This window comes from Lonchura striata, chromosome 1, assembly GCF_050655825.1.
Source record: "Lonchura striata isolate lonStrDom1 chromosome 1, ASM5065582v1, whole genome shotgun sequence".
Lineage (NCBI taxonomy): Eukaryota > Metazoa > Chordata > Aves > Passeriformes > Estrildidae > Lonchura > Lonchura striata.
Window position 1 is genome coordinate 105,910,847 of NC_140703.1, and position 60,948 is coordinate 105,971,794.

General features: G+C 41.3%; 1 long non-coding RNA gene across 3 annotated transcripts; it reads left to right on the forward strand.

Moving 5' to 3' along the window:
- Positions 1-26,153: 26,153 nt before the first annotated feature.
- On the forward strand, positions 26,154-50,300 carry LOC146768805 (uncharacterized). Of its 3 annotated transcripts, none has more exons than XR_014956796.1 (4): positions 26,154-29,325; positions 30,347-32,640; positions 44,213-44,339; positions 47,636-50,300. It is a non-coding gene; the product is annotated as an uncharacterized LOC146768805 (long non-coding RNA). The 3 variants fall into 3 exon arrangements; XR_014956795.1 differs by having other exon boundaries at positions 26,159-31,740; positions 32,312-32,640; XR_014956794.1 differs by having other exon boundaries at positions 26,154-32,640.
- Positions 50,301-60,948: the final 10,648 nt, after the last annotated feature.

Below are 60,948 nucleotides of genomic sequence, written 5' to 3' on the forward strand. Positions count from 1 at the left end.
GGCACCCACAGCACCCACGGGCACCCACGGCACCCACGGGCACCCACGGGCACCCACCCCACGGGCACCCGGACCGCTGAAACGCGGTCGCTCAACTCGCCGCAGAGGGGTTGTGAGCGCAGCTGAATAGCAAAGCCATTAAAAATTCAAATGAGCGTTCGATGAGCAAAGGACAATGTTGCACCCTCTCTGACGATCTCCGGTGTGACCTTCATGTGGTGCCGTGTTCTATTTCAGTAAACGCAGCCGCGCAGGGGCAGAGCTGGAATCAGCATGATCCGGGGAAGGGCATGAGTTGGTGCTGGTCTGGCGTTTCATTGCTCAGGAGATGTTATCCATAAGAGCAGAGTCTTTTAATCCAGAAGCATGGCTGACATGAAATAGAATAATAGAGGGAAGGGAGAGCAAGCTGTCTGTGAAGCTTGGTTGGACCATTCCACTCAGAAAATCTAACCTTAAAACAGTATTTATTATTATAGTTTTTCTCCATCTGTGGGCACCATTGCATCTGGCTGTCATTTAGGGGCACCACTATCTCGTAGAGATTTTTAAAAAGTGTTTCTGGTAAAGAAAAAACTGCATTTCACAGAAAGGAATGGGCATTTTTCCTGGGAACAGGCTGATGCTCATGGATCCATGGAGAAAATTCTTCAATGGCTGGCTGTCAGTGCTTCTCATAGCTTTTTTTGGCATTGGCCCCTTTATATGGAGCATCCCTGCTATCAACCAAGGCTGAATGCTGCTCAGATAGCTGAAGGATCTATTCTGATATAGCATCCGTGTTTATCTGTTTAACATTCTGCAGCTCCTTTATGCAAGATTCAGAGTATTCTGTCATGCTCTGTAGGAAGGGGATATGTGATGGATATAAATTGTATTGTGTAAGTGCTGAGATATGAATGAACATGCTGTCTCCCAGGTTTACACCACTGAGAGCAGCACAGACCAGAGATCTCCCAGACTGTACTGAGGACAATCCATTCACTGTAGAAGTGAATGGATGGAAGAATTTCTACCAAGACAACCAAATCAGGCACAGATTAGATTTGCCAAGCAGATTTAAGTGGGAAGACAAAAATGAGGAAAAGTTGCTGTTCTGAAAAATAATTAAGAATGGAGATTCTTACAAGTGTCTGTGCTAACACTAGTTATGCTCCCAAAGAACATGGATAGCTGGGGCCTTGGGTGTGCATGACATTGTAGAAAAGCATTACCTGTCTGGTACGGAGCAGACTTCTTCCTTCCAAATTCAAAAGGGCTTGATCTTAATGGAAAAATAAAAAATCAATTTGCCTGTAAATTGGCTCAGCAATTCCAACGCCTGCAACTTGTTGGACTGCTGATTCAATGTTTCAATTCAAAAATAAAATAAAATAAAGGAGTATAAGTTTTAAGGTTTCCCCTTCATATGCAGTCCTTAGAAACTTCTATAGACGTATTTCCATTCATATGCACAGATTACAAAATCTTGAATTCACTGGGTGCAAGTTATTGTTTGGCATCAATGTACTTTCTTGGTTTTTTTAGCTTTTTATCAAACCTTGGAAAAAGCTTGTCACTTACAGAACTCACCTATTATTTCCATTCTTGAGATTTAAAAATAATATTATGGATCCACAGAAAACTAATTTTAAACAAAAGACGTTGGATTTAACAAAATTATTGTTCCTGTTTTGTAACCTTAACACAGAACCTTTCATTCCTCCATTAAACAGGGTTTTCTCATGAGTGAAAGCACATTTTTATGATGGCCTTTGTGTTAAAAACCCAGGGAACTGAAAAAGACTTTGGCTGGGCTCTAAGTGAGTCTGGGGCTACTTGAGATGCCTGGTTGCTTCCTTCAGCAGAGGATGTGCTATCATCTGTTTTGTATAGCAGTGCTGGAGAAAATCTCAGCACTTTCTTCTCTTTGAACAAGAACTAGAAGGGATGGTGTGGCTTTATTTTGTTTCAGGTTTTGTTTTGTTTGTTTTCTAATATTATCAAAATGTCTGAAGGGCTCTGGATGTTCATGAGGTTTCTAAAACTGAACATGACTTCTGATTTTTAAAACTTTCTGTACCAGAGGTTTCCTGTGGACCCATCACTCAGAAGAGGAGCAGCATAGGTTTTCCTTCTCTGAATGGAAGCTGAGAATAAATGGGCCATTATTTACACTCACTTTAATTCCTTATCCCATAAGAGGGCTCAATTTTCAATTTTTTTTTTTTTTGTGGGGGGAAAACAAAAAATTCAATCAATAAAGGAATCTTCAAGACCTTCAAAACAGGTGGATTTTGACCTGCAGGATGGCAGACAGAAACCTTTGTTGTTTTTTTGTATTTTTTTTCCTGCAGTATGTATCAGGAAGACAAACTGGTGATCAGGCAGGGAGCAGAACCAGACAGAAGGCATTTTGTATGCTTTCCCCCATTTTTGCAAAAGAAAACAAAAGGAACATGTGCCCAGGGAGAACCATGAAGTGCTATGAAGAAGAAGAAAATGAATAAAACTGTAGGGACTTAGGAACCTTCTCATTTACTGTCTGACAAGTGCAGTCTGGGTCCAAAGGTAATCTAATGCAGTTGTGTGTAAGGATTGTCACTTAGAGAAGTGAGACCAGACCAAACCTTGTATGATTCAATGGAAACAAAACTATGATTTGGTAGGAAAAAGCAAATCAGGTTTGTATTCATCTTCTGGTTGAAAAAAAATCCATTTTTCTGGCACTGTGAGCTCTTTGACTAACATAAAAGCTTTGCAGAAATTAATATGCTTCATAACCTGGGATTTCTTTAGGAATGCCCAAGTGATGTAGGATGCCATGAAAACTCTTGTTTTCATCAGTGCTTGTAGGAAACTAAATCCATGTGGATATCAGTAGAATTTGGTGGCTGTCACTTTGGATACAGGATGGACTTTGCTGTATCTTCTGAGCATGTTTACTCTGTATATTTGAAAATAAATTGAGGTTCATCCAGAAGGTCCAGGAACATGGCTCCAGAGACTTGTCCTTGGTCATCCATTCTTTCTTGGGGTCTCCTTGGAAGAAAAGAATACTGGATACCTTTCAAAATAAGAGTATCTTTATAGGGGAGCTCAAATACTGAAATGTCATCATAAATTTCAACTATATTTATGGCAAAAAGCTGATCTCTTTATGATCTCATGTATTTCATATACCCTGAAATGTGTTTTTTCCCCGCCTGCTGTTTCTGGACCAACAAATTCACAGTTAGAGTCACTCAGCTGCACCAAAAGTGCTTTATTCTTTCATATCTTCCCAGTGAAATCCTTGGGCTCCTGATGGGGGAAGGACCCTGGGCTCTGACCCTGTGGCACCAACAAGCACTGAGTTGGAAGTCAGTGGCTTTGAGCTGCACAGGTGAAAAAGCAGTTCTCAGCCCTTTTCAGAATGGTTGGATGGAAATTATTCTGAAAAAAGCTATGTTGCCCATACATGGTAAGCTTGCCTGATGCTCACTGCATATCCAAGGATGAATATCCAGCCTTTCATCTGGATGGCTTCTGGCTCAAGTTAAAAACTGCTTTGTGGGGCTCATATGTGTTAAGCAAATCAGTTGCATGTAGACATGGAGACCTTGGTCAAAGACTGTGCAAGAAGGAATTTATCCCAGAGAAGTCAAGGTTGGCAACAGCTGTAGCAACTCTTCCTGAAGAGCCAGCTGGTCCATGCAGTATCAAAACATGCTGACAACAAATCTCCAAAAGCAGCATTTCTGTTTGAAGGCAGCACATTGCACCAGAGGGGCACAAAATGCAGCAGGATGACATCTTCTTCTCACATCACCATCCCCACTGCACATCAGCACAGCCCCGTGTCACAGCATGGAGGGAGCTCCAGGGTGGCATTCGATTTAAGCTTCCCATCTATTGGCTTTCTTCTCAGCCCCTTGTGAGCATCATTTGCTTCAGATACCAGATCTACTAATGATTTTTTTTCCCTCCCCCTTGCTCACACTTTAATTGCAGGGTATATGTAATACCCTTAGGAATAGCTATTGCCACCTGTATTATTATTTATGCTGTGAAAAACGAAGCTTGTGACAATATATTTATTAACACGGTGCCCTGGAATCACACGAGTTAACAGCTTAATCCTGTGATTGTAAACACTTTTCTCTACATGTTCAAGCACCATCCAGGTTTTTTAACTTAGCATTGGGAAACTGTTGTGAGCATGAGCAGGTCATAATTTTTTGAGGAAATCTACTCTTTACCAAAAGGGGAAAAAAAATCTCATAATAAAAACGTGATTTATCCATCTAATAGTGCCTGCCATAGTAAGCAATAATGCCTTTTGCAAAAGAAAGAGTTAAACAAAACATTTGTGCAGTATAAACTTTGCTCCTTAGCATTAAAATGCACTTTATTCATACTGTAGATTTCTCTTCCAGCCACGGCTATTGTTTGTCACTAACAGCTAGCTTTTGTGAAGTTAATAAATGTGCATAATAAGGACATAAAGGTATGGAGAAGTAATACTGTAATCCTTTTGTTTGGATAATCAGTCTAATGTATGCAAATTAAACCTTATTAGTACTAGGGTTTTGTGTCTGCTTATCAAAATGTGCCATTTTCATGAAAATTGGAAGTCCATTATATAAAGTTATTATTAACAATCATTTAGGAATTATATACGGTATGCAAATTAAAGTTGATTACAACTAATTAAGGGCTTTCTTTGTTATTTGACCTTGTCTGCTTTTTATGTAAATATGTTTCTTTTGGTCTGGCATATTTTTAGACTCAGAAAAGTATATTAAGACAAGTTACATTATGTATTTTTAATATATTTTCGTATTGCACAGAAACCCCCTTGCTATTGTTTAAGAGCATGGTTTTACTCTGGGCTGTTCTGAGTGATGATTATGTAGACATGTGTGCCTTGCAGTTTTAGGATGGCTCTGTGAGATGGACCAGGAGTGGAATTGTAGGAACATACTTCCAAGACCCTCCAATGGTTTAAGAAAAAATAACAGAAAAAAAAATTCCCTGTGAAATATAAACAGCCTTCATGGCAGAGTAGCCTTTGTTCCACCAGTTATCAAACAGGATAAGCCTTAGTTTAGTGGCTCCAGAGACAGCTAAGCAATAAATGACTGGTCCCTACTTGCAAGTATATTGCAGAACTTAATCGCTTGCTCGCTTCCCATGACCACTGATCTCAGGATAAAAGACTTTTAACACAGCCAACACAGTGAGATGAGCAACAGCAGCCTCTGGGAACTTTTGTGTACCTGTCAAATTCCAAGAAGATTCAACATTAAGTGAAATGAAAAGAATCTCCTGAAGTAAACTTGTGTGAGTTGAATAATATTTCTATTAAAAACAACAGCAGCAACATGCAATTTTGATGTGTTTTCTATCTAGACAAGAAACCTGCCATGTAAGCCAGTCACAGGTGTAGAGACAGGAGATGGCATATTTTGTGGTGTGTCAGAAAGAGATATGTAATCAATATCTTCACACCTTCCAGTGTCAGTAAAACATGCAAGAGCAAGAAAGCCTGGGAAAAAAAAAGAGATATAAGGGGTATAAGGTAGGAATATCTTAGAAGTATGTATAAAACTTGTCATCACATTCTTTGAGTCTAAAATATTGGGATCTGAGAAAAGATATAGCATAAATCTTCTCCTTGGTACAAAAGGGTGGGCACAAGGGGACATTGATGCTGGGAAAAAAACACTCTGCATAGGCAAGATATGTATTAAGCATAAAAGTGGGGATATGCTTCTAAACTCAGATTTTATTCTTTCCTTTCCACATCCTTGGTATCTTTCATTTTATGTCAGACAGTCATGAAGACTCCTATTCTGTACATTTGGGACTCACAGGATCTGTCCCCTCTTGCCTGTGGGAAGGTGTCCCACCACCACACCTCCATAGACAGCACTGGTGCCTGGCTAAGCACAAACTGGCCTCCTGAGAGCTCGAAGGCAGGGAGTGTGGGTGTTCAGATCCAGCTGGGAAAGGCAGGCATGCTGGGCTCAGCCTGGGAGATGGAGTACACATTGCATCATGGAAATAGAAGGTGAGGGTCTATCTGCTCTCCCTTCTCCTTTCTCTTTGGATATGCTTGTGGCACAGAAAATGCTACCTTTTCACAGCTGAAGGCCAATACAGAAAGCTCTTACTTTGTCCCTTGAAAAAGCAGAGCCTCCTGGCTAGGTATGCAAATCCCTGGGAACTCAGTCAGCTTCAAAGGGCAGGTCTTGAATCTGTGCTGCAAATGGCTGGATGGGAAGTTACAAACTGCCGATTACTGGCATGACTTATTCAGCAACTCCTGGAGAAGATATTTGAACAATTGGAGAAGTTGGTGATTTGTTCGCTCACAGTGGGACCATGGGGTGCAATTCAGCCAGTGACTTATTACAATGAATTGTCTAGGGCTGGAGTGGGGACATTTTGCTCAATGCTTCACTGCTGGCAGGAGCTAAAAAAGGGAAAATCAGAACAAGCAAAACCCATCTCTCCTGCACAGGGCAGTGTCCAACCTCAGTCACCCTCCCTTGCACTCAGCAAAATCATGCTGGGGTCAGGAATGGAGTAGCTGTAGAAGCAACAATGTGTGACCAGACCATTCCCCTGGGAGGGAACTGACCATGGTTTCAGAAAAACTCCTGCTTAATGGGTGGCACCAGGTAGATGTGGCAAAAAGAAAGTTTTTATTTCCAATATTTTCCAGTGAATAAAAAAAATCAAACATAATTTCTCCTCTTCCACATAATAAATGGTGAGCGTTTCCACCTGAGTGTTGGGAACTCAAGGCTCTCAAAATAGGTGGAAAGCAAAGCTAAGAAGGGGTCTCAAATTATTTTCTCTAACAGAATAAGGATGAAACCCTGATGCCATCAGAGGTAATAATTCAGGATTTCCCTCAGGGAGGTGAAAGTCATTGTCATGTTTTTAAAATAGTTGCAATTTTCTGTCTCTAAATAGCACAGACTACAAAATGTATTGCAAGGGGAATATAAAAATAGTCAAAGTCTTCAAATCTTTTAATTCAATGAGAATGTAATATGCAATTAAAATTAATTATCTCATAATCGAACTGTAGACACTGATTATTGCATCATTTTTGTAAGAGACATGCATCTTAACTTGCATAATTTCTGCTATCTTTGTGGAGTTGGCTCAGGAAAGAATCTGGGCCCAGATGTTTTCATGCCTTAGTGCTCAGAGTGGGTTGGTTGTGCCTGGATGTGCCTTTTTCTCCACGGAGTACTTTGAGCACCTGTGCTTGGCAGAGCCCCGAGCCTTGCCCTTGGTGTGCAATTGATTAACTCCACCCCAGCACCTCCCAGTCAGTTCTGCTGCCCCAGTTTTTGACTCCCATTTGCCATCACAGAATCATAGAGTCATTTAGGTTGGAAAAGATGCTTAAGATCATGGAGTCCAACCATTAAGCTAACACTGCCAGGTCCACCACTAACCCATGTCCTCATCACCTACAGGTCTTGTAAACACCTCCAGGGATGTTTACTTACTTGGGCAGCTTATTTCAGTGCTTCACAACCCTTTCCATGAAGTTGTTTTTCCCAGTATTCAATCTAAACCTCCCCTGGTGCAACATTTGGTAATTTCCTCTTGTCTCTTGCTACTTGGGAGAAGACACCGACCCTCACCTCACCACAGCCTCCTTTCAGGGGGTTGGAGACAGCAGTAAGGTCACCCCTGAGCCTCCTTTTCTCCAGGCTAAACACTCCCAGTTCCTTCAGCTGCTCCTCAGACTTGTGCTCCAGCCCCTTCACCAGCTCCGTGCCCTTCTCTGGACCCATTCCAGCACAGCAATATTCTTCTTGCAGGGAGCTGCCCAAAAGTGAGCACAGGATCTGAGGTGCAGCTTCACCTGTGCTGACAGGGGACAATCACTGCTGAATTCTCTCCAGCTCCCACTGCTCCCCATAAGTGTCCCCAGGTCCCAGCCTGGTGAGATCTGCAGAATGACATTAACTTTTCTCAGCTCATTTTAGTTGTGTCTTCTATACATCATCTCTTGTTCTTCTGACATAAGGTCCTAACACAAGAGACATTCCTGTTTTCTGCCTTTATGTTAAATACAACATAAGGTGGTACCTACATGTATTTATTTGGTGTCAAAATTTAATGGTGCTAAATGTTGTGGAGAGCTTGGCTCTAATGCTGGTTATCAGTATGGACTTGTGAGACCCTGAGATGTTCAGGGCATTGAGGTGGATCTGAATTCTCTAAAGAGGAGAAAAAGAATTTAAAAATCCAGATTCCATTATAATATTCAAGTATAGTAAGTAAAATAAAGAAATAGAGAAACATATGGAAATGGGAAAAACAGAATAGAGATAAAATAGATTTGTAAACCAATCTCCAATTTTTCACAATATCCTGGTAGGTGAGACCGTGCCTTCAGGCCTGGTTTCAGCCACTTCTGTGGTTTCATGGGTTGCAGCAACCTTTTCAGAACTCCCTTAGGGCTCTTATTCTCATTTTTCTTTCCCCTGCTGGGTCCTGACAGCTATACATATATTTTTTGGTAAGATCTTTGAAAGCACCATTATATGGCCTTTAAACAGACTCCCATCAGCCCCTGGGGAACTGATAAGAGTTTGGGAATGCTTTTTCTTGGTTATGCCAAAGCCCTGTCTTCAATTTTTAACTGTGTGTGCTTTTCATCTGTTCATGTGCCTTGCAAATTCCCTAAATTTTTTTTTTTTGGTTGGTTGGTTTGGTTTGGTTTTTGTTGTTGTTGTTGTTGTTGTTTTTGGTTTTTGTTGTTGTTGGTTTTTTTTTTGTAGGGTGGAGAAGCATGGTTCCCATTTCCTTCTGGACATTCCTGTCCCTTTTGCTGGAATTTCCTCCAGTGTGCTTGGGCAGAAACTCTTAAGTAGATTCATCCATTTACTCAGCTATTTAAATTTTCATTTCCTTTTAAAATAATTAATCTGTGATTTAGAAGAAAAAATCATGTTTGGATTCTCAGAATGGCTTTTGAGTAAGCCAAGCCTGTTTGGTCCTAAGTGAGTAGTTTCTAGTTGCTTTCAGCAAAGGCTGATTTCTATAAACACTGTGTGTATGAGCTGCAGGTAAGACACTCTTAGCTCTTTGCATGTACAGTACAAAAGGTTTCCTTTCTGCCTGTAATGCATGATGTGATTTTGATGACATAATTTTAATACCTCGATTTCATTTCCATAAATGTACCCAGAAACATCTGAATTTTGCTCTTAACACACAGGTGGAGAATTTGTGGCTTCTCCAGTTTCTCCAGCTCTGTTAATGACTGCGTCCTGCACTGGCTGGAGGCTCAGTATGGCTGTCAGCCTGGAAGGCTGCTTATTCACCATTTCCAAACATCCTTCTTTTCACTTCCCTCACTCTCAGAATACGTCTACTGAAAATGTCCTTTTATTTTCTTGGTGTCTATATCTTGTTCTGTGCATTTAAAAAAAAAAGAATCACGTTCACTTGCTGGGATTTCTTTGGCCTCTGTTTACCACTGGGAGTTGTGTGGACGAGTGCTCTGCCTTATTCTCCTCTTAGGGGCTGGCAGGAGCCTTCTCCTTCCCCTTTCCTGTCTGTGGGCTCTACATTTGCCATTCACTGCAGCACTGGATCAACATCTGGGGAAGCCTTGCTAGGTGCAGCAGGAATCTTTTAACAATGACATATCAAGAAAAAAAAAGCTGGAGAAGTGGATTTGCACATTTTTCATCCTGATAAATATAACTATGAAATTGCTCTATAACTTTGGACACAGTTGGAGCTTTATAATAGGTTGTCAGTGAAGGAGTACCTGTGATCCTAATGCTTGCATCTATTTTCCTGATTTTAGCTATAAATTCCATTTTACAATGCTAGTGGGGATAGCTCTAGGTCTGCAGTAGGGGGTGAGGGTTTAATTTCTTCTGCCTTTTCCCATTCCACCACATCCTTACATTTCTCCAGACCATCTCAGCTGTACAAAACATCCTAATTTTTGCTTTCATATGGATGAGGGTGTCTTGGTTGGAAAGACAGGTGTCTGCTAAGGAGGGTAGGAACCTCGCTTGGAATGGAAGATGTAAACCCCTTCCCTCTGAATTATTATAATTTTGAAATTAAGGGGCTCTCAGGCAAAGGTATGGGAATAAGAATACCTGTTCTTGACTGTGTGTGATAAATGAAGGCAGCAGCTCTGACTGTCCTCATCCGAAGCCGAGCCAGAGCCAGAGCCAGCAGCTGTCCCAGCCTTGTCTTTTATCAGCCCAGTTCTTGTGGTATCTCTTTCCCTCGAGAGAAACTCCCAGATAAGAGAAGGGCAACCAGATGCCCTCCTCACCTGGGCTTGGCCACTTCTCTTGTTTTTTGTAAGGACCCAGGGGTTAGTGTTTCCTAGCAACTTAAAGGAAAAAATTCTATAAGTAAAAAGGAATAAAAGGGAAGAAACCTGACCCCCAACAGAGGGTTTCAGACTTGTCCACATTTTCGTAACTGTACTTACACTAGCATGCTTGTGTTCCTGTTAGACACAGAAATAATTTTGTAGTTCAGCTTTCTCAACGAATGAAACTGTGAAATTATTCTTCAGAGGGAGGGCGGAAGGAAGGAAGGAAGGAAGGAAGGAAGGAAGGAAGGAAGGAAGGAAGGAAGGAAGGATGAAGTAGGTGGAGTGTAAGTAACAATTACTGTAGGCTGATAATAGTTAAAGATTCATGGAGGGATGTGTTTCATGGGCCATGCATATATGTAACCAGTTCTCCTACTCTGTAATCCTTCTCATTACTGACAACACAACAATCATATCTTTCCAGAATGGTAAACTGCAGAATGTTTTTCTTCTGCAAATGCTGCCATCTCGGCTCAAATAACTAATGTGAAGTGTTAGTACTGGGAAAAGCTGGCAAGCCTACTGAGCAGGTTACTGATTCAGGCATAAAACCTTCACTGAAGGAGCCTTCAGCACGGGCTTTCTTTTTGAATCTTAGATCTTGATTTTCAGGTTGAAGGAGGGTGTAGTCCTAGGGGGCTGCAACTCAGTGCTCAGAATGTGTAGAAATTAGACATTTACTTATATACTGAAATATGGCTGAGGGAAATGTAATTTGGGAACCTCTTCTGCAGCTCTTGAGCTCATCTGACAAGATACAAAAAGCAAGTTAAGTCATGCATGCAGGGTGCGTGGCTGTCATTATATAAATGAACACTACTGATATATAGTTAAAAGTAAGGATCACCCTACAGCAAAATTCACTTCTGTTTCTACAAACGAAAAGATAAATACCCATAAATTGCCTATACATTTAAATTAAAACTATTTCTTGTGAAGGGAAGAAAGGAGGACAATCTAGCCATGAGAAAGAAGAATACATTTTCCCTTTCCTTCATTTGAAGAAGCTTTTTTAATGCAGGAGTATAGGGATGGGCTATCAATAGAAAGCAGTTGTGAAATGCACCAATTTTCCCAGCTTATTCTGGTGGCACAGTGCAGTCCAACTTCTGAGGATGTGTCTGCTCTTTTGATCCTGGACTTTGGTTACTTACTCAGCAAAATCAACGTCAAATAATGAAATAAATACTTAGGCCAAAGTTAGAAGAAAAGTGAGTGTCGTTTTCCTTCCCTGGGGCCTGAGGCAGATCCCAGTCCTATTACCTGTGAAAAATTCTCACCTAGCTCAGGATTAAAGCTTGTGGCTTTGGAGCAACTCAGATGTTGTGCCATACTCTCCTCCCTCTGTGCTTTTGAGATAGCATCTCTGCTATTCTCTGTCCTTACCTACACCTGTATCCTGGCATCCAATCTCTTGGCTGAGAGGATGCAGAAGGGGGACAGGGGGCTGATGTGGCTGGTTTGCACCAGCATCCTGTCCTTGGGATGCAAACCACACAGGACACACTGGAGAGCTCCAGTGCCTCTCAGCTGGGCACCCTGCACGCTGGTGAGGGATGCACGGACCCTGAGGTAGCTGTAATTTAAATTGGAGCTGCTCAGGACAGATTGTGAGAGCTCTGTGAGTGGTGTCCTGCTGGAATCCTTTCAGCCTCTTGTACTGAGCATATCCATGCAAGGAAGTGGCCCAGTAGCTTTTCATCTTTTAGAAGAAAAAAAAAAACAGGGAGAAAAATACTTAATTTTCTTTTTTTTTTTTTCCTTTTTTGTTCTTGCTTTTTCCCCACTTTTTTTCTCTTTCCTGCATATACTGGGTTTTGTATTTTCCTTTTCCCCTTTATTTCAGAGACTGTTAATAAATAAATAATGTGAACACAAAATTGCCATTCAAATTTGATTGTCTCAAATTATGTCTAGAATGAAACAAAAATCTACTGATCTGTGATTTTGTGTGGCAAAGGCAGCTCAATGCTATTCAATCCAGTAGGGGAGATTTAAAGAAAGAGTATAAAAAACCCCAACCAACTAGCAAAGAAAAGAAGAGGCAGGGAAAGTGTGATAAAGAACAGCATAATACTTTATTGGTGTGAAGAGATTTTTCAACAAAACCATTACTAATACTGGGTATTCTTCTAAGTCAGTTCTTACCATCACAAAACCATTAACTCTTTGGTAGTCACAACCCCCCCTATATCTATATCATGTGTTTTTATTGCTTTTTATTTATCTTCTTCTGCTTGACTGGTAACATGCAGCACCCTTGTGCTGTGTACTTATTTCAGGGCTGACTGCAACACTTACAAATATCTCCTCAGCACTGAGGGAGGCAAAGAAAAAACGATGAGCTTCAGTCGCCAGAGTTCTGAATTGCTGCAGACAAGAGAGTCTGTCAATGAAGACTGGTGAAATAAAATTTTTGCTGGCTGTTTTTCATAGCTTTAAAGAAGAAACCAGTGGTTATTTCCACAATATCAGAGATAAAATTATGATTAGAATTGCTTTTTCTGGGACATTTGCACATGATACTTGAAAAGACAGAATGTTTCCCTATGGCAACAGGGCTCTGCTCATTATCTCCTGAATATTTAGTCTCCCGGCATGACTTTGGGTGAATATTCAGCAATAAACTTTTACTTTGGGTAGGGATTAGGGCATTTTGTGTTGTGCCTCCTCTTTGAGAAGGCAGAAGAGATACTGGTTTTGCTGTATTGCAATGTACACTAGTGTGTAAAGAATCAGCATTACCTAAATCAGACACTTTTTCCTGCATAAACACCCTGGAATGGTGCATACATACCCAAGGCAAAACAATTGTTACTGAGGTATATTTTCAGGTTTACCCACTAAGAGTTGTTAATTGCCAATAAAATGGAAGTAAATAAAAGGGAACTGCTTAAAATCTGACCTAAAGTTTATTGCTTATATTTGACTTGAATCAGACACTTTTTCTGTCAGGTGCTGTAGAAGCCCTGCACATCTCATCCTTTGTCTCCAACAGCAGCAACACATTTGTTTTTTTCTCTGTGCTTTCAAGAAATAAACACTGTGTGAATTTGGTCTCCATGCACAATAAACACAATTTAAGTAAAAAGCTTAAGAAAACCTTTTTTCTCCTTTTAAACCTTGCTTTTTGCCAGTTATTCAGAGTGTTTGGTATGTGTTTTAAGATAATAAAATAAAATTAAAGCTTCCCACTATTATGTGGAAGTTTGAGAACTTATTCCTTCAGCTCTGGTGTTTTTTGAGATCTGTGCACTGGCTCATCCAGGGACATTACCTGCCCCATGATCCTCAGCAGAGAAAGAGAAATTCAGAAGACACAGTTGAGTTCTACATGTTTACTATGTCTTTTGCAGTAGCATCTCCAGGAGTCCACTGAGGATTTATATTTCAGAGGAGAGTGGCCAACTGCCTAGGAGTTTGTCCAAGTATGAGAACAGGATTGTCTGAAACAGACACATGATCACAGAAAAAAAGAGTCGCATGGCACTCATCACTGATAGATTGTGGTGTGCTGAGTCCTTGTCCTAGGTCTGTGCTTCGTGGGCCCTTCTGGCAAAGCTTTTGTGGGGAATATAGAGACAAATAAAAGTGACTCTGCAGGAGCCAGTGAAAAAGCTCTTTACAGCTCTTGGGCTGGCTTTGGAGGTGAGAAAATGGTCAGGTAGCACCGCTGGCAGACCGAAGGAAGGATTTTAATCATGAATAAGAGACCCTGTGTGGCACAGGAGGATGAACAACGTGCTGAAGAACCATAAAGGCAAGCACTAACAACTTATGGTTGATGAGTGAAGACAGAGGACAACGGATGCCACAAATTCACCATTGTAATGAGAAACCAAGGAGGGTTATGTTGCCACCTGTGTCTCAAATGGTGCTCAGGCTCTGCACAGATGTTCTGTGAAAGAAGGTTTTGCTTGTGTGATGGCCGAGCTCCAGGACAGGGCAGAGCAACAAGTGAAATTTGGGCCCTACACGATGTTGCCCTGGGCTGGCTTTAGAAGCTGCAGGTGTTCTCATCTGCACAGCAAGGAGGGTAAAGGCTGGAGGAAGCTGAAGAGAGTAATGGTCTGCCCCACATGGGAAGGGGACATTGAAATTCCCCATTGCCTGTGATGTCTGATTGTGTTAAGTAGAATCCTTCTGACTCTGTCAATAGAAGGAGGACTTGGATATTGATCATTTACATGGTGCATGATGGATAATCCCATTTTTGTAAGTACTCCTTATCCAAGCTGCTTTGCTCAATTAAACTCTGCTCAGCAGAGACTGTTCAAATCTGCTGTAAAGTTCACACCATGACCACATTTCCTATCAATTTCTCCACCGGAATATATATTAATGGAAACATGGGGATATATTAATTGTACAATTTTGAATAAATGCAACCTTAGCAGAGTACATTTTTATTATTATTTAATAATTATGAGTTCAGGCTTTTCTTAATTTCCTGCTGTGAGCTTTTAAAAGTCACGGCAATGCTGAAACATAAATAGAGTATGTGATGCAACACTTTGCTTAGGCAAATATCAGACATTTTTACCTCAGGAAAAATAGAATGAAATTTTAAAAATCCATTTGGCTCATTTGAAATTTTGCACTGTTGAAACCAAATAAGGGAAAACTCAAATCAAGATGGAGCAATATTTACTTAATAAAATTAAACTAATATTTCTAATACTTGAGCAGGAAAAAAATGATAAAAATCCATAGGCAGCATGAAAATGGGAAAAATTTCTTGAAAAAAATCTAAAACTTGGATTAGAAAATATCCAACTGGCAACTTGGTCAAGTTTTCCTCAGCCATTACATTCCATAGTGATAAAACCTGGGTGGAATGATTAGATTCTCCCAGACAGTGGAAAAGCAGCAATGGAGTCCAACGTGAGACACTAGGACAAGGTGACCTGGAGTCACCCAGAACAGAGGGATCATCTTCGCTTACTCTCTCGTCACCTGGCCATCAAACTCACACATTCTCTCCCTTTCCCCTCTCCTCTTTGGTTCCTCAGTTTGTCTTTATATTTTTTCCTTTTTGTCTTTGTCTTCCTTTCTTAGCCACTTGCCTTGTTCTGACAATATGATTACTTAATACTTACCTGCCAAATTAACTGACTTATTTTACCAACGAGTGGATATACCATTCCCTGACACTCAGTATTTGACAGTCCCACAGTATTTTCTGCGTCCATGAGGTACACACTGTTAACAGGAAAATTCCACTAAGTATGGTGGGCTTTCTCTACAACACACTACAGTTACATAGCAGCATGAACCGGGACATGTGTTGGTTTGCCCTCTCTTTGGCTTTTAAAGGCAACAAAATGTGAACAATTAAAAAAAATCTTTTACAACCCACTCATCCTCTCTCCTTTATTCCAAAAATCACACCCAACTGACCTCTTACTGAGAATGCTGTTCCTTTCGGTAAGACTCTGTCTTTTCACAATGAAAAGAAAAAAACCTATTCAGCTAATTGAGCAATTTGCTTAACTGGATACACTGCAAAAATGTATAGTGGAAATGCTAATGTATTAAGTATGAGTGTGTATTTGTAAGCGTGGGGAAAAAGAAATGCTATATAGATGCTGCAGTTGGAATGCTGCATAAATACCCAAGGCAAAACAATTGTTACTGGAGGTATATTTTTAGGTTTACCCACTAAGAGTTGTTCATTGTCAGTAAAATGGAAGCAAATAAAAGGAAACTGCCTAAATTTGACCTAGAGTTTATTGCTTATATTTGACCTGAATTTTTGTTGTTGTTGTTGAATGTCGCACACAGAGCTCAGGAAATCATCTTCTTTTGCGTTTTATTAGCACAGTTTACTTGGAACCTAGCCATGGATCTGAATACTTTTGTACATAACCCACTGAGAAACAAGGCAGGGGGCCTGCTGTGCATAATCTGCTGTGTATAAAATGTTTTGCAAGACAACACCCAGAGCAGAGAACACCTGTAGCACTCTCTTGTGCTGCAAGTTCCTGCACTGACATCATCAATCACCCCAAATCTTGCAATGTTTTGCAGGAGAGTGGAAAAAAAGGATTTGAAACAGAATGGTGAGATCACTTTGTGGATGATTGTCAGGGGCACTTCCAAATGTGAACGATGGTATTAAAATCATGGAACACCAGCAGGTAGATGGCAGAGCTTGGAGCTACTGGCCCCTAAGTCACAACCCCTCTGCCCTTTCCTGCCTTCCAGAAACAGTCCTGAAGATGTGCCTTTCGCACTGGGTGCTGGGCAGGCTCCTGAGCCTGGAAATTCTCAGAGATACAGGAAAAAACTGGGGCAAGAAACACTTATGACATTTTTGGTTTCCCATTTCCTCTACATGGAAAGGGGCTGGGACTTGTACAGGAACTTTCTCTGTTGCACATGGATGTGAAGAGCACAGCTGTGGTGGCTGAAAAGTTGTTTTTTAAAAATAAGCTACTTCCTCTTTTCTTGGCTTGCTTTTATTTCCCAAATATTGGAGCAATACAGGACCTACGTAATGTGTGTACACTGAAGAATACCCCACCAGGGGATGAGGTATTTGAGACTCTCTTTGTGGAACCTGTAGGCCACCCACATAAAATTGTGGTTGTTTTCTAGGTAGCAGAGACAGTAACATCAGGACAACCCTACAGCAGAGTGCATTGAGCGGGTGAGCAGTGGAGTGCAACACCAAAGTGGAATTAGGAAGCAGCTGAGAGCCTGGGATGACATAATCACCATTTCTTTTTCACTGCTTTTTCTTATGTCTGTGACTATTTTATTCCACATTATAAAAATGAGGCGATGGAAGCAGCTAGCAGTGCCTGACATTTAAGTTCTCCTAAAATACAAGGGTTTACTGACCTGCCAGTGGCACACACGGTGTCTATAAGACTTGCAAGACATTTTAAGCCTATACCTTTCTATTGTTTTTCCTGACAGTCCAAGACTTCGAAATGGGGTCCGTCATCCTGCAGCAACTCTCCCACTGATTCTCATGAGAGATCTCACCAGATAGCTTTTGATGTCTAGCCTGAGGTGGGTTCTATGAAATTTAAGCCAGTCTTAGAAAGAGAAAATTCACCCACTGAGAAGCTAACAACAATTGCTTCCTCCAAGGAAGGACTGATTCTAAGAGTGAGGGAGTTTCCCTGTCCAGAATCCATTTAATTCCTAGCCAGTTCACACATTCTTTTATGTGAAGTGGACAGTTTTTGCGTGTTGTGTGGGAAGTAAGAAAATAGGTTTATTTTTCCTCTTTTGTCTTCTTTCTACATATACTGGCAACTTTATGGGCAGGTATTTGAGGATAAATGGATTGTCTCTCACACAAAGGTTTTAAATAAAACCTCTCCTTTCTGACTGAAAAATAGGTTAGTCAATTTTTAATGGCTTTCTCCTTCAACTGAAGATCATCAGCTTGTATTTGATGTAAAAGTGACACTATCATCATAAAAGCTCCTTCTGTTGGGATTCACTGCACCATTTAGACCAGATAGCAGTGTAAAGTCCTAATGGAGAAATAAACATTTGAGCATCTTTCCTGATATTGTAATTGCCACACTTAGGTGCTGCTGTATGTGAAAACAGAAGTACATAGAAAATTTCCTTGTTCATTCCATATGCTAGGAATTTTGCTGTCCTGCCTGCTTATGTTGTTTGTTATATATATGAGTGTGTGATGTATACCAAAGCAGAAGCTTCCTTTCCCTTTCTATGGTGATGGAGATGCTTTGTGACACAAAGTGTAACTCCATTCCTGATGCCTCTTGGAGAGAAAAACTCACATAACTCCTCTCCCACCCAAAACTCTGATGAGAGAAAAACCAAGGAAAAATTGCAGCAAAAAACTCTGAAGCTAGAAGCGTAGTAGAATGATGGAAGCAGAGTTGAATTCTCAAAGCTGGTAAGATATGACAAAATTGGTGTGCTGTACTCAGAACTCCTGGCATCACTTGGTAGGAGTCACAGCTGTAACATGCTCCAGAGATTTTTCTTCTGGCCAGCCCTGTTGAGCCTCTGCAGTCCCTTCTTGGGAAAACTCCCTGCATCAGCTGGGATGTGCTGACACTCTGGGAAGCTCTGGCACTGACTCAGGTCACTCAGGGATGGGCCATCTCATTTTGCTGGGTTAAAACCCTCAGCACCCTGGCTCAGAGAGGTACTTGGAGCAGCAGCTGTGATGTTTTAGCACCTCTCTGGCTGAATGCTTGGCTGTGACAGAGTGGAAGTTTGGCTTTTGGAAGGTGGGGGTTCAAATGCTTTCTCTGTGGCAGGCACATATTTATGCTAAGAACTTGATACATCAAGGTAGAGAAAAGGGTGCTTGCTGGGAAGAAAACCCCACTGAATTACCCTAAGGACACTCTAACATGAGGAGGTCTGAATTTGGGAATGGACAGAATGGGGAACATATTTTGTTGACATCTCTTCCCAGAGTAATTGAAAATTATTCAGCTCTGCTGAGTGTAACTGCCAGTAGCTTCTGCTTGATATAATTGAGTTCTCTACCCTCAATTTGTTTGCTTGTGTTTCAAGCTTTGAAAAAAGAGCACTTAACCTTTTATTGTTTATTCAGATTTATTTAGAGAAAACAAAATCTCTGTGGCTGGCTCTGTCAACTACCTACATTTTTGCTGATCTCTGGAATGAGGTATGTGTCAATAAAAAGCAGCTCAAAAACTCTTTCTTCCAGGATTATTACTGACAGTATAAACAGTTTCCAATGATACTGGATGTCACTGATTATGTTAGCATATGGAATGGATACAGCCCTGTTCTTCTTAAAGGACTCAACATGTTTTTGTGTGTGCAATTATTGTGTCACCTATGTTTGGGATTTCACCCAAAACACGAGAAATTAAAAGCATTTAAAAGTGGATATTTTTTTAGTGTCTTGATCTCAGAGAAAATCTCACTGCAATTGGAATCCACTGCTCAGATGCAGAGTTCAGTGCTACTGATGACATGGGTGGGATTTTATTAGATCACAGATATCTAGCATGAGTTTTGCCTTCTTTTCCACTACATTTAAGAGGAGGCTTTGTACCTCTCTGCAGCTTCTTTAGAGCTCAGAGTGCTTCCTATGCAACCTGATTTCTACCCACAGAATCACAGGATCCCAGAATGGGTCAGGTTGGAAGGGAGCATGGTGAACCATCTGGTCCAACTCCTTGCTTAAGCAGGGTCATCCCAGAGCACATGGCACAGGATTGTGACCAGTCACTTCTGGAATATCTCCAGTGAGGGAGACTCCACAGCCTCTTTGGGCAATCTGTTCCAGTGTATGGTCACCCACACAGTATGAAGAACCTCTGACTGGCGCATCATGTGTGAGAGAGGCATTTTTAATGCTGTTCCATGGTGACATTGTATTTCTTATTTTTGAGTCTTGCTCCTTCAAGTGGGCATGGGGCAGTGTGCTCCTTGCTTCAGGCTGTCAGAGAAGGCAGGGGGTAAGCCTGCAGTGCCTGACAGGACATTAAAGAAGGTTTACATAATGCTGTGGGCAGGGAGCTGGGGAGGATCAGGGTAGATGTAGATGTCAGGAGAAGCATACGTGGTGTCACCTGGAGAGTGAGCTGGGGTAAGAAAACAAGAGCTTTTGTTTTGACTGAAATGGCTCTAGTTCCCCAGGGTGAGAAACCTTCCCAGGGAGGCCCTGCTCTCAGGTCTCTGACACCTTGAAGTGCAGCTGGTGATTTGGGTCCACATCCCTCTGGCTGGTAATTCCCAGAAGGGGAAAACAAGGTCTTTATCACTGGATGTGGAGGTGCTGTGGAGCTATCACCATTGCTGGGGAAAATTTGATAACCAAACAGTGTGTGAACCCTCCCTCCTCAGGCTTGTGCCCTGTCTACAAATCTTTACAGAGGGTTCTGCAGCCCAGAAGCACAGTCACTGCCCAGGACATAGACAGGGGTGGCTGCTTTGCCCCTCTGTGGCTACAGTGCAGTATCAAGTGCTTTTGCTGGCTTTTAAGTCCAGTGAGTCCAGGATTCATTTTTTAATCTGCGGCAAAGAAAACATGGCAAAGGAAACAATCCATGGGAGTATGTGGAGCGGGGCATACAGAAGGGAAAGCTTGTGCTTTCACCTTCAGCTTCTGATTTCTCTGCCTTTAGCTTTTCTGGTGGGTTGATACATTCTGTGGCAACTTTCATGGTCAGGCACAGCAGCTTTTGGGGCTCTGAAAAGAAAATTATGACTATCCTCAACCTCTACTTTTTCAGAATAAATCTTGTCCAGAATAGCTCTATTGTTCCTAACACAGTAGAAAACTGTTGGCTTTCCATGGCTTTGGCAGGGTTGTAATAACTGAGGGTGTGATTTTGCCTGAGACTGTGTCTGTGAATAACCTTTCACAGGCAGTGATCCTGCAAACATTCTGGCATGCCAGTGTTCTTATGGGTTCTTCCATGCATGAATGTACAGGACTGTTGGAACTGAGGGCTTAGGCATGGAGATGTTAATGTTTGCAAAGGTAGTCATTTCCCAAGTGTAATGTCAGAAACTTGTGTTCAGTCTGGATTGTTTTCTACTGTTCTAGAAGTTTATCAAACATTATAACTTCCTAAACAGGACTGTGCATAGTTGTTTCAGAGAGACTCACCTGTCTGAACAAAGGAAAGTTTACTATGTTTTAAAATTAAAAGGAAATTGGACTTGTTTTTGCTAAAATGCTGAGAAGTCTCTTAGGTTTGGTTGTGTTTTTTTTTTTTCTTTCTTTTTTTTTTTTTTTCCAAAAAGGATACATGCAATGTTCATATACAGACAAAATGTATTTACTGTTAGGAAAAAATAATCCAAACCCATAGTTGTTCAGTTCTTGACTACCACTTTATAGAGAACAGAGCCTTACATAAACACATATGTACTAATAAACATAATATATGGACATGCTGGTTTCTTGTTGCTCTGACTCTGGAGTATTCATCATTGACTGCCATGAGTCTTTAATTTCTTTGACCTGTCCTGGTTCTGCCAGGACAGGGTTAATTTTTACAGCACCCAGCAATCAGAGGTGAATCCTTGCACAATCGAATGTGGATGGTTCACCTATCTTGAACACTCTTGTTAGTATTGTTGTTGTTGCTGTTTTCTTATTTCATTGTTGTTTCCAGTAAATTGTTCTCACTTCAACCTGTGATCTTCACCTTTTTGTGCCTCCAATTCTCCTCCCCATCCCTCTGAAGGGGTGTGGGGGATGAGGGAAAAGCGAGTGAGCGGTGCACAGTGGGAACACTAAACTGGGGAATACTATTCCTAAATTATGACATGCCCATAATTTCCTACAGTCACAGGAAACACCCACAGGAAATAGACTGGCCATAGAATGCACAAAGATCAGTCACCTCAGTCGTTCATTACTGACTGTCACATTAGAAAAACTGAGGTTGTGACAGTGTTTCCTCCTTAATCAGCTTGAAGTGAGAGGTCCTCCCAGGGAGGTGAAACACTGCTTACTGTCCTCTTACAAAATGGAATGGTTCTGAGCAGCGCCAAACCATTGAAGATTTTGCAGTGTTGCAGAAAGGTTGTAAGAGGTCACCTGACACAAGGTGGGTGAAGTTAAAGGGCAAATCCTCAGTGGGTGCAAAGCAGCACCCTTCGATTGACATCAGGGAGGATGTCATGGTAGAGCTGCTGCTAAGACTCCAAGGGGCCTTAGAGAATTAGGCTCAGCCAGAGGGCCTGCAGGGCTGCAATTACTATTCTGCTTTCTCAAATATCGTTCCAGTAACTCTATTTGACGAATTTTTTTTTCTTGTTCTCTCAGTGTATGTAATCCATCAGAACCTATTTTTTCCACTGCAGTACATCATATTGTCAAACCCATGTCTTTTTGTCCAGCCTGTTTGCTAAGCTAGGTACAGTGAAGCCATGGTCTGAATGCATCTAAGTTCACATGCATTTAAGACATGTCTGAAAATCTACAAAATCTACAATGATTTGCTTTTTGATAAAAGCTTTTCATGGCCTGTTTTGATACCTGGAAGTAATATTAAGCTGCTGATCATGATACAGTTTGGGTTGAGCCTAGTTGGTAGGGGCAGGCTGAAAGAAGTAATCTAAATAAAAGTGCATGGCCTCTTGGACCTAAAATTGGTTGCCTTGTCAGTCCCAATTCATTTATCTCACAAAAAAATCTAAACAGAAATAAATCCTCAGCAAATTCCTATCAGTTTCACAGCAATCATTTGCTTTTCTGGCTTCCACTAAGGATATCATTATGCTCTTTAGTCCTAACCCAGTCCTAACCTGCTCAGCTTTCTAAACAGTTAGTTTAATTAATCCCCTGCCTTTCTGATTGTGAGTGCTATGTATTGCAAGTGAGATTTTGATGCAAAGCATCACTAAATTAATTAGTTTTGGCCCTGATCCACCAGATTTAATGGGGGTATTTGCACGTTCAAAGGTAGACCAATGTTGAAGTGCCTCATTGAATGGAGCACTTCTCCTTAATGAGAGGGGGCCAGGCAGCTTGGCCTCTGGCTGCTGGATGAAGTTATCAGGGGTACTTGCTGCCTCAGCAGACAACCCCTGCTCCTGGCATGATGATATTTTAGTTAAGTCTTGTACAGAAGTGGAACATCTTGAATAATAATCTTATTTCATGCTTTCTTCTGTATGCCATTGCTACCTCATATTGATGGTGTTCTCACTGAATTTGTGGTATTCTCTATGCAAATCTCAGAAAGCACTTTGGTTTAAGGCCATGAGAGAGATCTACTTTGAAAGGTTTGGTTAACAACACCTTAGATATCAGATTTTTAACAGAATTTTTTCTGTGTGTTCGTGGACTGGTATTATTAGTTTGATTCTTGGCCAGCAGTTTATTGTTATGGTGTAGATTGAGATTAAAATTGATGCTTTGTGTTGTTGCAGGATGATTGTGTGTTCCACATCAACAGACGCCACTTGTTAACTTTTCATCAGGGTGCACATAAGAAAGAAGGAGGGCAAACTTTGCCAGCCTGGCTTTGGTTCCTGTGGCTTTTTAGATCAACTCAATGAGTGGCTGGAGATCATGTCTTCCTTCAGCAAAACTCTGTTTCTACTGAAATTCTGGGTGTTTCCCATCTGTCTCGCTAAAGAAAGAATTTTATTCTGTGAATTTTCATGGGCTTTTCTCAGTATAGGATAAATGTTCCCAACAGCACATGCCAAGATTCAACAAATTGTTGCAGAGTTTTTTAAACAACTACTCTTGCAATAGTGCCCCAATAGTTTAGCCTGGCTGGATAAGATGCTCCTGGATTTTCATAACCATATGGAATAGGTATTTTAAGATGGTGAACTCAATAGACAAATCACAGACCTTGAATGATGAGAAGCAATGACTCAGGCAGAAACACAACCTGGTTTGTGAATCTAGTATCTGATAATGTTATCTGGTGTTGGGAAACTATTGTTTTACTGTCTTTTATTTGCCAGTTCCCTGGGTTCCTGGGCAGCTGAGGTGGATTACATCAAAACTTCAGGATGACCTTTCTGTTCAAGGCAACAGTGATGTTCATCTTGTGAAGTTAGCTCTGAAGGACTAGGTTATTGAGGTCCTGATGACTCATATGGCTAGTCAGATTTCCATCAGCACCTTTGGGAGTGGACAAGTTCATTTTAGCCTACTAAACAATCCTGCTGGGAGAATTCTGCCTCCTCTCCTAAGACAAGGAATAGTCTGGTGGTGCTACTGTGGGTAAGGGCGTCTGGTTTGGGGTAGGCAAATAAACCCCTGGTTGTCATGGAATCATTCTCCAGCAGCAGTGATGTAAGCTGTGGTCTTCCCTAAAATTTCTTCCTTAGTTCCAGGAACCCTTTTTGACTGACCTCAAATAAACCAAAAATCTGTGTACCCTGAATGACCCTTTGGTCAAATGCATGCATAATATAAACCCAACTACTTTTTGCTTTAGCTTGTGGTCAAGTAGTGAAGAAGCAAACAGTGGAATCAAGGTACAAAATAGCGTGGAAGGAGGAATTTCAAGGAATCACAGCCAAATATTACAATCATTTGTCCCTGTTTTAGTGGAAGGGAGATGACTAGTGGTATAATATCTGTGCAAAAAAGTCAACCTCCATCCTGAATGATCATTCACAAAAATAAAATTTTGCAGACCCTGTGCTACATCTATCCCTTTCCTAGGATAAGGACGATGCCACTGTTTTGTCTGTGTTTTGCACAAGGCAGGCTGGCTCCCCGGGGAGCCGGGAGCCCGGCCCATGCCCAGGCGGTCATTTCCCAGGGCAGGGCCAGCCCAGGTGCCCCGCGCTCCGAGGGAGAAGGGCGGTAATGAACCGGCGGCAGCCTGCGGTGGGAGCCCTGCCACTGTTAAATTTGTAGCCAATTAGCCGTGTTGCACAATTCCAGCAGAGTAACACCAGTCTCTATAGACTTGGTATAGAGAGAGAAATTAGTTTAGACAAATACCTCTTAATCCCTTGTTCTTGGCTGGGCTGGAGCGCCTACTGCTAAGTGCTAATGGCACGGGGAAATCCCAATTTCCAGTGTCAAGGGCTTCGAGGAATCAGGCTATTCAAGAGAGACATTTATTTTGCATTAGCTTTGATCAGCAGCTCCTGGGTGAAATCTCCTTAAATAAATACCCCGTGCGGCCCCTCGCCTGGGGAACGCGGCTTCGGGCGGGCCGGCGGCTGCGGGAGAGGGGCCGGGGCCGCCTTGGGCTGGGCTTTGCCCCGCGGGGGCAGAACCACGGAATCAGAGCAGAACCAGGGAATCAATTCGGCTGGGAAAGACCGCCAGGATCATCGAATCCAGCCCCTTACCGAACACCAAACTGGCCCACGGCACTGAGCGCCACGTCCGGTCTTTCCTTAAACACCTCCAGGGACGGTCACTCCACCACTTCCCCGGGCAGCCTATTCCAATGTCTACTCAACCTTTTCTAGAAAGAAATTTCTTCTCATGTCCAACCTAACCCTCCCCAGGCGCCGCTTAAGGCTCTTCGACTCATTCTGTCGCAGGCTGCCTGGCAGGAGAGGCAGCCGCCTGCCCGGAGCGGGCACCCGCGGGGATGGGCGCGGGCAGGAACCGGGGCGGTGCGGAGCCGGGCGGTGCGGGAGGAGCGGAGCGGTGCGGGCAGGAGCGGAGCGGTGCGGGCAGGAGCCGGGCCCTGCGGTGCAGGGCAGTGCGGACAGGAGCGGAGCGGAGCGGGCCCAGCCGAGGCGGCGGCGGGGACGGTGGCGGCGCTTGGGCGATCCCGCGCTGCCCCCCGGCGGCCGTTCCCGGCCGTGCTGCCGCGGCTCCGGCCCCCGGCGCCGCCCGGCCCGGCGCTCCCCGGCCCTCCGCGGCGCTGCCCGGCGCTGCCCGGCGCTGCCCGGCGCTCCCCGGCGCTCCCCGGCGCTCCCCGGCGCCGCCCGGCCCGGCGCTCCCCGGCGCCGCCCGGCCCGGCGCTCCCCGGCGCTCCCCGGCGCTCCCCGGCGCTCCCCGGCGCTGCCCGGCGCTGCCCGGCGCTCCCCGCGCTCCCCGGCGCTCCCCGGCGCTCCCCGGCGCTCCCCGGCGCTCCCCGCGCTGCCCGGCGCTCCCCGGCGCTCCCCGGCGCTCCCCCGCGCTCCCCGGCGCTCCCCGCGCTGCCCGGCGCTCCCCGGCGCTCCCCGGCGCTCCCCGGCGCTCCCCGGCGCTCCCCGGCGCTCCCCGGCGCTGCCCGGCGCTCCCCGGCGCTCCCCGGCGCTGCCCGCGCTCCCCGGCCCTCCGCGGCGCTGCCCGGCGCTCCCCGGCGCTGCCCGCGCTCCCCGGCGCTGCCCGGCGCCGCCCGCCGCTCCCCGGCGCCGCCCGGCGCTCCCCGGCGCTCCCCGGCGCTGGGGCCCCCGCCCCGTCCCCCCTGTGCACCCCCGGCCGGGCGGCCCTCGGGCAGGGGAAGCCGTGCCTCGCAGGGCGAGTGACGCCGGGAGCCGGCGGTGCCGCTCCCGGAGCCTCAGCCCGACCCCCGGGGAGGCGAGCGAGGCAGAACCGCACGGCCTCGCCTTCCCCGCGGCGAGAACGGGTCGACACCCGTTTTAAGCATTTAAATGTCGCCGTTTGCAACGCCTCGGCGTTGAAAAGAAAGCATAAGGAGGGAAATTAGTCGGCGTCGCTGCACCCTGTCCTCGTGTCGGGTAGCTGGAACCTTTCCATGGCATTAAAGGATAATACCTTGCACCTGGGGCTGCCATGAGGCACAAGAGCGTATTTTTACACTTCAGCCTCACCATGTATTCCAGATGCAATTTGCCAAATGATACTGACGTCCAAATAAGCAAAACATATAATAAAAGATGAAAATGGTATGGGAATCTCCCTGGATGCAATTATTAGGCCCTCATGACATTATTTAGGTGCCCCAGAAGCTTCTGGGACTGAGGGGAAATGGCATTGACACATGCAAAATAGCTTAGGAACCGACCAGCATTTTCACATCACAGAGTGGCACGCTGGGGGAAAAAAAAAAAATAATGTATTGCTCCTAAATACTAATTGCATGCAGTGGGTTTTGGTCCATAATTGGAATGTGAACAATGTGTACATATAAAATGTAGCAATTTCTGTACTTATGTAAGTAGCTGTTATCTAAAAATTACACAGCTTACTACTGTGTTAAGTTTATGACTGCTTCCTGGCATTGCATGGACACACAGTACCTGCAGAAGGCACCTGCTGGGTTTCTGAATGCATCAGGTACATCCCAGCATTTCTGTGACTTTGGAGGAATGTTAATGGCATGACAGTAGCACAGCAGGCCCCACAGCAGACTGGTGGGGAGGGAGGATGAGCAGCGCTGGCTACATTAGGGCCACTTTGCAAGCATCTAAAATAATTTTGCAGATGAAATACCCATATATTAAGCAAGGATATGAAGATGGAATGGGTGAAACTTGGTTTTCTGAGTGTTTGGCTTGTAAGTACCCAATTATTTTTCATCTATAAAAAACAAATGTAGCCGCAAGTCCCTGCTTACCTCTGAGCCTTTTCCTCAAGCAGGACACTGGGTCTTGTGCCATGGCCTTCTAATGCACAGACTAATTATCTGATCTGCTCTGATCACATTTTCCATGCCCCTTGGTGTTTATCCTTGGGGTTAGCATCTGTTAATGCTGTGGTTGTGTCTATGTTGTCAGGAGCTAATAGCCATAATCTGCCTCTCCAGGGCAGCCAGGGTGGGCTTTTCTGTGTGATGGGACCTCTGCTCAGCCTGGAGGTGTGATTCCAAGACATGAGCCTAGTTTATGGAACTTAGCTGCCATCCTTTCTGCTGAGTGCTCCACTGGGTGTACTTTGCTTTGTGGAGAGTTGCAGGGATCAATTGCCAGGATGGAGTATTGCAGGGATGGTACTTGGCCGTGAATCACGCCTAATTCTCTAGTGAATCAACACCTTTGAGTGACAAAAATATTTAACAAGAAATTCCCAGCTGCCAGGCTCTTAACTCCATGGCACTGGGAAATGTGAGGATGACTGGAGACCTCCACTGTGGCAGAGATACCCAATGGCTAAGGTTAACACAAAATGAAATTCACATTGGAAAGGAATTGTGGATTTTAACATTTAATTAACTATTCAGACAGATTGCCAGGAGGTGTAGCAGAAATTTTTTTCATTGCTTTTAAGTTTTTAAATGACGACTGGTTATCTTTGTAGAAGATATACTCTAATCCAAATGTAAATTGTTGGGATCAATGCAAGAATTACTGGATGAACTTCTCTGGCCCTTGCTATGCTGCATGTCAGACTAGATGATGCTAACAATCACTTGTGGCCATAAAAATGTATGAGCAGTAGAAAATTATAAGTTTGAGAAGAATAAAATGATATGAAATTAACTCCATAACAGAAATATTTTTGCAACATAAACTCCTCTTTAACTTCTCTTGCATTATTTCATACCCTCACTGAAAGAAGCACAGATTTATACTCGCATGTTCACATTAAAAACAACAGTTGAGAAACTTAAATAAGGAAAAATTAATGTACTTTAACAGAATGGGAAGTGACTCCCAGTAAAAGGTCTGTCTGACCTGTTAATTTGCTACTCAGTTTCCATATGGAGGAACAACTTCCTGCAGCCATTGGATGTACTTGACTGACTCAATTTTTAGAAATTTCCCCATTTAACATACAGTATGATTGAATAGGTAATTGACTTTAGGTAATAGGTAATTTAATAGGTAGTCTATCTTTTTTGATGGATGAATGGTATTTGTATTTAACCCTCTCAGATAATGGTCTCTCAAGAGCTCAAAGTACGTTTTCAACCTCTCTGTGTTGTCCCAATGATCCTGAGAACAACCCACTGACGTCAACAGGCATGCAGTTTGCTACTGGGACCTTACACTTATTAGGCAAGTTCAAAAATCTCAGTAAGTGAGCGGGAGGTGGAGTATAGGATGAACACAATTCCTGTGTGACTACCTAAGCCAATGCTATGTAACTTAAACTCAATTCAGTGAACTTATGTGAAAAGTGAACCAGCTTTTTGCTTAATGTTTTTTTTTTTTTTTTTTTTCTGAGAGTATTCAAAGAGAGGAATGAAAATTAATGCAAAAAGCCAAATTAGTTGGAGAATTATATTTTTTTTAAATAAAAAGAGGGTGTGAAGGCCTTGTATTGCTAATATTTTTTCTTACCCTTTCTCAAACATAATTCTTGAGGAGGAATTCTTGATCTGTCTGGAGTTCAATCATGTTGTGTGGTTTTGCTTTATTTTGAAAAGTGGAAATTTTTGAGTTGCCTGTTTCTATCTTGAATGAGGTGAAGCAATTAATTTTGGTTTTGGCACATTTGGGATTTCTAATACTTTCTTCCTTAGCATAACAGAGACCTGGCCTAGGTTATTTTCTGAGACATTTTCAGTGAGAAACTGTCTGGGCTGCTCACTCCTTAACAAGGAAAAAGACAACCCCATTTTCCAAAACTTTTCCACAGTAAGAGAGACAGAAGAGAACTAGATACTTCCTATATGTGATTCATCTGGCCATTATCAGCTGCTGCATAGGATGAGGTAATTTGTAATTTGAAGAAATTTCTCTACAAGGGCTATAGATTATGAGCTTATCTTTAAATGTTGGCATTGTGTTTACCTGGTGTTGGCCATTGAACATTAACTAGGAATAAACATGAAAGAATAGAGAAGGAGAGAACAGGAGATAGTATTTTCCAAAAATACTTAATAAGGAAGAAGATAAATGCTTGAAAAGCAAAAGTGGTCTGTGAATTCATAGAAAAGGGAAAACAGTAAAGAGGAGACAGAAGGAAAATACAGAGGGTAAAAAAGAAAAACAGTATCTTTTTCCCTTTGCTAGGGCCCAGATGGGAAAACAAAGGTAGCTATGTGTTTTCTTGTAGGTGTAGTAGTTGAAGTCTGGCCAAACCAGGAAGGTTTTCAACAGAATATAGCCCAGTGGTAGGGCTTGGAAAACTGATGAATGTTGAAATCTTCTTAGTACATCTTTGCTCGGCTGAGTGCCATCTCTGATACTGCTCAGGCATCCTGTAATGTAACAGCATGTAGCATCCAGCATGTTACATAGTCCTCTTCACTTTGCCCTGCCTTTCTCTGGGAAACAGCCTGTGTTAGTGTACAGCTGGTGGGAGAGTATGAGAAGAGATGGGTACCATTACAACACAGCAAAGTATCAGGAGGGAAGCTACCTCTCTCCCTCTGCCTCCCCCAAATTCAGCCCGAAGCTGCAGCCTGGCCTCAGCAGACCCAGAGTCAGGGTCAGGGTGGGTACATCTGCTCTAGTGACTTGGGATAGCCCTGGGAGCATTCCTGGCACTGGAGCTTGATTGTGCTGTTAAATGCAGAAAGTGGTCCCTGGCACAGTTCTGACCTGGGGTGGCTAACATTATCTCAAACAGTTTTAGACACATTCATTACTTTCAGATCCAAGTGCCCTTTAACCATCAATCAGCTGAGAATATTTTCTCTCCAAGTTTTTCTGAGATTTGCATATCTAGGCTGTGTCTAGTGTCTCCTTGAAGGTTGCTGTAACAACTGTGCTTTCTTTTTTGTCTCACAGACTTTCAAATCTCCCCAGAATCAGAACAAATTCCTCAGCCTTGGAAGCACCTCTTTGTTTGGACTGTCACATGTATTGTCAGTGCGTGGCTATTGATTCAACAACTCAGTGGACAAAAGGACCATTTTGAATTCTTACACTTGCTTTTAAATGAAAGTTGTCAATTAGCTCCTTCAGTTTCAAAGGAGTTTAAGCTGACCAAACAATCTGACATCTATTCACTCACACAAAGGGGAAGAAATCAGAAGAAGTAAATATTGCATATTAAGTCTCCTTGTCTATGAAATCCAAAGAGTTGCCAAGATCTCTGATACTGTCTAAACTCTTCATTCCAGGATCTAAAGTGTGTATTCATGCCACCATTGTCTCAGCTGCAATTGAACACTGCAATGACTTTTAATCTGCTTTCTTTATTTTCTCTCTTGTTCCTTGACCCTGGACCTGTCAAAATCACTTACCTTACTGCTCTGATTGTATAGTTCAGCTCTTTGATTCTCTCTAATTCCACTTTGTTTATTTATTCCATATTCTCTAGTTATTTACCTTACTTCTTTAGCCAAAGGAACATCTTTGTCTTCTTTTAATATAACCTCTTAAGCCTCATATTTCTTTGTTGGATCCTGTTCTAGGGCCATGTACAGCTATAGAAGGACTCTGTATTTTGCTGGACACTGGAATTAATCCTCTACCCACCTGCATTACATTTCTAAATATCCATATTTGAGTTTTTTCCTACACTTGCATCAACATATGGGATATATTTTTATCCAATGCATTGGCATTCCCTACATTTTGTAGAATTGATTCAAACCCCCAGAGCCTGTCTGTGATCCAAGGGATGATACTAGGAATGAACAAGAAGCATTCCTGAAAACTACCAGACTCACTTGAAAACCAGGTAGGCCAAGGTGGTCAAGAAAGCAGCCTGGCTTTAGGTCCTATGTTTTATGGTGGTCAAGCCTGGATCCATCTCATAGGATTATAGATCCATTTAGATTGGAAAAAAAAACTTTAGGATCACTGAGTCCAACTCTATAGCTAACACTGACAGGTCCACCACTTAACCATGTCCCTAAGCACCACCTTTCTGATCTAGCCCTTAGTGCCACATTTACAAGTCTTTTAAACACCTCCAGAGATGGTGGCTGAAAAAACACTGAATTTCTGTTGCGGCTCTCTAGGAAGCTCCTCTGAGACTGTGAAAGATCATGATCCAAATCTACATTCTGCCTGATTTCCAGATGAGACTTCAGCTCACATCTTCTACAGCTCAGGAAATGTCTAAACTCCCAAGTTATATCTATTTTTGATGTGTGTTTCTCTTTCTTCTCTTCTGAAGACCTACAGCAGCTACACCATCAAATTCAACTGTATTGAGGGACAGACCAGCTTAGGTGAGATCAGGCTTTGAAGCAGAAGAACTCTCAGAACAGATCAGCAGGTTTTAGCAAAACAGTTTTTGGCATGAAAAGATGCTGGTTTGTTAACCATGTTTTCTAGTAGAAGTCAAATCTATCTGAGTGTGGTTGCTGGTTCAGACACTGGTGATCTGCACTGCGAGAGTACCTAATGGATTATTTTGCATAATGCTGAGTGTCCTAGCCACCTCTCTATCTCTGCAAGTTTTCTTGAATTCTTGTATTTTTCTTTTGATTACCAAATTATTAGACAATACTGGGAGGTGGTGTATGTATGTCTCACGTATTTTTCTTTTTTGAAAACAATAAAATCCATTTCTTTCTTTATTACTGAGAATAAAGTAATGACTTTCCTCTTTGTTATGGAATATTGGGCATGTTTTTAGCCAACTCCCTTTAATGTCTCTTCCAATAATCTGTCTCATGTGCAGATTTTCTTGTAAAACAAAAGTCCCTGCAGTGATTCACATTCTAGTTCTTGAAATATATAGTGACACTCCCTGTTATGAAATATATTAACTTCTCAGTCACATTTCCTATTACCCAGGTAGAAAAGATGCAAGGTTCCAGTCAACATCTCTCTTGAGTCCTACTATGGCAGCATCTGAAAGGGCTCCTGGTTTTGTTCTCCCAGGAGGAGTGGCTGAAACTCACAAGGATTCCATGTCATCTCTTCTCCCAGTGACCTGTGGCAAACCAGAGGCAGCCCTAAATACCTCAGAGGCAAGATACAAGGAAAACCTGTGTCAGACATATCTAAATTAACTGGCTCCTGAAGAAAGACTCCTTCCACCCTGTCATTAATAAAAAAGGAAAGAAAACAAAATACAGAAAATCTGAAAGCCCCCCAAAAAAGTGAAGCTTTGAAGAAGAAAGGTAAGTAGTTTTTCTATGAAATTTCTGCCTTTTAAATGTTTCGAGCATTTCTCAATCCAAAGAGGTGCCTCATCTTCTACTGAGTCCTGTTGGATGCACTAGGTCATGTGGTTGGGTTTTTCATATGTTAATTATGTGAAAGTGTGTCTCTTTTTGTATGAATTTTCAATCTTCCATGCTTAAATTTTTTGAAATGTCTCTTTGTACTTGTCTTATGGTAAAACTGGGGGTGGGGAGGTAAAAGTGCCTCATCTGTCTTTTCTATCACACTCCTTATTTCCTTTGCATTTGATAATTTCCTCTTTTATTCATTTCATCTCATCTCATCTCTTAGGTAAACAGTCCAATTCTGTTCCATTTAGTTTCATTTCTGAGGTTTTCCATGTCCCTAATTATTCTCATCACCCATCTTTGAACTCTTTTCCTCTGTGCTATATCCTTTTTTGACATTTTAGGTGCAAATTGTTGTAGGTGCAATTTAGATCACTTAAATGTCCAAGTCCCTGACTTATGGATGCAATCAGGGACTCAGACATCTAAGTAACTAGATTGCAGACACAAATAATTACATTGCAAAATGTGCCTGCAAGTTTTGTGCCTGTGAGAAATGGCTAAAGCCAGACTAAAGATCAGAGCCTTAATCACAAGTAAAATATCCCCCTCACCCTTTAAAGGAGAAAAGACCTCCTTCATTTGAACAAAGTACTAACACAGAAAAGAAGTCAATTGTTTAAACACTATACAGCTATATGATAAGTGTAATAATGAATAGAATAATAGGTCAGAGAGATTTAGAACAGCATAATAATAATAATAATAATAATAATAATAATAATAAATAAATAATATCTGAGAACCTTATTGGGAGAGAAGAGCACAGTGTGCACAAGCTTCCATGACATCCAATGTTTGTCATTTGCATATTTCTGCCTTTAAATATGAAACTTGAGGTGGTTTACTTTGTGGTATTGAAACATTTCTATCATTAATCTACAGGAAGAAAGTCTAAGACACTTTGCCCCTGTTCATGATCCAATATTTCTAGAAAATTCAGTCTAATATTATTGAAAAATATTTTGAACAAGGTTTTATCATTCCTTCTCTTTACAAATTAAATGCCTGTCTAGGATGAGTTTTCAGCAGACTGCAAAGTTGAGGTCATATAGTTTAATGGTGGTGCTGGTGGAAAAGTTGGAATGAGAGCTGTATTTTTTTGAAAGAAAAAATTATTTGAACTTGATCTTTATTTCTTAGATTTATTATATTGAATGGAACAACATTTTATTTTCAGCTGAAAAAATATAGCTCCTCTTTCAAACACATGAAGAGAAGTGTTTATGCTTTCTGATGTTTATTCTGAAATGAAATAATCTTTTTCTCTTCAAAATTCAAAGATTTCTAATATTTAAAATTAATGGAATACTCTGTTTTGGAAAATGTTCTGTTCCATTCCTTTTCACTAAGCTTTCTGAATAAGAAAGTAAAAGATAAAAAATAGCAGTACATAAATACTTAGAGTAGGGGCTGGCTATGTTCTAGGATTAGACGTAGTGGTAAACTTCAATTTTAATCCATAAATATAGATAAATTTCAGAATATTCTGGACCTATAATGCTATTTTCTCTAGGGACTGTCAGCATTGGAAGAGGAGAGAAAACTTGGTGGGGTGAATTTATAATAGTGTCTGTACAATTTCAGCCAGTGTCTTCTTCTTGTATTCTCAAATTCTATTTTAATTTCTTATGTATTTCAGCCCTGTGTTTGCTCCACTTCCATCCTGTGCCTCCTTTGCTCTATGAGTCAGCATTCCCAACTAATGAATTTTGGTCATCTTATGAGGCTGAGATTGGTTAGGTATTATTGCCAAACATAGTATGGACAAAGCAAAAATAAGTTGATTTCCAGTATAAAATAATTTTCAAATCTCATCAGGCCTGCCTATGGTACAAGACATTTCTTTCCACAAGGGAGATTATATCCTCAAGAATATTTCTCTTAAATCCTGTATTATTTACTAATAGGTCCACATTTCAGATAACTGTGAAGAATAGTTTTTCCTTAACTGTGTGTTCCTTGTTACTCATAGAAGAGAACTTATGCATGAAGGAATCACTTAAGTTTAATTAAATGTGCCACATTAAGTCCATCAGAATAAGAATTCTACCTTAAATATTTAAGCAGCTCTCAACCAGAAATCCTATTTGGTTAGTCACCCATGATCCTATCTTCTTCTCACTGAAGACAATGAGAAAGCTCCAGGTAATTTTAAAGGAAGATGAAACAAATTCAGAGCCTACGTGTCAGATTAATGAAATTGAAGAAAATGAGCTCATGGAAAGGAAGAAGAAAGAAAAACTGCACAGAAACTTTTCAGTGCACATACAGAGAGCAATACCTCTCTGGAATTAAGCCAAATTTCTGAGCTAGACTAACTGTTTTGTCTCTGAACTTAGGCAGAAGGAGAAGCCTCTGAGAAACAGAAGCTGATGGAACAGCCTCTAAGACTTGAATCTAGTGCTTGTTTTTCCTTGATCCAGCATTTCTCCCTACTCAGAGGTCTGGTGGTTTAAGCTATGCTGTGTGACTGTCTAATAGTGAGGCAGTGAATACAAAGATTTCTTTTCAATGGGTGGAGAAAATCTCTCCTCTCCTCTCCTCTCCTCTCCTCTCCTCTCCTCTCCTCTCCTCTCCTCTCCTCTCCTCTCCTCTCCTCTCCTCTCCTCTCCTCTCCTCTCCTCTCCTCTCCTCTCCTCTCCTCTCCTCTCCTCTCCTCTCCTCTCCTCTCCTCTCCTCTCCTCTCCTCTCCTCTCCTCTCCTCTCCTCTCCTCTCCTCTCCTCTCCTCTCCTCTCCTCTCCTCTCCTCTCCTCTCCTCTCCTCTCCTCTCCTCTCCTCTCCTCTCCTCTCCTCTCCTCTCCTCTCCTCTCCTCTCCTCTCCTCTCCTCTCCTCTCCTCTCCTCTCCTCTCCTCTCCTCTCCTCTCCTCTCCTCTCCTCTCCTCTCCTCTCCTCTCCTCTCCTCTCCTCTCCTCTCCTCTCCTCTCCTCTCCTCTCCTCTCCTCTCCTCTCCTCTCCTCTCCTCTCCTCTCCTCTCCTCTCCTCTCCTCTCCTCTCCTCTCCTCTCCTCTCCTCTCCTCTCCTCTCCTCTCCTCTCCTCTCCTCTCCTCTCCTCTCCTCTCCTCTCCTCTCCTCTCCTCTCCTCTCCTCTCCTCTCCTCTCCTCTCCTCTCCTCTCCTCTCCTCTCCTCTCCTCTCCTCTCCTCTCCTCTCCTCTCCTCTCCTCTCCTCTCCTCTCCTCTCCTCTCCTCTCCTCTCCTCTCCTCTCCTCTCCTCTCCTCTCCTCTCCTCTCCTCTCCTCTCCTCTCCTCTCCTCTCCTCTCCTCTCCTCTCCTCTCCTCTCCTCTCCTCTCCTCTCCTCTCCTCTCCTCTCCTCTCCTCTCCTCTCCTCTCCTCTCCTCTCCTCTCCTCTCCTCTCCTCTCCTCTCCTCTCCTCTCCTCTCCTCTCCTCCTTCCCTTCCCCTTGTCCTGTTGACCACTGCATGGTGTCAACTGCTGACCTTTGGTCCTCGCCCACCATTTGCTGTGAAAAGACAAGATCATATGAAATGTTTGTGTAGTTCTTGCTTTGCAAAGGTTTCATGGCCATTCAGATGACAGTGAAAACTTCTTAAAAATCTATTAAGTTACGAAGACATCATAATCATTCATTGCTGCTCTCAGAAATAGTAATATTTAGCAAATTCTTTAGAAGCTCCTTAAGCATCACCTATCCTCAAGGATGAAAGAACCTCGAATGTCCAAAATGTTTCAGGTTGTCTTGTATTCAGTAAGTTTTCTTGTGAAAACTCCCAGAGCCCTTCACAGCAGAGCATTGCAAAGCTGCAGTAATATCAGAAGGTCTAGGTCTGGGTTTTCATGAGTTTGAGTGTGAGCATATGAGAGACTGCTATGGCTGCTCACCTTTGTGTGTGCACTGACCAAGCTTTGAAAGCTGGTCCTGTCCAGACAAGGTTTGAGCCTCTGTGCTTGATTCCTCTCCCTTCGGGTGACAATTGGCTTTAGTCTCCCTGTGTATCCAGAGGCAGGAGAGAGGCAACATGAAGGGTGACAAATCCCATTATTATCTAAACCCCTTTCTTCATTGTTGCTATGCAGACAGCAATAGCCATTGCCTACTTTGTACAGCCTGGTTAGGTGAGATGGGTATTTTGACTTCCAAAATAATTCAGTATTTTTTCCTGGCTATGCAAGGAAGAAAGCAATAAGACAATTTCCTCCCTCCTGTGCTTTTTGCACCCAAGGGGGCTGTGTTGCATGTAGACCTCTTTCATCATAACGTGGCTTTCTGTGGCACTTGGGGCTGGCTGTCATTTTACAGAACAGCAGATTGCAATGATTGTTGCTTCCTCCTCTCTTCCTGCTGCTGGCAGTGGATTTATTTTCTCAGTTTTAGAGGGCTCCAGGCAAGTGCTGCAATTCTCTTCCTTCTCTAGAGACCTCCTTCAATAATAACCCTGGTCTGACTGAGCCTATTAGGGATTTTTCATGGAGAAATATTTAAACAGGTCCTGTGATCAGGTTTAGGCATGAAGGAAGCCCTGATTGGATTGAGGCTGTGGTAGGTGTGCAGTTTCTTCTTTTGTTGCTATGAAAAAGCAAGCCAGTGATGGGATATAGGTGCTCTGAGATGCAGACATTGGCAGAGTAGAATTTCATACTAGACCAGCTACAAAAATTCAGCCTCAGCTACTTGTCAGTCCTCTTTTGTCACTGGTTCTCTAGCTGTTTACTGCATTATGCCTTTATTAATGATTACATTTTATTTTTTAAGTACCAATTCAGTTTTGGGGATTTTTTGGTGTTGAAAAAGATAAGATTTGTTTTTTTCCCCTGTGAGTTATGCAGAGTTCCATTTTAAACACCATGAGGTTGAATTTATTCTACAGAGGAAAGGTTTGGTCTGACTTACTTATTATGAACTCATTTCTGTTCCACAGAACCTATTTTGCCTGAAACATTCTTGTTTAAATAGAGTAATATTTTAATCTTGTGCTTTGGGTCCTTTTAAACCTGATTCTATTTTGTGCTCCTATTATCCCAATAACAGTTCAATTATGAGTGGTTAAAAATCAAGATATTTATTTTAATTGCATGCTTATCTTTTGAGGGTATATTGCAGTAAATAAGGAACATTTGAACAAAAAACCCCTAACATTGCAACGTGTCTTGTCACATTATACTTACCCTACACCTGATTTCAAATGTAAATTGCACAGCATTTAGCTCTAATGAAAATACTCCAGTGAAGGAAATTGTTAAGATTTTCTGGTGCTCCCCTAGGGGTAATATTAAAACCTCCATTACTAACATCTCACTCTGAGAAGACAAAATGTGCACTGAGAATACAAAAGCTCTGTTGGCATCTAAATGTGTGCCAATTAATTCGCAGTTACAGACCTGCAGATCTGTATGGAGATGTAAAAATAGGACCTGGGAAAGCTATTTAGATCCCTGTATAACAGGGCTCCTTGACCCTGGATTTCTAATGTTAGTTTAATCATGGCATTCTGCTTTCTATTTATTTATATAGTTGCCTCAATGAACAAATTAATAATTATACAGCACATTGACAAACATGCCGAGTAATATTTGCCAGATTTTAAATTAATTTAATTCAAGGGCCACTTCATTTACAGGATGCATAGGCACATCAAGTAGTAGCTTTTACTTCATTGCTATTCAGATTACACCAAGATTTTTCATAATTTTCCCCTCTCCTTTTTATCTCTCACCCCTCCTTTTGCTGAGGAAGACAATTTAACTTGCTTTTCCAAATAGGTGGTTACTTTCAGGCAGGTGGAAAACAAGTAAATGATAGACAAACAGAAATGTAGATAAATGCATGGGTAACATACATTTCAGAGAAATAATAATTTTTATGAGTGAAAAAACAGCTCTAACAACTCACTTTTATTTTTCCATAAATTCCAATTGTCAATCTATTTACTTTTGTTTTTCATGTACAATATCCTTTGGATATTATTTTAATTTTAATATATTTTGTAATCTTTATATATCTTGTGGAGGACTGTTTCTGTGTTGGACATAGACTCTGTTACACAGAGGTGTCATGCTTTATATTGTTTGTAAACAGAAACTTGATATTAGAACCAGCAACTGGCTTGAACTGCAGTATTTGAAATGAGAAATATATGTCCCATGGCAGGCAAGTCAAACTTTTTAGTGAAGGCTGTGCCCTTTGAGCAGGGGGAAGGAGACGATAATCAATCTTTAAAAATACTCCCTCACTTTCTCCAACATGGCAAGTAAAAGGAATTCACAGAACAGTGCTGCTTTTCTTTAATAGTATTATCTTTTTGTTTCCCATTTCATTATTCTTTTGGAAGAAATGGGGTAACTGGTATGTGAAAAAGAGTTTTATTCTAAAAAGATGGCACATTGTTATCTTGGCCAATACATAGCAGGGTCTTCTGCTGGAATATAGAGAATCTGAGACATATTTAATATTTTCTCCATATTTTAAGAAGAACTGAAATGTTGGGGAGATTGGTACCCCCTTATTACACTTCTTATAACTCATATGGTCTGTGTTTTAATGTATTTAATTATGGCAAACCCGCCCCCCCCCCCGCCCCCAGATGCTGTCACTTGGAGATGCATCTTCAGTTGTAGAACAAGACCCTTGAAAGCCCCTTTCATCCCTTTCTGATGTCACCTGATTTCTACCAAAAAAATCCTTACCTTGGCACAGGAAATTGCTGATGAGCCACAACACTCAGCCACCTTAGTGACACAGCAGAGCCACATCCTCTCTGCATTGCCTCTGCTCCCTGTGGCAGCAGTGCTTCCTCAGAAATACTGCACCTAGTTTGGTACCCAGACATTCCTTTCTGGGCTGAGCCCCCATAGTTGAAAGACCACTATGAAATAGTCCCGTGGGTCCACAGACACTCAGTGGTTTGCTAAGCACAGATAACTTGCACAGCTGTGTTTGCTCTCCTACTCTTTTCTAAGTAAATCTGGTTGCAACGATAGCAGAGTTTTAGGGGACAAGATCCTCAAAGACGTGAAGTGCAACTAGCAATGGGGACTGGGTCTGAAAACTTTGGAGGAGCAGTGCTGTGTAATTGTACTGAAGTTCCAAGATGTAGCCAGATAGTGAAACTGAGAGCTGTCAGTGAGGAGCATCTCCCACAGCTTCTGGGGAGGGACTCATCTGCACTTGGCTGTCTGGCAGTGAGGGACTGGCTTCTGCATTGGACACCAGAGGTCTAGGGCCTAATTCAGTTGCATAAACATGTGCTTTAAGGCTCTTCCATGCATCTTATATTGTTGGAGACCTCTGCATGCAGCTGGTGTGTGTGACAGAGGGCCTAGAAAAATCCATTTCCTTCAGCAGCTGGAGCCAGGCAGTATATACTAAGGTTTTGGATAAATTGCATCTGGGTTTCACCAACCAGATCTGCATGAACTATACTGAGAGCTCAGACACCTCACCAGCCTACAGAGTCCTACATGTTGGTGCCCAAAATAAGGTATCCTATCTGGCAATGACGACCACCCTAAATATCTACTGGTAGGCAGAGGTAGGAAGATGAAATCTATCTAAATATATTAACAATGAGAAAGCAAGATTTAAAGGAAGACAAGTGAATCAGCTTCTCACACCCCTGGCTCAGATGAAGACTAAATTTGGAAATGAAAATTGTTTAGGTGATACATGGGTCTCTCTGGAGAAATGACTTGGAAACCGTTTTAGGAGATCAGAGGGGCTGGTGGTGAATTGTAAAGCAACATTTGAACCAAATGCTTATTTCTAATCCATGTGATGTGACTTAAAAGATGGAAAACCAACAGCCGGTAATGTGAAAGATAGATATGAGGGAGATAAAAGAAGGCTGTGAAGAAAATTGAGAAATAATTTTTATGCCTTTAATGTACATTGCATTTAGGAAATTTGTGAGATATCAATGAATGGTAAGGTTCTTCTGAGAAACAAATAGGAAATAGCTGTGCCTTGTGTAAGACATTAGCAGTCTCTCTTACGTCTGAACAACTTTTCATAGGTAAAATTGCTTTAGCTGGCATGATTATCACTGTTCACTGCTGCATTCAGCATGCTGCTCAATGTGATAATGAGTGATGTCTTTTTTCCATCACTTCAATACAGGTATGCAATTTATTCTGCCAGTAAACACTATTATAATGTAAAATTTATAATACAATATCTTTCAGTGCCAGTCAGAGTGATAGTTTGAAGGAACTCGAATGTGTCTGTTATGTATCAGAGCAAACAAACCCCACATCAACAACAAAGTTGCTTACTTGGCGGAATGGTGCAGCTGCTTGCTTTGCTTGCTGGGGTGCCTGAATGAACTGCAGCACTGCTCCCTGCAGAGTCGTGGCCCCAAACTCCCTCACTGGTTCTGTGCAGTCCTCCCAGCATCATGGGTACCAAATGGAATGGGCACAGGGAAGTCACATTTGGCAGCTGGAGCACTAGGTTTACCTTTAAATATCCCCACAGCTCAAGCACAAGGTCAGCACCGCCGATGATTCTTGATACTGTTAGCCAGATAAACTCTCATGTTAATCCTGCACATTTAAGTTGACAATACAAATAAATACTTTCTGCTCTGTGTGTATGTGGGGGTAGTGTTCTTTCTTTCAAGAGCTTTTAAAATATATTCCAAATAATTTCCAATAATTTAAAAGCCTTTTAAAGAACAGGCTCTTCTTCCAATAATTGACAGGCAAGACAATACCAGAGGGGGAGGCGAGGTGGAGAGGGGCGGAGGTGTAGATTGCTCTATATAAAAGCTGCTAAATTATGTTGTCAAAATTATAGCAACATTTTTTTTGCTCAAAAGCCTTGAAAAATCACACTCCTCCAGTCCCAGACTTCTGGCTTTTGTTTGTTTTGTGCAACCAACCTAAAACTTCATGTCATGAAATCTGTTATAATTGGAAGCACTTGTTGGATTCAAAATCAGCCCAGGACCAGGAACCCAAACATGTGACTGAAAACATTGTTTATATTTTTACACTACAAGAATAAAATTTTTTGGCTGCTGCTGGTGGTATCTGTGATGGGTAGGTTGGCTCTTTGGTTTCATCTTTTTTACTTCCCATTCGTTGACAGGTTTTCTTGTGAAAAGTAACCTGTCTGGAGGTCTGGAGACTGCACTCTGAGCTGATGTGATTAGACACTTTTGACAGTAGGAAAGCCACTGACTACAGGCCCTTCAGTTGGGAATGGTCTCCATTGAGAGCAACATTCAGTTACTTGCTGAAACAGGAGTCTCAATAACTGCATTTCAGTTCAGAGATCTTGTTTACTGACTTCTCAGTATCTCTTCTAAGCTAGAGAATCCTCCCTCCCTCCCCTTCCCCTCCCCATTAAGATTTAGTGACCTGATGTCTTGTACGATGGCTTTGCTCTTGGAGAGAAGGAAATCTGTGTCAAGGGTATATTCATGACCAAATTCATACTATCTCTCAGATATTATTTGTTGCAGTAAACATGTGAAAAGCATGATGTGGTAGCTCTCCCTCTGGTCATTTCACAGTAAAATAATTTGCTCTAGAAGTAAGAAGCTGGAAAATTTAATTAATTTTCTACTTGAAAATCCTAATGTAATTCTTTTTTTCTGGATATTTACTCTTCACATGTAGCATGCCAAGCTGCAATTAAATTCTTGCTGTAGACAAGCTGTCTTCATGTCCCATAAAGCCTATATAGCTCAAGCATTTCAGAACTGAAGATGCATTTGGAACATGCCATGAAATATAATCAGTTTCTGTTCACTCTTCTTCCCCATGTTGCATCATTTATTAACACTGTCCCTTCATAACAAGTCTAGATGATGCAGCTTCTCTACAAAGTCTGTCTGACCAGCCACCTGTCTGTCTCCCATGTACCAAACACAAAGCAAAACTCAGTAGCTTGTGTGCACTTTTCAGCTTTGGTCCTTATAGAAGTGTCTTATTAAAGTGGGAGAACAAACAACCCTCCAAAAAAGGGCTGAGAAAACAAGAATATGCCTTGCACAAATAGGAGGGAGATATTCAGATGCTTTTTCAGCTTGTGGTGTGCAACAGGCATTGGATGATCTTGTGCTTTATGGCATCTCTCTGCTGTAAATGCTGATTAAAAAAGAAAGGTAAATTCATGCTGTTGTCATCTGATGACATTTCAATAAACCTACAATATTTTTATTACTTTGAAGAAACCTTTCTACGAGTAAACTGTGCTTTAAGAAGTGTACTTACACATGATACTGCACGAGCTGAAAGTCTTGATATTGTTGACAGGTAGATGAATAGACTGCAGTCTCTTCAAGATGCAAGACAAGGAATAAATTGGTCTGGAAGTCTGCAGAAGAAAGGGACTGTTTGGCATTCTTTGGTGCAATATGAGCAGCTCACACTCCTTATGTACCTGGGATAATGTTTGTAGAATAGAACCATAGAATTGTAGAATGTCCTGAGTTAAAAGGGACCCACAAGAACTATCAAAGTTCAACTCCTAACCCTGCACAGCACAACCCCTAGAGTCACACAGGTGTCAGAGGCTGAACAAGCCAAGTGACCTCAAGTGCTTCTCATATGGTTTTCTCTCTAGAACCTTCACCACCTTTGTAACCCTCCTTTGGTTACTCTCTAATAACTTTATATCTATCTTTATTTTGGTGCCCCAAACTGAACGCAGGACTCAAGGCTGCAACAGCACAGAACAGAGTGGGGGGCTCTCACCTCTCTCCACCCATCATTCCAGAATTCCTGGGAGATTTTGCAGAACAATAATATTATGCACACACACACACACACACACACACATACACACACACACACACACACACACACACACACACACACACACACGTGTACAGGCACCTTTTCTGGGACTATAAGGAATGTTTTTATCCACACTTTTTGAGCACTGTGCCTCAGATTGCTTTCATACTGACCCAACTTATAAGAGCAGTCCCTTTTCCATAGAGGCAAATAAATCTCATCCTTTTGGTTAAATATATGGATGCTTTCCAAGATTTTTTTGACAATGATCCTTATTACCTAGCTTTCAACAATAATCCTAATCTAATACTTTATGTGCTAATTTTTGACTAGTCTGCTGCTATCAAATCCAGCAGTCTTTTTAAGGCAGACAATAAGCTGTGTTTCATCATTGCTACTGTCCCATCTACCTGCTTTATTTTATGCCTTGATGACACAAAGTACTGCAAAGATGAATGGGATTTAAATAACTATATTTTTTTGGTCTATATATTTAAATGTACACACTATTCCAAAGCTAAATAATGTCCTGACAAGTGAAAACAGTGCCTGGCATGTAACTGAGAAACTAGTCTTGAATGGTATTGAATTTCTGGCCAATTCTGAGTTCTGTTTTCAGGTGTGCCAGACCTGATGTTGATGTTCCTGACACACTGAGTACAGATATCATTTGTTTTCCTCTTAGTCTTGCACTTAACCTAGCTCTGCCTGGAACTGTCACCAGTGTAAATGAGAACAACCTTTGTTTTTTCACCTCAGGTTTCTCCATCTCATGTCGTAAGCCAAAACAGTTCCCAGTTGCCACTTTTGGAAGAGAATTAAAATCATATTGTGACTGATCCAAGAATCAGACCTGGAATGTGTTTTTGTCTGCTCAAGTGCACAGGTACCAAAACGTCTTCTTTCTGAAATATTGAAAAATATATTTTCATATGTTCATGTATCTCAAGAATCACTTTGTTACCTGTAAAAAACAGTTTGCCATCAATCTGTGAAAAATGCTAACTTTATTCCACTATTCCCTACCAAAAAAGTGTCAGGAATATCTGCAAGGAAAGGATTGTGATCAAGGAAGCACTTCCTTTATAATGAGATTAATTCTAACATGGTGCTATAATCATACATGCAGGGTTACCAAATGATTTGCCTTTGCAGTAACTCTTATGACAGTAAGAACCAAAGTAATAATTTGTGTCTGCTGCATTATTGTAAGCTGTTGTCAAGCAGATAACCTGTCTACATGCTCAGAACTGGTATCTCCTGCTGTTCAGCTCAATGGGCAAGGGGGTTTTATTCATGGAGGCACTCTCAGTGCATGGAGGTGCTCTAGCACTTGTAGAAAAGCAGCACATTCTCTCTGAATAGCACTTACATTATATTAGCTACTGGAGATGAGTGTTTGCTGTTTTGTGTTGTTTTGCAATAACATAATTTTCTGTGCATAAATTCTGTTCATGGTTTATCCTTTGATACTTCATTCTGTGCTTTGTTTTGTTGGGTTCTTTTGGTTGATTTTTTATTTGTTTGTTTGAATTAATGTATTTCTTAAATAAACCAATTGTCAATTTTTTACACTGGAGATGGAGAAGTCACTGGATTATTTCTCACCCATTAACTCTGAACCAAATAACATCTTTCATCACATAAAATAATTGAGTCAAATTCAGTGCCATGATAGACCACTTGATTAACTAGCAGGGAGAGCTGTTTCTTTAGTAAGAATCACCTGCTGGTCAAGATGAGGATTTACAAATTCCTCTTCTTTAGATTAGAATTTATGTATGAGATAAATCCAAACAAGTATTATATACTGGAATAAAGTTATGAGCACCTCGAGGTTCCACTGTAAAAAGTCACTTTTTTTTCCCCAATAAAAGGCTTTCAGTGCAACTGTATCTATGCTATTTACCAAGTAGGAAGTGAGCAGAGTATTCCAGTAGTTAAGAACTGCTTTTGCCTTGATTATGGCCCCTTCACCCGTTGCTAGGATGTGCCCAGGGGCCCCATCCTTTGGCCATTTTCCCTGGGAAAGAAAACTCACCAGTCCAGGTTGCTGATGTCAGTTTGTAGGGCTCCCTTGGGTCTATCAGGGCAGCATATTCATTAAGGCTTAGATTTTTCAGCCATTGTTCATATTAAGCAGGACCATCAAATTCTCCAGGTTTAGCTGTGCATTGAAATCTCTTCCTGTCTAGTGGCATCTAGTCTAGGGCCCATGAGCTTTCCTGGTGCTCACTTATTGTGCCTTTGTTTGCTGGCTATGTCCTGACTATATTTTAAAATTAGAGACAGTTTTTTCTATCTCCTGATATTCCATAATAAGAGGAATTGAACAGTATATAAGCCATATGGACTAATGTTTCCAGAACAAATTTCTGGTGCAGGCAATATTTTACACTTTGGAGGTGAAGGACTGCCAAATATTAAACATTATGAATCAAATTTTCACCTCTCATTGAAACAAAATCAAAAGGGGGGAATATGTCTGAATATGTCTCATCACAAGTAACAAATGAGGATGAGATGAGATGGGATAGCCTCAAGTTGCACCAGGGAAGGTTGAGTTCAGCTATTAAGAAAAATGTTTTCACTAATAGGGCTGCCAAGCACTGTAAGAGGCTGCCCAGGGAAGTACTGGGGTTGACATTCCTGGAGGTATTTGAAAGATGTGTAGAGGTGGCATTTGTGGATATGGTTTATTGGTGGTGCTAGGTTAGCAGTTGGACTCAATGATCTTACAGGTTTTCCAACCTATATGTTTCTATGATTCTATGATTTAATAACTCTGTGTTAATATTCCTCTCCTTCTATTTTTTTTCTGATGCAGAATTTCATTAAATTAATTCAGGAATTAAAAAAAAATTCCTTAAATACCAATTAATTTCTGAGTTCTGTTTTTAACATTTTGCAAGGTAAATTTCTTGATTCCAAGTAAAGATTTAATGTTTTTATTTTCTTTATGACAGTTTTGTAAAGGATTTTGTTTTTAAGCATTAATTGTTTGTTTTTTGAGTAGTTTTTTTATGAAACACTTTCATCTCAGATGATCAACATTATAATTATCACCTAAAGTTTAGCCTCAGCAGTGGTACTGATACAGAACATTACATTCTGAATGCTCACTTTAAATTATAACCATTTTTGACAACTGTGCTACTAAGCATTATCTAAGCAAAGTAAATATATAGGGTATTCAAGTGTGTGTATTGATGTTTTTAAGGCCAGTCACTCAGAAATGAAGCTTTTTCTCAGGTATGAACTGATTTGCTGTGTGTTCTGTACAGCATCTCTGTGCTCTGTTGTATAACACAGGCTGGTTTCCTATAAAGGTGCCATGTAAAGGGCTATTTCCTACTGCTCTCAGGTGTTATGGCAATTGTGGACTCACTTTTTGTTATGACAGTGAAACCTCCACAGCATGGATGACTTCCAAAGATAGCAAATTAAAGGAAATAGTACTTTTCATGAGTCATAAAATGATCATGTTCTTTTGCTAGCTGAGACCAAGCTGATGGTGCGTCTGTACACCGGGGTGAATTGTGCCTTTCTGTTTAAAAAAAAATAATGTCCTCAAATGTGTCTAGCATAAACATTGAGAGATTTCTGGCTGTGTAAGTGAAGCTGCTGATATACCAAAGAAGGTAATTTTATTGACTCTTTTGCTATCTTTGACAGGTGCCCCATAAATATGTGCTACTTATTGCTTATAGTTCAGCTTATTGGCTAGGAATCAAAATTTACAGGACCAAATCCCAGCTTTGAGAAATTTGCTCCTTTGAGGTCACTCAGGTGGCTGAGAGAAAAATACCTTCTAGGACTGGCAGAGAGTTGGGACAGGGTAATTCTTTCCAGCTGTGCCTGCCAAGAACCAACCCATAATGCTGGCTTTAGGAAGCAGTGAGTATGTGCTGCCAAGTATGTTTTCGTGGCACATAACTGTTTTTTAAAGTTGCTGCTTGCTGTGACCCTTGGAGGCTTTTAAACTAATCTGTATTTAGCTATCATAGCATCTGTCCGTCTCTGGAGACTCATATTTGACCATCTGTTTTTGGAGGATGAAAACTGGTTTGAGTTCCTTATTTGTCTGCTGAAATCAGGGGAATTGGTAGAGTGCTATAAAATTGAAAATTTGGACTTTATCTTCCATTTACAAAGAGGAACATTTCTATTGTTGCTCACCAGGGAAGGCAACGTTTGCAGCTGACTGGAGCAAGAGGCCAGATGTACTCAAAGATGTTGAGAGGCAGTAATGCATGGACTGACCAGTTTATGGAACAGGATGAAGGATGGAAAACAAGACAATTGTGCCAAATGAAATTATTTCAATCACTCAATGTGCTCTGAAGTGTCCTGAATAAACTTAAAGATGGGATGGGAGAAAGAGGGTTTTTGCTTTCTTAATTGCATTGTAAATGCAAAAGGGAGAGTGATTTATGGACTAGATGTTTGTGATCTGTAGCACAAAATAAAGCCAAATATTGAAGTCTTCTGTGTTTTACACATTCATACTTGCTTCATACAAGAGTTCACATGTGAGGGATGGGATAACAACACTTGGTAAACTTCAGGGACATGTAGTACTAAACCCTCAATTTTCCTTGTTTTCCAAACTATCAGTGTAGCAATATGCATCCATTCTCATCAGTGGAAGTGTTTTTTGCAGGTTGAGTAATCCTTTGTACTATGTACCACTATTATTTTCCACTGTAGTCTTCCCACTGTAGAAAATTCTGTGTTTGTCTCCTTGTATCATTACTGTTGTGAAATATGTGCCTGGATTGGTGAGCTCTGAGTCAGATATTCTGCTTTTTTATACTGCTTTTCATGCTTTTCACCTTTACTGACATCAGCAGTGCACAAATTCAGAGGCTTTAATTAAATGGACAAATTCTGCTTGTGTTTGTATTGTGATGAAGGCCTGACTATTCCTTTGGGTGAAGATGAGTGTCACTGAGGTCAAGATGTGGTCCATCATTATCTCTGATGTAACAGTGTGAAGGAAACTATCATAACTACTTAGTTTTTTGACTAAAAAACTAAGTATGGTATGAAAAAACTAACTTGGTATGAAGTTAGTGTTGCTTGGTCCATTGTGCCACTATTCATCTCTAGATGCAGACCTGAGGTAGGATGAACCAGGAGGGATAGTGAGCACCATTGTTGGAGCCAACAGTTAGGGAAAGAAATATTTGTTGGGAAAAAATGATTGTCTCAACTTGCTGGTGACCTAAACTTGCTGGTGACCTTAATGTGCTCTTTATAGAACACAGCTTGACTGATGCATAATTGTATCCTGAGAAGTTTGCTCAAATTTTAAAGAAATAATTATTTTTTATTCTGTTGCTTTACAATGCTTTATTAGTAAAGGCAACAAAACATTGTTTAAATGGAGTACCTCAATGATGCAAAAAATGAATAAATTTCTTACAGCAGTGCCTGTTTCTCTAATGGAAACCCCTGGAATGGATGAGCTTCTGTTTCTTGCTGCAAGTGCTAGCTGTCATGTAGAGGGGCTATTGCTCTATCAGAAATCATGCCTAAGCCTGTTATTACAAGGAGACAATTTTTTAAATAAAGAAGTGATTTCTTATTTTAAAGCATTGGTAAATACACACATAAAAAAGGGATTCATGCAGAGACGTGACCATAATTCTGGGTGGGAAACTATGATGCTATTTTACTTCATTTTGTTTTAGGGAAGGGGACAGAATTAGGCATGAGCAGCAGATCTATACAAAGTCATTTATCAGGCTTTACTGGAGTCATTGTGATGTCCTTGAAAGTAGACTGCTTCATTTCTTACATGCTCTGGTGTGGAGGAGAGACTGCTGTTCTAAATCTGAAACATTGAGAAAGGCAATGTACAAACAGCTGGCACTAGCTTTCAGTAAAAATTCAGGAATGTGCTAACACAGGAATAGAGCAGCTACAAATTATTTTGACAAATTATTTGTTGTCACACAGAGGTTGGCTTCCCTGTACTGATTGTGCTGCAAGATTTTGCTGTCTTTTCATCTTCTTACTGAAGATCTCAGACACGTAAACGTGCATGGTCAATAGATGGCAGCAAGTCATTTAGCCTGACTCTTACCTCTTCTGGGCAATCCTCTGTGCACAAGGAGTGCTCACCTTGTTTTAGGAAAACACCTTCTTCTTCTCTGCAATTCTAAAGGCTGCAGTGAGATGTATAAGGCAATGAAAGTTAATCATATATTTCATCAAAGAAATATCCTCTTGCAGATATCTGACATGTCTGTTTTTTCAAACCCCTTAACACAGTTTAACCTCTGTATTTCTTCAGTCCAACAATTATAAACCCCTTTAATTGGGATCCAGGGTGATAAGAATTAGTGATTTCCTGTGGAAATCCTTTATCAAGGCACAGAGAAGAGATGTGCTAGAGGAGAACCTCTACACCTGACATAGCTCCCCCGTGAAGACCTTACGTGTTGTCATGGCAGTGAGTGAAGCTGACAGGAAGAGAAAGCTGATGACAGGAATTTACTGAATGAAGAGAAAAGCAGTAATTCTTCAAAGTACAGGAGCTGAAAATAATGTTGCTCACAGAAATTTTCCTTCCAGGAACTGCAGTAAAAATTCATTATATCTCCCAAACTGACTGCAGCTCTCAAAAGGAGTTTTCCTCTGTTAGTTTAGTTAAAGAGCTTCAACACCAGGCTTTCTCCACTTTTTCTGACATTAATCTTTTGTTCAGCTTTGAAAATGGATGAGAAAATCTTTTGAGGAAATCTGTAGGAATCTAGAAAGAGAACCACTATATGACCCACTACACAGTCTTTCTCCTCTGTAATTTTTACTTTCCCTGATATTCCAATATAACTATTTTACAGCCTGATAATTATACTGACAATATTGACACCTTTGAATGTTCTCATAGAAAGTTAAGATTAATTTGAGAAAGGATAGGTAATACTACATTCTAAAATTAAAGATGTGATTATAAAACCTTGAGTTTCACTGTTTAGTTATTAGAAGTGCATTTATTTAAGAGAAGTCTGAGAAGTATGTTTTACATCCTCATTTTATTTTATGTATGTATCTATCTTACTTTACAGCTGTTCTAAGGATTTGATACTTGAACGATTTATAAAGCCAAGCTATAAAGAACATTTGGAAACAGAATCAATAATTTCTTACATAACTAGAGTAACAGCATTATTCTGGAGCTCTTAAGGCATATATTCAAATGTTAATTAATATAGGACCATTGTGAGGAGAATAATTATTAATATGTTCATATTATCATTGACTAAACTAGTCACAGAGCATATTGTAACACTGCTGGGAATGCAATAATAACTCCTGCTTGACCAGCTTTGTAAACTTCTGGTTTAGGGGAAGGCAGTGGATGTTGCTGACCTTAATTTCAGTAAGGTCTCCCATAAGATCCTCACAGACAAGCTGGTGAAATATGGGTTGGCTGAGGAGGCAGTGAGGAGCATTATAAACTGGCTGAGTGGATGGGCCCAGAGGGTGATGATCAGTGACATGAAATTGGGGGTCAGTAACCATCAGTGTTATCCAGGGGTCAATACTGGGACCAGTCCTGTTTAAGATCTTTGTTAATGATGGGGGAGGTTGTGCCCTCAGCAAGTTTGAATGACACAAAGCTGGGGGGAGTGGCTGGTAGGTGCTGCTATCCAGAGAGGCCTCATCAGATGAAGAAATGGGATGACAGGAACCTCATGAAGTTCAACAAGGAGAAATGCAGTCCTTTACCTGGGGAAGAACAATCCAAGGCACCAATATTTGTGGGGGCTGCTCAGCTGGAAATAAGTCTGACAGAAAAGAACTTGCAGGGTCCTGGAACATCAGCCTCCAATGTGTCCTTGCTGCAAGGAGGGTGAGAAGGATCCTTGTCTGCTGTAGCAGAGCATTGACAGCAGGTTGAGAGATGAGATCCTCCTCTCTCAGCACTGGTGGGCCACACCTGGAGTGCTGTGTCCAGCTCAGGGCTCCATGTAGGGGACACAAGGACATATGGGGGGACACAGGGAGAGATGGGACAGTTCAGTTAGAGAACAAAGTCTCACTGGGGAATCTCAATGTGTAGAAAGGAGGTTACAAAGAGAATGGGGCCAGGCACTATTTAGTGGGGCCCAGTGACAGGGCCAGAGGCAACAAGCAACACTGAAACACAGGAGGCTCTCTCTGCACATCAGGAACTATTTGTTTTACTGCAAAGGAGACTGAGCAGATGTTGCCCAGGGAGGCTGTGAGATCTTCCTCCCTGGAGATATCCAAAAGCTGTCTGTACATGGTCCTGGGCAGGTGTCTTTAGGTGGTTGAGCCACGTCACCCCCCGAGGTCACTCCCAAACTCAACCATTTTGTAGTTCTAACTAGGATTCCTTACTCAATCTTTCTCTAACATCATATACTCTATAAAATCCGTATGAAACTGGGTATTTTTGGTGCTGTGTTTCCATGTTTCTTACTCTATTCATGTTCTGAAGTAATATACATTTTTAAGGATAAGTTCTTCTTTTCTTCTCAAAGTTATACTGTCTCGTCTTTGCACTTCCTGCTTCCACACTGATTTCCCTCGTTCCCTCCATTCTTCCTCCATCTGTGTGGATTTATTTTTCCTATCATGATATTTTTGACTGTTAAAGGTGCCCACCCTGCCTTTCTTTTTCACTCCTCTCTTTCCCGAAAGCTTAAATCTCTATCTACCATCACAACTGTTTCCTTCCTCTTCCTTCAACAGCAGAGATCATATCTCTAGCCTGTCCCTCCTTCTATCCCACTCCACTTTCTTGATCCCTGCTATGAAGTCTCCTTGACATTTTTTCCTAAGCCTTTGCTCATCTCTCCTCCTGCCCCCTGTGTGGAATGTCTTCTAAACTAAATGACTCATCCCAGCTTTGTCACTAAACAAGATTTCAGAAAAAAGAATTAAAAAATGAATAAATGCAAATATTTCCCACAGTAACATAAGCACTGAGTGTAGGAAAGGTTGTGCTGTTATGACTATCATGAAAAAGAAAACCTATCTCTGGTAGTGTCAGTATGTCTAGTAGCTTCAGTTTCTCTCATTTCACACTGATATCTGCTTCTTTTTTTTTTTTTTTTTTATGCTGTGAAGTGCCTCTGGCTTCTGCTTTCCACCTGGGAGAAGGAGGAGAGCTTAACATGAGCAGTATGGTTTGATATGAGCTGTCTGACTTTGCCAGCTGGAGTTTAAATGCTGCCTTCACTTGTCCCCTAGGACATCTTTGTTGACTTCTGACATGGCACTGTGGGTTTTATTATTATCACCTTTTTTATCATGTCTTTGACAACTAGAGCCCCCTCTCACCTCCAGGTTATTTTTTCCTGCTTGTCTCTTCTGAAGATGCAGTGGTAAAGTCCCAAAGTGGGGTGTAAACTGAAGCCTTTACTACCCCTATATGTGATTGTTTTAAGAGAATTCCTTTGTGGGATTCTTTCTCCCACTGTTTGGGGCTTTTTGATATTATTATCTCTCTCCCACACACACAGTGACTCCTAGTCTTGCAGCTGATATTGATGGATTGGTTTTCATGTTGTGTTTCTTTTCTTTTTAACCAGTGTTTGGTGCAGAACCTCAGGATCTGAGTCCTGCTTTAGTCTAAGTCTGTTAGGGTAGACCTTCGGGCAGCTACTACACTACAGACATCAGATTAATTGCTCTTTTTATCAGGACTTAGGGAGGATGTAAATTTGGGGGCAGCCCTAAATAATTTGCAGCTCATCAGGAATCCTGGAAATAGGGAATTGTGGAATGAGAGTGTTCCATAATAAAGAAATGTGGGGAGCTTTCCTTTTTCCTCTGACAGTCCTTCTGGCTTTTTGGAATGCCGAGTCAGTGCTTTATGAAGCACCAGTTCTGTGAAAACTCACAGAAATGAATCAGCTTATGGTATACACTGGCAAGGATGCCCTCGAATTTTGGTGGGGTCGGAGCCCAATTTAAGAGTTATCCTACTGACCACTGGATGTCACTGCGACACTGCAGGAATGAAAATTAAGGCAAGGATTTTCAAAAGTATCCAAAGAATTTAAGAACATGAGTCTTTATGACGATTATTTCAACTCTGGGAATTTCCTTAAAATTAGCTGTTAGCCTAAATGGCACTGGTGAGTACTGATCTATCAAAAAAGTGCATGAATTAGTGTCATTAAAAAGTGTTTGTGTGTCTCAGAAAGGGAATTCCCAAAAGGGATTCTAGTTGCACTGTTTTCTGTCATTGATACAGTGAAGATTTTGATGATAAATGAAATTAAATTATATTGTTCAAATTAAAAAAAAAAGGCAGGACTGATGGAGATTTCAAGAGACTTTAGAGCTGGAGTCAGATAATGTCAATGCTAATTTAATTTACTCTTATAATCTACAGTTATTTCATAACCTCATCAGAAAAGAAACCTGATTTCTTGACTGTTATTTCAGATCATGATTTCCAACCTTTCTATTCTTGTTTTTTTTCTTTTCAAAGATGCAAAGAAAGCAAATAAAGAGTTGTGAGGACATGAACTGTCATATAAAACAGTCTTATAGCCATATAAGATAGCTATATCATGTATTAATATTAAAAAAAATTAAATTCTACTAAGTAAGGAAAAGAGCAATATGGGACTTTGGGCTATTCAGCCAATGGCAGAAAATGGAGAACTAGAAAATAAACATACAGGGCTGCTGATAGTAGCAGAGCACTTATTGTGGCAAGACCTATGGGACTCATAAATGAATCATTATGAATCATTCATAAATATGAAAATCAGGTTTGGTCTTTACTTAAGGTTGTGGTGCAGATGGGTGTCAGGTACAGACCTGTGTGCACACCCAGCACACACGATCCATGAATTCCTCTTGTGCTGCAAGAACATCCCAGCCAGCCTCTGTATACCTCAGGGCTGGCTGAGGCAGTGGCCAGCTTGAAACCAGAAAGCCTTCACACCTGACTATTTGCCCAAACAGGTAAAACAATTTTAGACAGTTTTTGACATTCCCTAAGGCAGCTTCTGCTACATATAATCCAATTTTTATTCTTAAAGTTGGAAATTCCTGTATTTTCAATGAAGATTATTTTTGCTTGTTTTATGTTGACTCAGGTATTTGGTTTCTCCCTTGTTTTTTCCACTGCAATATAGGTAGCAGAAGTAATTTTCTAACCTTAGAAACAATAACTTTTTAAGGTTAAGTAACATGTCTTTAAAACTCTCTCTTTATTACTTTTTATTCACCTTCAGACAACTGTGAATACTGCCATGACTTAATTATTATATGGCTGCCAAGATTCTGAAGTTTCTCTCAAATTTCTCCTTGGTAAAATTAGAGCAATTTATGCAAGCATAAATTGGTGTACCTCCACTAGAGTTTTTGGCCTGTGGTTAGTATGTTGCTGTGTATTTTAAAATGTTTTAAGAGTTGCAGCCACAACAGAATCTCCTAGATTAGCTAGTCTAAAGGATAATTGCTTGACATGATGCTTATTAGCAGAATTTCACAGATGGCCAAGACTGAGTTTTATTAATTGCTCAAGTTAAGCCAGAGTTTGTTCATAATTAATGATACAATAGTAAAAAATTTTCTCAGCTCACAAGTTGAATAAACATGACCCTCTAGAAGGGAAGCCACAACTGAGATGGTGAATATTTATAGCTGGATTACTGGACATAAATTCAATACTAAATTGGTAATTTTAATGGAAACTAGACCCTCGTGGGTCACATGCCACAAACAGCCTGAGATGGAAAGTAGATTAAGGGTTAAAGTTAGGGCTCAGAAAAAGAGAGAGCCTGCAGATGTGGCTGTGAATGGGGTTGGAAATGGACACCCAAAGGAAAGTCAGGGGAGCCAAGAGATTTGTGCTCACAGAACATTCGTGTTGTGGTCAGAGGTGGGGTCTTAGTCCAGACCTACGATGGGAAGTAGGATTAAGATTTGGATTTGGACTGAATGGAGGGGGAGCCTGGAGGTGTGGTTGGAGTGGTACTTAAAATGGCAGAAAAAGATATGTTTCATCTGAATGAAAGAGATTAATGGAAGATAAAGAGGTCTCAGGACCTTTTATTCAAATGGAGGGATGGGCAGTGTTTGAACAAGATAACAACAGGGATATTGGATAAAAACTATTTTAGAAAAGATTCTATTAAATGTCAGTGCTGTTAAAACATATAACCAAATGATATTGTGTTTTGACTGTTTTTTATACCGTGAAAATGGTAGAGGACTTGCCTCATAAAAATAATAAGAAAAATTATTATGGTGAGTTTGTAGAAAAGAAGAAATATATACACTTTCTTTTATGAGATGGTAGAAGTAGTAAATCTCCTATAGGCAATACTTTTCCATCATATGTATTTGGTCTTCTTTCATATTTGTTCTAACTTCCTATATTCTGATCAGCTTTTAAAGGACTGCTAGTTCAACAGAAAATATAAATTTTCTTACTGTGAATTATGCTGCACCTGAAAGCACAAATTTCTCATACAGAAGTTTTTCAGATTGAATGCTATATATCTAAAGAAAGGCTGGGAGGGAATAAGTGAAAGGATTTTTGGAAAGCTTTCAGAACCATTACCTCAGCACAGAGCTCCCTTATTTAGTGGAAGAGAATAAAACCAGTTTGCCAGAAGATATTTCCCCTTAAATCAGCACCTGAAAATTTTCAAGCTGACACTTCTCAGCCTTTAAAAAACACTGTCTAGAGACAGTTACAATTATCTCCCAAACCAGCATTGCAGTTCTCAGCTATCCCAATAAGCCAGGATGTGAAAATGGGCAATGGAATTCCCTAAAAGCCTTGGGAGATTTACAGTAATACAGTGAAACAGCAGCTTTTCCTTGGCAGGTTTGGTAGGTGCAGCATAGCACAACTATCCTTTGCATGTGCAAGGGCTTTTCTTAAGCTTTTTGTCTTTTTCTTGGCTGATGCCAAGATAGAGTAGCAGCTGTCACATGTTTTGATGGGCTGTTTGGCAGCTTTCTTACAGACCAATAGGGCAGCTCAGCCTCAGAGTCCTTGCAGGGAAATGGAGGCAGTAAGTCCTTGAGTGCTCTGCAGTCTGGCACTGGGCAGAGCAGGAGCTGTTTCATTATACTGTGCACTGCAGGGACTTAGGTACCTGGTTCCCCGTGTAAGGAATGAGTGAGTGAACTAATTAATCATTAATTTCATGCCCCTCAAACGTGAAGTTGTCTGACACTCACAAAGCTAAGGAATTGACTCTGCTCTCCTTTATACCGTGTTTAACCTAATGAAATAGCAATGATTTTTTTCTTTTCATATAGGAGGGAGCTCAGAATGGGCCTTAATAACTTTCAGATCACCTTAAAGGGAAAGAAACCTTCCTCTAGAATTTATTCAAAAGACACTACAGAGAAACAAGAAAGCTCTGGGTTCTGCTTCAGATCCTGAAGCATGATCCCCAAAACTGCCATCATTCTGTGATTGAAGCACTTATTTGCTCAAGTAAGGTGTCTATTCTCTCAACCAAAGGAAATTTGACATTTGGTTGCCACAATTAATTTAGAAACAGCATTATTGTTTGGAATATACAAAAGAGTGATGACTGAAGACTCAGAACTGTATTATGACTTATGTTATGGAAGTCTGCAGGTGGCCTTAAGATTTTCTATTTGCTGTTTTTGGGTTTTGGTCACATATGATTATTTCTGAGGTTCTGCCCAGCATGCAAGGGTCAGTTCTGCAGCTGGTGGCTGTTACAGCCTGCAAAAGCAGGTGGGTGAGGGCTGGTGGTGGCACACCTTGTGAGGCATAGGCTTGTCTCACCTGGTCATGAGCTCCTGTCTGCTGCTCTGCTCTGTTGCATGTGTGACCTGAGCACGCTTCAGCCAGGAATAATTCACAAGCCAAGTGCTCCCTGGACACCAACCTCATGCAAAGGAGGAACAGGGGCCAGTACTGGGTTTATCACAGATTCATAGAATCACAGACTGGTTAGGGTTGGAAGGGATCTTAAAGTTCTTCTATTCCAAGATCCCCACTGTGGGCAGGGATGCCACTCACAAGATCAGATTGCTCAGGGTCCCATCCAGCCTGGCCTTGAACACTTCCAGGGATGAGGAGGCATCCACAGCCTCTCTAGGCAACCTGTGCCAGTGGTGTCTCACCATCCTCTGAGTACAGAATGTCTTCTTAACATCCAAACTAAACCTGTTCTTTTTCAGTTTAAAACCAGTGTAAGAAAATAGAAAAAAAGAAAAGTGCCCTCTCCTTCCTTTTTATAAGCAACCTCCAGGTATTGGAAGGTTGCAGATCTGAAGCCTTCCCTTTTCCAAGGTGAACAACCCCAGCTCTCTCAACATGTCTTCGGATGGAGAGGTTTTCCTTTCCTCTGATGATCTTCCTTGTCCTTCTCAAGATGCATTCCAGCAGGTTTGGGAGATGTGTAGCTAGATTAAATCTTTCAAAAGCAAAGAATAAAGAAATCTTGTCTTAGGTTTTCTCATTGCTTCAATGGAAGAGAGTATGATGATGTACTTTAAAGCATGATCAAGTCACCCCTTGGTGAAGCCTGGACCCCTGGCTGGTACTGCTTTGTTCCAGGCACCTTTTCAGTATCCCTCCTGGAAATGGGAAGGATGTTTATGAAAGGGGTGCAGAGGGTGCAAGGGTTCCCCTTGTGCTCTGGCCATGCTCGAGTCTGATTGCAGTCCTTGAGATTTATGGGGATTCAGGCAGGCTTCATGTCCTTTGCTCTCAGAGTCTCAGATGGAAATGAGATTTCATACTCACAACTTCCTATGTTTTCATTTCCTCATCAAATATTAATTAGTTTGTTTGTTTAGTCCCCTCCCTTGAAATTCTGAGTGTTTTTTCTATATTTATGCTTCCTGGCAGGTGCTGGCTGAGTAAAATGACAAAACATAACTGAGCTTTTCTCTGACTGTCACAATCCTCAGGACATGCAAGGTCAGGTCTCCACTGTAGCAGAAGCCGACTTAACAAGGTACTAATTGACTTCAAGGAAAGAGATTACTGATCACAGTAGATTTCTACAGCAGATGAATATGTAATTAAGAATGAATAATTTATTAAAAGTATTCAGCCTTACTATCTGCTCAAAGTAAATCTGTGAGTATTTCAGAATGTTCTTATGTTTGTCATTAGATAGTTTCTGCTATCTCCTTGTCTCAGATTTATTTCTCTGACCAGTTTCCTGTTTCCTGTTAACTAAAATTTGGCCGTATCACTCCAAGAGTGGGCAGGTGTACAAACTCTTCTTTTGCATGTATAAACTAAAAATAAGATTTATAAAGCTTTTTGAAACATAAATTTAAATATTTTTTCCATAGTTGCTTAACATTAACCCATGAAAAGGGAAAGTAAATGCCAAATGAGTCCTTTAAAAAGAGCAACAGATAATAAACAGAGCATTTGTATTATGCTTTCTGGCCAGGATTTCTGAAAAATTGTGTTTGTGGTTTACATGCAGTTAAATCCCACACAGCTGCTTGCTCACTTGTCTCCCCAGCAGAATGGGGGACTGAATTGGGGAAAAAAATACTGAGGTGAGATAAAGGAAGTTTAATAGCACAGAAATGGATAGAAAAAGAATACTCTTACCCCTCCTTCTACAGATAAAATAATTACATTACAAAAGCAAGTGATGCACAGTGAAATTGTTCACCACCTACTCAGTGATCTCCATTCATTACCTGAGCAGCCACCCTCAGCCACCTTTCACCCTAATCCATACAGCAGGCATGACATTTTATGGTGTGGAATATCCCTTTGTCCAGCTGGGGTCAGCTGTCCTGGCTGTGCCTCCTCCCAGCCCTGCAGCCTCCTTGCTGGCAGGGTGGGGTGAGAGGAGGAAAAGCCCTTAACTGAGTGTAAACACTGCCCAGCAACAACCAAAACATCAGTGTGTTATCAGCATTCTTCTCATCCTAAATCCCAAACACAGCCCTGGACCAGCTACTGGGAAGAAAAGTAATTCTATCCCAGCCGAAACCAGGACATTCTGATTTGTAAAACTCGTGACATTTATTTAAATGCATATGTTTGGACATATCAACCTAATGGAAGATTCCTTTTTTTAAAACTGACATGAAATTATTGCTTAATCAGCCCTCAAAATGATCACGCTAGATAAGATTGGTCCATGCTACAATTTTCTTTTGGCACTAGCTTGACCAAAGATATCTGATTGGACTGCATTTAGACCTCTTCTGTGATTGTATATTTGGCAAGGAGGACTTTCAGAAAGCCCTTTGGTCAGTGGTAAGGTGTGTTTTTGGGGAGGAGAGATGAACTACTAGAAGACAAATTGTTACTAGACAAATTTTCTCATTTTTATGTATCTTTCTTTTACCTGGAAAATGTAGGGCACTTTAAAATATGAAAGAAAACTAGCATTTTTTTTGCTTTGTGAGCTTCTTCTTCTTTCTATTATATCTTCTTTCTTTTATACCATGATGTCATTTTTCTTGCACACTTTCTACCAAGGATTCCTCTGCCCTACTCTACTCACACATAATTTTTTTAAGTGCGTGAACACCATTCCTCTGCTTCCTAAGGAAACAACAAGCCTTTAGCAGCAACCTCCATTTTTCACTGCTGCTTTCTGCTTGCTGAATCTGTCCTTATCCAGATCCCAAACCCCTCGAGCTCTAGCTCAGGCCACCCCAAACTCTTGCCCTGCCTGCCCTGGCTGTGCTTTCACCCCACTGAGTGGCAGGTCCTCATCACCACTCCCATTTGAGAACACCAGGTTTTTCATAATCTGCATATGCACAGTAGATGTAAAATCCCCCACTGATGTGGATTCTAGCTGTAAAGCTGAGGAACACAATCAAAAGCTCTGAAAATTCATCTTCTTTTCTCTAACCCATTGTCACTGGGTTCAGGAAACCATGACTGCTGTTTCCTGCCATGTCCTGGGAGATGCCAAGCCCCTGTTCTGTGCTTCTCCCTTTTGCTGACAGCTGACCTGCTGCCAGGGCTCTGGAGAAATGGGGGCTTAAGCATTCTTTGTGTGTGTGTGTGTGTGAGTACCACCACAATGTGCCTCGTGGGGATAATCCAGCCAAGGCTGCATTCCTGGTACAGTTTCCTTCCTTTGCCACCTGTAGTCTACTCATTTGCTACCAGGCAGGGTTCCCTGTCACCACATCTGTGGTGGGGGCATCTGGGTCTGTAGAGAGGACTGAAATGAAGGCACCATGTGGTGATACTGCACGCTGCCGTGCTTCAGCCATAGCAGGTAACAAATTGACCTAATTGGAAAGTTGCAAAATTTTTTCCAGCAGAATCCCATCTCCTAATTTTCATTGTGAGGGAAAGGGTTTCCATTCCCTAACCAGCAGTAGGGAAGCTGATCCTTTGACTTTTCCATTTTAAATATGTAGCTTTTGGGGCAAAAAGCTGACTGTGAATCAGTACCTGATGGGAGGATCACAAAGAGAGCCTTCTGATACTGTCCTCTGCCCACTGAAGCCTGACACAGCAGGAGAGACTTGCTGGGTGCTGTGTGATGAGA